The following is a 66,625-nucleotide window of genomic DNA, read 5'->3' as shown; positions in this document are numbered from 1 at the left end:
AAGGGCTAGTTTCCAAGATCTATAAAGAACTTATTAAACTCAACACCAAAGAAGCAAACAATCCAATCATGAAATGGGCAAAAGACATGAAGAGAAATCTCACAGAGGAAGACACAGACATGGCCAACATGCATATGAGAAAATGCTCTGCATCACTTGCCATCAGGGAAATACAAATCAAAACCACAATGAGATACCACCTCACACCAGTGAGAATGGGGCAAATTAACAAGGTAGGAAACCACAAATGTTGGAGAGGATGTGGAGAAAAGGGAACCCTCTTACACTGTTGGTGGGAATGTGAACTGGTGCAGCCACTCTGGAAAACTGTGTGGAGGTTTCTCAAAGAGTTAAAAATAGACCTGCCCTACGACCCAGCAATTGCACTGCTGGGGATTTACCCCAAAGATACAGATGCAATGAAATGCCGGGACACCTGCACCCCGATGTTTCTAGCAGCAATGGCCATGATAGCCAAACTGTGGAAGGAGCCTCGGTGTCCAACGAAAGATGAATGGATAAAGAAGATGTGGTTTATGTATACAATGGAGTATTACTCAGCTATTAGAAATGACAAATACCCACCATTTGCTTCAACGTGGATGGAACTGGAGGGTATTATGCTGAGTGGAGTAAGTCAGTCGGAGAAGGACAAACATTATATGTTCTCATTCATTTGGGGAATATAAATAATAGTGAAAGGGAATATAAGGGAAGGGAGAAGAAATGTGTGGGAAATATCAGAAAGGGAGACAGAACGTAAAGACTGCTAACTCTGGGAAACGAACTAGGGGTGGTAGAAGGGGAGGAGGGCAGGGGGTGGGAGTGAATGGGTGACGGGCACTGGGGGTTATTCTGTATGTTAGTAAATTGAACACCAATAAAAAATAAATTAAAAAAAAAGAATAAAATAAATAAATAAATAAAAAATAAAAATGGGAAAAAAAAAAAAAGAAGAGCAAAACCCCAAGGAGAAGGGTCAAATAGGAACATATAGTGAGCCACATATTAAGTATTGAAAGGTGTGTTTCTTTATTAGTAACCTGAGAATAAAGCAGGTAATGTATTGAATATGTTTTTTTTTTTAATGATAAATTGCAGACAAATAGGAAATGCCATCGATTAGAAAAAATCACAAAAAGTGCTGAAACTATCCTAAAATCTGTGAAAGCTAAGTCTGAGTTATTCAATTTCAGGGCAAATGTGACCAAGCATTGGGCAAACTGGTGTCAGGTAAACGAACTCTGGGGCAAGTGGCCTGCTTCGGACAGCAGGGGAATTAGGGAGGGACTTTTGCCCTAAACTAGACTTCCCCAGCTTGCCAGTTAGTCTAGGATTGTCTTTTCAGACGAAAAATCCTTCTGTCCCATGTGAAGAACGCAAAGGCTCAAATCCACAGAACATAAACAGGTCCCACCTCTGAGGACAGGTGCTGGTAAGAAGCAGCACAGTTTGTATTTGGAAAAAGGATCAGGATGGATGGAGGGATGATAGAAGTGTGTGGTAGGAGGACCCCCATGACCCCATCATCATGTCACCCATGATTACCCTTCATGAAAGGGCTGGGAGTCCTCAGGGCTAGGGAGGATGTACAGGGATAATCCCAGGACAGATGGGGATGCCTGTCTATTCCCAGGGCAGCATGGAGTGTCCTCACCTCTGTGATGCTGGAGATTAGAAGCCTCACACCAGATCAAAGGTCACTCATTCTCCATTGGTGGACACTTGAGTTGTTTCCATATCTTGGCTAATGTGAAATGCTCCATGGAGGTGAAGATATTGCTTCGATAACATGTTTTCATGGATATATACCCAGAAGTGAGATAGCGAGATGATATGGTCATTTTATTTTACTTTTTTCATGCTTAAAAGATAGCCCTGATGTTTGATGTGGTGCTGGGACATGAGGCCACATGGACCAACGGAGTTTGACTTATCCCAACCCTGAAACATGTAAATGTCAAGTAATATATGAATTAACTGGAGTGAGAATTTCTCTAAAATTATGCACTACTTCACAAATTCGTGTGTCGTCTTTGCACAGGGACCATGCTAATCTTCTCTACATTATTCCAGTTTTAGTGTATGCACTGCTGAAGTGAGTGCGTGGTCATACTATTTTTAATTCTTTGAGAAACCTCCATTCTTTTTTCCAAGGTCATGAACAATTTATGTTTCCACCAACAGCACACAAGGATTATAGTCAGTAATACCATATTACATATTTGAAAGCTGCAAAAACAGTAGATCTTAACTATTCTCACCAGGAAAAGAAATGGTAATGCTGTGCTGTGACGGAGGTGTTAGCAAAGGCTGTGGTGGTGACCATTTTGTGACATGTAAATGTATCCAGGCAACAATTTGTACTCCTTAAATTTACATGACGTTACATTGTCATATGTGTTCTACACCTCAAGAAAGCTGGAAAAAATAATAGACATAAAAGTAAAATTAAAAGTGCACTTTTAATGCTCAGCAGTTGGCTGAGCAGTTGGCTCAGCGGTTAAGTGTCTGCCTTCAGCTCAGGGCATGATCCCAGGGTCCTGGGATCAAGTCCCCCATCGGACTCACCACAAGGAGCCTGCTTCTCCCTCTGCCTGTGTCTCAGCCTCTCTCTGTGTCTCTCATGAATAAATAAATAAAATCTTTAAAAAAAAATAAAAATAAAAGTGTGGATAGACATATATATATTTCACACCCATAAACACACATAATTTTAAGCACAGGCCTATTTCCAGGCCATATTACCTACAATACAGCATTCTATTTTTTTTTTTTCATATTTCTGCAAATCTTTTGCTCAAAACACAATATATCATTGCAAGGTATTTCTAAGTATGGTAGGAGATTTTTTTAAAAGCAAAAACAAAAACACCAGCTTTTCAGGTAATGTTGACCAGTGACAAAGTGTCTCACCTTGACTAGACTTCACTTGGGTTCCTTTGAGCCCTGAAACCCTGAAATCTGGCTGCCTAGCCAGCAAGAATCCTAAGTCATCCTGGCTGGCTCTGTGGTCACCCTGGATCTGAATAGGTTTCTCAGCACCTCCTGGAAGGCTAAGCCCCTGGGGGTCTTCAGCTGGAATCCTGTTAGGTGGGTTTGGGGAGCTCACTCAGCCCAGCTGGGCCACCCTCCCTGCTCTCAGGGCTGGCCCCCAGCCCTCTCTGCTGTATCCAGAGTTGAGCAGGAGCTCTGCCTCCTACTGCCAGGCCCCGTGATGACAGTCCTGCCAATGCTTCCTTACCACTACAACAGGTATCAGAAGATTTTGCCTCCTTAACACGGTGCCCAGTTCATCTGGACTCCAAAGTGAGATTACTGTGCTGGGAAACAGAACTGTACATTCTGCCCGGAGCAGAGAGCCCCATGGCTGTCTTCTTTTTGTGCATATAGAGATAAAATATTCCTGCCAAGGACCTTGAATAAACGTAAATTCGGGCCTATTCCAGGTAACCCGTTAAAACACCCCAGTTTTGTAACCCTGCTTTGTCATTTCTTCTCCTTTTTTTTAATGCACTGGGATTCTCAAATTACAAAAAAAAGTGGGGCGGGGGAGGACAAAAAAATAGAAGTGGCCTGACGCCGCTGTTGCAATACTTTTCCTGCCCACATTGCGGGCATTTCTCCTTTCCAGAACCTGAGTGCAGCCCCATCTCGCACGGGGGTCAAAGGCAGCAGGCTGAGCCGGTCCCTCGCGTCTGTCTCTGTCTCTGTCCCTGTCTCTGTCTCTGTAGGCCTCCCTCCCTCCCAGGACTCTAAGCAAAGCCAGCCGCGGCTGCCTGAGTCAGGTGCCCTCTGCGCCCCTGGTCCAGCAGGGGTGGACCAGATGCTCCCCACTGCCGCCTGTAGGGTTCCGGGCTGTCCGGCTGTCTGGGGCGTGCACCTCCCAGCCTCACCCCGAGGGAGAGACGGAGACAAAGAGAGAAACGGGAGATGGGGGGGTGAGGGGTGTTGGAGGAGGGAGGAGGGGCTGGCAGAGGCCTTACCGAGGAAAGAGCCCTCGTGGCCTGGAAGCCGCGGGGACGCAGGGCAGGAGCGAGATGCCCCAGGAAGGTGCTGGGTCTCGGGGGAGCTGCCCGCAGGGGGGGGTACAGGACTGCGGGGGCAGCACCAAGCGCGTCCTGCGCTGGGACCTCCGTGCGCCCCGACGAGCACCTGCGGGGCTCCTGACTTCTCCACACCGTCTCCAGGCTGCGACCTACCCCCGGCGGTGCCTTCCTGGGCTCCCCGTCCTCCTAGATCTGGATGGAGGTCGGCTGTGGGACACGCTGGCCCCCGCCCGGTTCCTCCTAACCGAGCGCAACAACAACCACAACAAACCATAACGCGCACGGGGAAGCCACAGCCTGCGGAGCGCGCACAGGGCTGGGGGCCTCCCTCCCGCAACCCACCTCCTCGTCGTGCCCACCGACACCCAGACACCGGGAGGCCACTGCAAGCCCGCAGGCCTAGGGAAGTCGCCTTCAAGCGCCCAGAAATACAGGGACGTTGGGAACCATCCAATCTAAGCCTCTCCCTGTAACCGCGACGCGGGAAGGATGGAGAGGTTGGCTCGCTTGGGGCAGCAGTTCTCAGCAGACTGGGACACAAGGCCCCTTTACACGCTCAGAAATGCGCACCCCGGGGGCTTTCGTGTGAGGATCTTGTCGATCAGGATTTCTGGTGCCATAAATTAGGAAGGAGAAAAATGTCACATAATCATTAATGTGTTCTAAAACAATAATACACATGTGAACCTAAGTAATGCAGTTTTCTTAAAAAGAAGTTTCCCAAAACAAACCAATGTCTCATAAGGGGAGTAACACTGTTTTGCATTTTGCATATCTGCTGAAGGTCTGACGGATGGGAAAACAGCTGAAGTTTCACAGCTCTCTCTGTATCCAGTGTCGCAACATCCTACATCATACAGCGACCCAAAATTCCCTGGCACCCTTCTGAGAGTGAAAAATACTATTATGAAAATAGGGTTTTTTAAAGTATTTTTTAAAGATTTTGTGTATCTATTTAAGAGAGAACAAGAGTGAGAAGGATGGAGAGAAAGAATCTGAAGCAGAGTCTGCACTGAACACAGACCCAAGCCTTAGGGCTCCATCCCACCACCCTAAGGTGAGCTCAAACCGAGAGTCAGGCGCTTCACCCACTAAGCCACACAGGCACCCGTACCATAAAAGAAGTTTTAACTATGCAGATCCCCCTACAGGCTGCCAGGACTCCCCAGGCTCTGGGCCACATTTAGGAACCAAAGATATACATCTGTAGTGCATGTCTCCCAAGTCATCGCCTGCTGCCTTCACCTCCTAACCACACTGTTACGCGTTACCCTGTTATCCCTGACCTATCTAAAAAAAAATCAAAATTTTTGTTGGAACTTTATAGAAAACTCTGGAGAATATATTAGGGAGGACCAGACGAAAAGGAGAAGTTGCCTGAGTCATCCCACAAAGATGGTCCATTTTCTGTTCAGATAAATGGACCTGGAATTCGGGAAAATGGGTTCAGATGTTGCTGTGGGTGTGAGAATAGTGGTCCCAGGGCATGGCACACACCAGCTATCTTTCACATGGAAACTCTACGGATGCACTCTAGGGATGAAAAATACGCCTGCTGGGTTTGTTTGGGTTGTCTTAATTCAATGGTGGTTAGGGGTTTAGGTCATGCAGTTCCGGTCAACCAGCAAGCAGAGGAGGTTTTGTCTCCAACCCATTATCAAGGAGGTTATTGCAGGGGCACAGCTGCAGCCCTGGGACCCACAGGACAAAGTGGGGTTTCTGCAAATCTGCATGCTTTGTGCCTCTGCATCTCCCTGCCTCTCCACTGTGTCAGTGCTGCTTAGCCCTGTGGCCTCCTGCTGAGCCCCGTGTCCTCTTCTCTCTGCTCCAGGACTCAAGGTCTTTTTGTTTGTTTTATTTTATTTTATTTTACATTTGTTTTTATTTCAATTCTATTTGCCAACATATAAACCCAGTGCTCATCCTGTCAAGTGCCCTCCCCAGAGCCCGTCACCCAGTTACCCCACCCCCGCCAACCTCCCCTTCCTCACCCTTTGTTTGTTTTCCAGAGTTAGGAGTCTCTCTTGGTTTGTCTCCCTTTCTAATTTTTCCCACTCAGTTCCCCTCGTTTCCCTTATAATCCCTTTCACTATTTTTTATTCTCCACATATGAGTGAAACCATATGATCGTCCTTCTCTGATTGACTCACTTCACTCAGCATAATACTCTCCAGTTCCATCCACGTTGATGCAAATGGTGGGTATTTGTCCTTTCTGAGGGCTGAGTACTATCCCATTGTATATACAGACCACATCTTCTTTATCCATTCATCTGTCGATGAACATTGAGGCTCTTTCCACAGTGTGGCTGTTGTGGACATTGCTACTGTGAACATTGTGGTATCACCGGGACTCAAGTTCTAAGGCAGATGAGAGGAATATTGATGCAAACGTCTTAAGTACCCACAAACCCACTAATCAGAAGACCACTAATAAGGGCACATGGCTGGCTGGCTCCATCGGTGATGCAACTGCCTGCAGCTCAGGTAGTGATCTCGGGGTCCTGGGATCAAGCCCTCCCCCCCAACTCCCTCACTCCCTTACCCCTGATTCTGGGGGAGTCGGCTTCCCTCTCTCCCTCTGTCCACCTCTCCCCATTCTCTCTTGTGCTCTGTCTCTCTCTCAAATAAAGAAATAAAATCTTTAACAGACTTTCCATTAAAAAAAAAAAGAAAGAAAGACTAAAAAAGGCAGAGGGAGTGGAGATTTTATGGTGTTAAGAAATTTGTAAAAAAAAAAAAAAAAAAGAAATTTGTTGCCCTTGCACAGTGTGGTGGAAGTGGACATCAGTACATCCAGGAGGGAACACAGCAGGGAAGTTCCTCAGAAACTAAAAATAGAACTGGCATGTGACCTTGCAATTCCACTTTTGGGTATATATCAAAAGGAAATGAAATTGATGGTGAACAGATGTCTGCACTCCCAGGTTCACTGCAGCCATGATGTGGCTACAAGCTGAGTGCCCATCCACAGGTAATGGATGGAGAAGATACGACATATATATCACTGCCTATACATCAAGATGTTTTTTAAGAAGGAAATCCTGGGATGCCTGGGTGGCTCAGCGGTTGAGCGTCTGCCTTCGGCTCAGGGTGTGATCCTGGGGTCCTGGGATCAAGTTCCACATCAGGCTCCCTGGAGGGAGCCTGCTTCTCCCTCTTCCCATGTCTCTGCTCTTTCTGTGTGTCTCTCATGAATAAGTAAATAAAATCCTTGAAAAAGAAAAAAAGGAAAGAATAAAGCAGAGACATTTGTCCGTCTGGATACTGAAGTGTTTTAGAAAGCAGAGCTAGCACACAGGCGGGATGAGAAAGCCTTCGTCCCCGGCAAACTGCATTTTGTGCACGCTTCTGCTGGGGGTGCCCCAGCTTGCATTTGTTCAGGTCCAGCTGTCCTGCTAGATGCTGATGTCACTGGCTCCAGGGCGTACTGGTCTGTGCCTGTCTGGTGCCCAGAGGTGCCCAGGGGAGCTTCATCTGCAGAGAGAACCCCAGGAGAGACTCGTCCTCTGCACACATAGCCTACTGCCCGGGCACCAGGGCCACAAGGGCGAGGGGAAGGCAGCCTCTGACACTGCTGTGCCTTTGCAGGAAGAGCCTTCCTGTGCCCCAACGTACCAGCGTCTCCTTCATGACCCTCTCAAACATTAAAGCACAGGGATCAGTTAGGTCGTCCACCGTCCACTCACACTGCAGGGACCTTGTGGCTCTTGGAAACATCACCACCCTCCTCTGCCAGCTCCCCTGCAGTCTTACCCAAGCCTAGCTGACCAACGGCACCCCCCAGCCACCTGATGGCCCTCGGAGTGCTGGGCGCCTGCCCCACACCCTTAGAACATACAGCACCCCCCACCCCTGCCTCCGAATCCTGAAAACCCCTGCCACCCACATACCTGCTGTGATGCCTACGAGGCTGTACACGGCCCTGGGTGCTGCTGAAAAATGCTCAGGCCTCTGGAAGGCCAGGAGGTCACTGACCATTAACAACTCATTCTGCTCCACCGCAGCAGTTCCTGAAATCAGTGGGGGGACCGCAACAGGCTAAGGCAGCACAGCCTACAGGGTGTGCTTGGGTTCAAAGTAGCTCATACACCGCAGTGCAGTGTCACATAGCCGGGAGGCACCCTGCTCCCTGCGATTTCTTTTCCTCCTGCGTGGAATGGAAAACAGACTAGAGAGGCTTCATCACCACCCCACCTCAGCTGTTTGAGCAGGCAACACTTCAGTACCATGTCCTCTGTGTTCTGGACCCAGTGCTGTCCCAAATTCCTGGGTTGAAGTCCTAATCCCCAGGACCTGGGCTGTGACCCTTTTTGGAGGTAGGGTCTTCGGAGAAGTAACTACAGTTAAATTAGGTCATTTGAACTGGCCCTGATCCGATAGGACTGATGACCTTATAAGAAGAGATTAGGACACACACACACACACACACACCGCCATACACACACACAGAGGGATGGCCATCAACAAGCCGAGGACAGAGGCCCCAGGAGAAGCTAACCCTGCCCACACCGTGAGCTCGACCTCCAGCCTCCAGAACTGTGAAAACATGAGTTCCCATGGTTTAAGCCCCCCAGTCTACCGTATTCTGTTACGGCAGCCCTATTAAGTCATCACACGCTGCCACCCCCTGCCTTTTAGTGCATTGTGCCATGTCCAAAGTGAGGGCAGGGGTGTGGCTGGGAGGGGACAGTAGTGGCATTTTGAGAGGAATGGTATGTTTGGAGGCAGAGCCTGGACCTAGGGAGACTCCTCCGTCCTTGAGAACAGCTGGAAACACACACACACAGCCCAGCACTCACTTCGGGGTGCCCCCCTGGACATGTGCACATGGGACAGGCCAGGCTGGACTGACTAGGCTGGGAAAGACGCAGGAGCCATGCTGAGGTTCCCGTATCTGACCACCAATGTAGGACAAATAGAGCATCTGGCAGTGTGCACCCTACAGCTCTCATCCCACACCCTGCGAAGACAGACTCCCCAGAGGAGACCAGGGGTGGGTATAGCAGATGCATGCTCTGTGCCCACTCCCAGCAAAGCCAAAGCTTCCACCAGCCCAGGAAGTCCTGAGAAACTGCCATATGCTCAGGGAGGCAGAGTGGGGATGGCCTCACCCACAGGTCTTCAGGGGCTGCCTGTGGCCTCGTGGGAGATCAAGACCTGGATGAGCCGAGCCTCATGCCCATGACAGGAATGCTCGTGCCCACCCCCCATGAACATGTGGATGCTCTCGGCATTGGTGGGAGCTGGGGTCTCTGGGGCACAGTGTTGGACAAGCCCCCGCATGGGGATGAGCGCCCCTGATGCACCCTGCTTGTGAGGTCCCAGGACATGAAGGACTCAACCACCAATCTCTGGTGCTGGAGGTCCATGTCCCCACTCTGGAGGCCTGGTCATGTGATCTGTTCTTCCACCCACCAGCCCCCAACCCAGGCCCCACCTAGAGTCACCTCATGAGCTTTAAACTCACCTATGGTTTTAAAGATTTTATTTATTTATTCACAAGAGACACAGAGAGAAGCAGAGACACAGGCAGAGGGAGAAGCAGGCTCTCTGCAGGGAACCCAATGTGGGACTTGATCTCAGGACCCTGGGGTCACACTCTGAGCCAAAGGCAGACAGACACTCAACCGCTGAGCCACCCAAGCATCCCTAAACTCACCTATGTTTAAAAGGTGCTCCTCTGACCATGTCACACTGTAAATTCCAAGCGTTTTAGAAATTCTGTGTGTGTGTGGTGGGGAGGGAGCCAGAGACAACGACCAACTGTGTATTTATCTCCACACTCGCACAGCTATCCTTTGTGGCATGTGCCATGAAGGCCCAACATGTCCATTCTGCCAGTGGGGACACCCAGGCCCAGGCCAAACATCCCAGCATGCACCACAATGCCTGCTGTGCGTAAGCAGGGGCCCTGGGCCTACGGGAGACCACATTCTGTTTTCTGGGGTGCCTGGGAGGCTCAGTGGTGCAGGTCTGCCTTCAGTCAGGTCATGATCCCAGGTCCTGGGACTGAATCCCTCATCAGGCTCCCTGCTCTATACCAACTCTACTGGAGTACACACACAGTCATACACACTGTACCAGGCACCATGCTGAGGTCTCCAAGATTGTGTGTTGTGTCATGCAGCACGCTTATTAACTGTGTCATTCCTACAATAGCTCTATTGGGTCAGAAGCACTAGTACTGTCACTTAACAAAGAAGCAGATGCTACTGCAGAGAAGGTCAACAGCACCTTCAAGATCACACCACAAGGTAGCGGCCCAGGTGCTAATCTCCCCCAAACCATCCCTCTCTAAGCCCCATGCTGCAGTAGGAGTTTGTCTCAGAGCTCATAGTCACTATACCTGCCAGCCCTTCAAAGGATCTTCAGTTATGTAATATGGTCTCCCTTTTTTGTCAAGGGGCCTGTATTTGAGGGCCCACAGCTAGGTGATCCCATGCACCCTAGGGGTGTGGGGTGGAGGGCTTGAGCACCCGGCCCAGACTCTGGAACTGGGGACACTGGAGCTTGGAGACCCTGGAGCTCATGGAACCTGGAGCTCAGGGACACTGGAGCTTGGAGACACTGGAGCTCAGGGACCCTGGAGCTCAGGGACACTGAAGCTCGGGGACTTCGGAGCTTGGGGACCCTGGGGCACCTGGCCTCTCAGATCTGAGGAATCATATGGGCACTGTGAAGGCAGCAGCCCCGGGTCCGCAGTGTGACATCTCCACATCATTCTCTAGCTGGTGGGCTGGGAAACAGCCTGTTTTGAAACCAAACACCCAGCTCCTCAGGTACTATCTCCACTCCCTGCTGGTCACAATGAAGTCATACACGGTGGACAGTGTTACCTCCACTAAACTCGGGCACAAGGGATGGACTTTTGTTTGAGTCCAGAGGTGTCACTAGGGAGATGCTTGACTCCACCATTTGTATGAGAAATACAATAAAACCTTCCCCAGCTCGTCACTCCATGCAGGTCCCATTCCACCACCACCACCACCACCCCCCAGCCCCGCTTGCCCCATCTGCACGGCCCGGAGACCACACACCTGACCCATGGGGCACAGTGGGTTGCGCCTGGGTCGGCCCGCAGCATCCTGGTGCCCTGACCTCTTCGGGGTACCCTCTGCCCAACACTCAGAGTACTCAGGCCCTGTCCATGACCCATGGACACAGGGGGTTGCGCCAGCTCCTCGGGGTCCCCTCTGCCCCCAACACTGCAGGGCAGTCAGACCTTGGTGACAGGCCAAGGTAGGCCCAGAGAGGCTCCAGAGGATCTCCCCTGGGGGGTGGTGCGCACAGAAAACTATTTTCTTCTCCTAAGTTTTTCAGTTGTCCAGCAAGCCAACTTTATTTTATTTTATTTTATTATTATAATTTTTTTTTTGCCAACTTAATTTTAGAAGAGCACGTGGTGGAGGAGGAGCAGTAAGAGCTGCACCTCCTATGGAGCTGCTGAATTAACGCACTCCACCCCCCCGCCCCCCCGCAGGCACTGGGTAGGGCACAGACGTCGGCCTAGGCCTGGGAGCACATGAACCTGCATTTTGAGGCTTGCCTGGTGGTGGGTGGTAGAACGGAGACAGCCTCTCCCAGCACTGCCCGTCAGGAGGGTCTGAGGAGGGTCAGCAGTCCACTTCTTCAGGACACAGGATTGGGGGACACTCCGCGTAGACTGCTGGGGAGGAGCTCAGGGTTTCCTGTGGCTTCTGTCTTCCACACTTGCTTAAACTGAAAGCAATCGGAGAAGGACAAACATTATATGGTCTCATTCATTTGGGGAATATAAATAATAGCGAAAGGGAATAGAAGGGAAGGGAGAAGAAATGGGTAGGAAATATCAGAAAGGGAGACAGAACATAAAGACTCCTAACTCTGGTCTGGGAAACGAACTAGGGGTGGTGGAAGGGGAGGAGGGCGGGGGGTGGGGGTGACTGGGTGGCGGGCACTGAGGGGGGCACTTGACGGGATGAGCACTGGGTGTTATTCTGTATGTTGGCAAATTGAACACCATAAAAAATAAATTTGTTATTAAAAACAAAAACAAAACAAAACAAAAAACATGGTGTTTGTCTGCAAGAGCATGCACACACAGCAGGAGAACGAATTCCAGGGACACCACCCCCCCACCCCCCCCACCCCCCCCACCCCCCCCCACCCCCCCCCGCACAGCAATGAGAGAAAGCAGTCCCTCCATCATCACGGCTATGTCCCTTGTTCCAGAAGCTGAAGGACACAACAAAATCCTTGACATAGTCCTCCCTCCAAGGCCCTGCTTGGGACCTGAACAAATCCCGGACTCCTCTAGCTCCCATATGAGGTATTTGGGTGGCTTTTTGGGTGTGGCGACGTTTCTGGAAGAGGGGCAGAGGGAAAGCCTCAGTGCCCCCACGTGAGCAGAACCAGGGAGCAATTGCAGTTAAAGCAGCCGGAAGTTCACACCTGTGGGCAATGGTCCCTGCGGCGATGGTTCTCTGCCTTGGACACCTGGGCGCCTTTGCCAACTAGGGGAACCTCCTGGGCGCAGCCACCAGGGCGCAGGATGACTGCGCACCTCTGTGCCTTTTGCTCTCCAGACTAATTGCCACCAATGGTGTGCGTCCAAACCATGGAGAGCCAGGGACATTCTAGCTGCCTCCTCCAAGGACAGTCCCTAGGAAAATTATTTGCGCAGAAAATCCTTCGAAACAGCTTTCCTCCCCAGCCATGGGGAGGGCAGGAAATTCGGTTTGATTGGTATCTCACACACCTGCCTGACGTTGTGGACATGAAGGTGCATCCCCGAAGCCTCTCCCACTCCTGTCTGGGGAGGGCCGGAGCTGCCTGGGACTCCTGAGGCCACCACTCTGAGGGTGCTGCTGGAGCCTGAGCCAGCCCTTCTCACTGCCAGGTGCCCAGACTAGACTCGGAGACTGGTGGTGACAGTGGGAGGTGCAGCAGTGCACAGCCATGTGCCTGAGTCCCCCTAGAACAGCCTGTGGGAGACCAGAAACAAGAGTGGCACCGGCTCCCCCGGCCCAGTGGGATGAGGCCTCCTTCCCAGGGTGACATGGAGGGGGGGTGGGGGGGTGGGGGGTAGCAGGCCCTCCCACCCCACCTCCCTGCCCAGCTGCCCTCTGAGGCCCTCCCACCCCACCTCCCTGCCCAGCTGCCCTCTGAGGTCAGAGAGGCACATGGCCTTGCGCACATGGCAGGGCCGCCCCCTGAAACTCCCAGAGCCCAGGCAGGGCCCAGCTGAAAGGGGGTGCAGGGAAGAGAAAGTGCATGAAGCCAGGCCTCCCGTGCAGAGGGGGGTGGGGAAGAAGGTCATGGGGGGTCCAGCTGCCCACACAGGGAAGGTTCTGGAATTCCAGAGACCAGCTGGCTGCAGTCCTGGAGAAATCAAGTCCATGGCGTGTCCCCAGAAATTCCTCGAATGCCCTGGGGCTCCTTAACTTTTCTGGGCCTTGGTTTCCACAATTCAGGATGTTGATACTTGGATAATCTGTGAGGATTTATCATGGCGTTCACTCTGTGTCAGTAGAAGCAGCAAATTAAAAAATACAACTTTTTAAGGAAATTAAAGCGTCATAGGTGTACGAAACTGACCCTGGGACATGCAGGGTGTGTGTGTGTGTGTGTGTGTGTGTGTGTGTGTGTGTGTGTGTGTGTGTGATGTGAAGGATACAAGTAAATCCTAACCTCCCGCAAGGAAAACAATAAGAATGCAAAGGAGCACTGCACCCCAGGGAACCATGGAAAAAGGCTGTGCCCCAAGCCAGTCCCTGACACTTGCTGCTGCTGTCCCTCCTGCTACAGCCTGGGAGTCCCCTTAGGGCCAGTGGTGTGGCCAGCGCAGGGACCTGGCCACCTTACAGGAGCAGAATTCTAGCTCTTAGTATTTTGGGTGAGCTGAGCCTGCAGTGCAGGCTTCACAGGAAGTTGCTACGACAGGCCTGCGAGGTCTTGCTTCCCTACACATTGCCCAGCGGTGAGTTTTCACCTGACGTGGCCTTTGCACAACCTGTTGGTGGCTGAGAAGTACGGGGACCCCCATGGGTGACTACTGGATTCGACGACAGTGGAGTGGCAGTTGTCTCCACAACCTGTTTCCTTGTCATGCCAGCAACGCCCCCCCTTCTTCTTCCTGGCTTTCCCGAAGTGCTAACTGAAGGATACTTGTCAGGATCCTCTCAGCCTTGCAAGAAGCCTTCATTGACACCCCACCTGGTTAAAAGATGCATGGCTGCTAAACTGAAGGAACTGAAGGCCGGAGGGAAGTTGTTAAAGTTGCTAAGCGCCCACCACCCATCGATGGGTCCTTGAACCAGGTGGAGGGAACCTCCTTCAGAGACCCAGCTGCCTCCATGTGGACACTCTGCTGAGGGCAACAGGCAATCTGAGCCCGACCCCAGGACCCTGTGAGTCTGCTCTAACATATAAACATTCCCTTGAAAACTTCCTTTATGTCTCAACCCCAACATCCATGTCATGATCGTCCCCCAAGCACATGGCCCACCAATACACAGCTGAAGGGACTCATGACTCGGGTTTTATTAGTGACCTTTCCCAACAGCAGCTGGCCCCTCAGGGTCCTGGAGACTGTGCTTCCAAATTCCTTAGAGACCCACACTCTCCCTGACCCCTCCTGACCTGAGAGTCTATAACCAGCCACTCCTCCTGACCCCAGTGCAGCTCTCTGCCCACAGGTCCTGTCCCCGGGCTTTAATAAAACCACCTTTTTGCAGCAAAGACGCCTCAAGAATTCATTCTTGGCTCTCGGCTCCAAACCCTGATGTCTTTTCCTACATCACATGCCACTATTAAAGAAAAAATTGAGGACACTTGTTAATACAAGTCTACTCATGGGACTATTAGGACAGGTGTAGGGACGAGGCAATGGGGTCTTGCAGTGGGGGTGAGGAGGGAGATTGGCCCGAGTCTGAATACAACAGAAAGCAGGAATTTATAGCCAAGGAGCCAGGTGAGAGGCAGTGCGTAGAAAGTCAGGCTGGCGGGGGATTCTTGCAGAAGGCAGAGGGGCATACCGTGACATCACCAAGGGGCAGCTCATTGGGTGCCTGGGGGCTGACCAGGCATGTCCAGTGGATTCCACACAGTACCTGCCAAAGTGGGACAGTGCGAAGATGACCCTGGATGCCCACCAGACCAGGTGTGCTTGAGAAGCTGCTCCCGGAGGCCTGAGAGGCGGTGCTGGTGGAGAGAATCCTGGCCTGCAGCAGGCTACCTTCTTCCCGCAGAGGAAGGGGAGGCGGGGGAGGCGCGGGGCTTGTCCAGGGGCAGGCAACAAGGCCCAGGAAACGCTGACCTGCACAGACAAGTCCATGCTCTTTACCCGCGTCCAAACAGCACGCGTGTTTGGGAGACCTCAGCTCTGTGTAAGCCTGCAAGTAGCCCCTCCCACCCCGTGAGCTCTTGAGCACCCCCATAAGGCGACTAATGCCGCGGGGTGGCCGGGGTGGGGGGGTGCGTGGGAGGAACCATTACTGCAGGCAGGTCGCAGAGGGACGCCTGAAGCTGGCCGAGGATGGCCTGAAGCTGCCGTGGGCCGGGGCACGAGCCATGGACTGCCCGGGAGGTCCCTTCAGGGTGCTCGGGGACCCTGCAGCAAATAGATCAGCCCCGGTCCGTTTACCTGCACGCTGTCCCTCATTGTCCCTCCGTCGACGGCCTTGTGGTTTGCATCGGAGGGTTTCAGGTCCCCGCCCCCCCGCGAGCTGACCCGCCCAACGGCTCGGAATCCCTGCACACGCGAGGGAGCAGCTCCGCGGCCGTGCCCTCAGCGGGCCAAGGATGGCTCTCCACGCAGGCGGACAGAGCGCAGGGTGGGGAGCCTGAGTCAGGTGCGGCCCTGGGAAGGAAGGCAGACAGCGGGAGAGAGCCCGCGGTGACCTCGGACAGGACTCTTCCGAGGGCCTTGTTTATGGAGAGCCTTGTTTACAGACAAGATGCGGTGAGCAGGGGCGCTGTGGGGGCTGCGCAGCCCCGCAGGGGACTTCTTGACCCCCACCGGGGCGGGGCGGGGCGGGGCTGTTAGGACTCTCCCTCTCCCTCTCCCTCTCCCTCTCCCCGTGCTCATCTCAAACTTTCTCAAATTTTCAGTGTCATTAAAAAATAAGACTGTGAATAGGACTCTGCATATAATCTTATCACACCGCAAGAGAATAGTGTGTGTATGGGGGGGTGGTCCTTCCAGGCTGGGTCAGTGTCCTGGGTGCTGTGGGCAGGGAGGTTCCTTCCAGGCTGGGTCAGTGTCCTGGGGGCTGGACTCTGTGGGTTACCTGCCAGCACAGAAGTCCCAGGCTCCAGAGTCAGAAACAGAGGCCACAGCAGGACTGGCCTCACATGGAGGCCGCAGGGACAGGTCCTTCCTCTTCATTTCCTAACCCCTGAGGATGACCAGCCATGCAGGGTTCCTCCCACCTCCACCTGTGTGTCTGTCTACACAGACTACTGACTTGTTTTCTAAGATGTTAGCTTGTAGGCGCCTGTGTGGCTGAGTTGGAAGAGCACCTATTCACATTGGGTAGTGAGTTGAAGCCTACACTGGGTGTAGAGATTAATAAAGAGATAAATGAACGTAAAATATTTTAGTTTAATATCTCTATTTCCAACGTGGGGCTGGAACCGTGACTCCAAGATGGAGGGGGAGGTCCCACCACCGAGCCCGCTGGATGCCCCAAGTAACCGACCTGTACGGCATCATTAGATTCAGGGCTCACTCATTCAGCATAACTCTCCTCTTAACCTGGGCACACCTGAAAGATCCTACTTCCAAATGAGGTCACATTGATAGCACTGAACATTATGACCATAGGAACAGACCCTATGTGCCCAGGAACCACACCACACTCCAGGATGGCCTTCCCTGAGGTGGCAAAGTTGGAAGTGCCAGAAGCCATCATATAAGTAAATCTCTGAGGCAGGTGCACTGTGTGTACAAGGGAAAGGAAAGCACTTGAGGAACTCAGGACTCACGTCTGGAGCAAAATCCAGGTGTTTCAGCAGCAGGAGAATGAACTGATGGAAACATAAGGACGTGTGGCAGAAACTGAGGAGTGTAAAAGTTCACAAGGCACTTACGGAAGAGAGTGGATAAAGATCCACTCAGAATGGGGGCCATGGTGCTATGGATATTACTACATGTTCTATCCTCTAATGCATGTGATACAGAGGACGGGTCACCAGATCTGCAAAGAGAAACATCCCTTCATCTCAGCATTTCAGTACCGTACAGAGCAAGGGGAGACGCCAGATTTTTCTGCCCTAGGAAGACAAAAAATACCTTGTTGCCTGCCCCTGGACGTCCACAGGCCCATTTCGTGGAACTGACCTGCTCCTCAGGGAAGACTGTGTGGTGTGCAGACTCCGGGTTTGGGGGAACCCAAGCCTCACGGTGTGCAGTTCCCATCCCACGGCTGGCAGCATCTGTCACGTCCTCTGCTATACCCCACTCACCTTCCCAGTCAGAAAATGATCATGTCACCCCACCTCCTCCACACTCTCAGGCGTCCTCACCTCCTGCTCCTCCCTGGGAGGGCCCTGTAAGTCAGACGTCACACAGGGTTCCCCAGGGAAAGGGGGATCACACGTGTTTGTGTGTGTGTGTGTCTGGGCACGTGGGAAGGGATAAAGAGAGAGAATAATTGATTTGGGATATGCACGCAGAGAGAGAGATATAGGGCACAGATGTAGACATGTTTAGGGTACGCATGTAGAGATGGTGTAGGGTATGTATGTAGAAATGTCTAGGGTATGTACATAGAGGTGTTTATGGTATGTACGTAGAGATGTGTACAGCTGTCTCCTCTCCCTCACCTTCCTACTCACTCTGCTCCAGCCCACAAGACTCTAGCGCTGCCCATCTGCTGAGGAGTCTGGAGCCACCCCCAAACCAGTGTGCTGGGCTCCTCTAGCCTGCCCTGGTGGCACCCGCACCCCATGTATTATCCCTGTTCTGGGAAACATGCTCGCCCATGTGGAGCTGCAAGGCTGGCAGTGCCCAGGTTCCCTCCACCTGGGGCAGCTCCTCTTCCCCCAGTCCCCTCCCTCTTCCCAGCCTGAGAGCTGCCCTGGCCCGGTTCTGCCTGCCGTCCTGCACCCATGCTTGTCCCTTCCAGGGTCTCAACTCCTGCTATGTGCTGTGACCCCAGCTTTCTACCCTCTACCTCCGCTGTCTCCTCCAACAGTTAGCTGCTTGCTAACCACCTACTTTGATTGACCCAGCAAGTCCAGAAATCTAGCCTTGGCTCCCCAGCCCTGCCCAGAAGCCTGCTCACAGCTTCCTAGAGGCACCCCTGAGTCACCAATTAGGACCCAAACCACAGCCATTCCTCTAATGTCCTGCTGCCCGCAAGGTGCGTCTCGCCAGGTGCGTCTCCTGCAGCCCGGGGCCCAGCATCGCCCATGGTATGCAGCTCCCCAGCATCTCCTGCGCCTCCCTGGCCCAGCTTTCTCACAACGACCACGGGAAGATTAATGTCCCCTCTGCCATGGCCCTGCTGGAAACCCTGAGAACGACATCCAGTCACCCACCGTGTCCTCTCCCCACTCCAGCAGAGGAAGGCCTTCACACACAGCTCCCAGTGCTGGAATGCTCATCCCCACCCACCCTCCTTCCAACACCTGCTGGACCCTTGCCTCCTCCCTGTCCCAATGTCACTTTCTAATGTCACTACCTTGGCAGGCTTCTCCTGATTACCCCATTTCATTTTATTCATTTTATTGGTGTGGCATCTGTCACCAATGTGTTATATACCACAGGGGCATTGATTTATTATCACATTTCCTTTCAAGCTTCCAGAAGCCGGGATCTTACGTCCACCGTAGTCTCTCCAAGGATGGAAGAATTGGTGGCAGATCGGAAGTATTTCATAAAAATAAACCCAATGAGCAACAGTCACAGAAACCAAATGAACATACCTGTGAGCATGAGATGTGTGACGGCCGTTGGGCAGGGTCTACATCAGGGCTCAGCCTATGGTGCCTGACACAACGCCATCTGGTGCAGGGAAAGGGGCATTTCCACGGCTTCTGTGCACTGCCCCCAGCCTCCAACTTACCCCTCCCTAGCTCACTGGCCACGCAAGCCCTGGAGCTGCCCCCCTGGGCCCTTGCTGTGGTGGGGCCTCCACCTGGGACGCTGAACTACCTCCCTCGTCTCAGGTATCACTGTCACAGGGGATCCAGCCCTGACCCTGGCACACCGTGACCACTGCCACCCTGCCTCTAGCACCAGCTACTTGGCATTGCTCCAGCTCTGCCACACAGATCCAACAGAGCAGATCCTCTTGATTCTGCTGCTTCCCAGCACCCTGGTGACTAGCTGCCTGGGCTCACGGAGGAGCCCTAAGTGCCCAGAAGCCTGGACGTACCTGGCAGATGGTCAGTATGTTTCCTGAAGGCCTGAGCTATCCTCAACATGCACCCAGTGAGACAGACAGCTTCATATCCATCTTCTGGTGAAGAAACTAGACACAGAAACCTGTGAGACCACCTGGTTAGAGCATGATGGAGCAGGACTTAACCCAGGAGCTGCCTCTCACCCCTGTGCTGAGTGACATGCAAAGGAGGGGCACATTCTGAGCCCTGAAGCATGTCAGTTCCCACTAAGCAGCAGGGATGGATCTGATGCTGCATGCTAGCCATTCCTGGGCTCATTTACTCGCTTCAGAGCTGCCCTGGGCAGAGCTGTGAGCACGGACTGCCAGCACTCAGCAGCTGGTTCTGCAGGCAGCACAGGGCTCAGAGCTCCAGCAGGCGGTGTGGACATCCAGAGCTCTGCCACAGGCTGGGCTGCTTGCTAACCACCTCAGCCCAACCTGCCTGGGCTGACCCTAGCTCCCTCCCAGAGGGAATCTGCTCTCCAAGCCGGGGTGCCTGGCTGGTGCTCCTGAGGTTCATGGCTTGTATGCACGAATCCTGCTAACCCGGTGTCTGGAAAAGCTCATGGGTGGCTCCACATAACAACTCTAGGTGGCCCTGCCGGTGCCTGTCATCTGGGGGAACATTCCCTGTTCACAAAAAACTTCACTCCTTCACTTCGGTGCATCTCCTGTTAAAGCCAGAATCCAGGCATTTGGGAAATGGCAGCCCCAGGAATTCCGTTAGTTGGGACTGATTACTCTCCCATTGTGCAGGAAATAAGAGGCACCTGGGCTCTCGGACTGAGAAGGATCCAGACCCCTTGGTCCATTCACCTCTCTCTCCATTCAGCCAGGCCACTTTCTTTGGGAGAAGTGCTTTTCTTTTTTTTTAATAATAAATTTATTTTTTATTGGTGTTCAATTTGCCAACATACAGAATAACACCCAGTGCTCATCCTGTCAAGGCCCCCCTCAGTGCCTGTCACCCAGTGACCCCCACCCCCTGCCCTCCTCCCCTTCCACCACCCCTAGTTCGTTTCCCAGAGTTAGGAGTCTTCCTGTTCTGTCTCCCTTTCTGATATTTCCTACCCATTTCTGGGAGAAGTGGTTTTATTTCTGCTTGGCCTCCAAACAGGATCTGAAGCACACCAGTGACCTGCAGTCAGGTGCCCAAGAGGTGCAGGGAAACTTCCCTAGGCCTTCTCTTTGGTGGGAGAGGCCCACCTGGGTGTAGACCACCTAGATGGTGCAGATGTAGTGCTGAGACCTGGGACAGGCTTCTCTGACCCTCAGAAACCCGGAAGATTCAGGGTGACCCCGAAAGACCTTTTCTGGGCCACTGGGCCGTGGGCAGCATAGTGCAAAGTGTCAAGGAGCCCTTTGGGGGGCAGGCAATGGCACTGGACTCCAAAGGCTCAAAACCTCTCTGTGCGCCACCATGTGAACATCCAAGTGGCCTTCCCCCCTAAAGCGAGCTCGTAGCTTCCCGGCTGCCCACTGGGACCCGGGCTGACCATAGGGTTGTCCCGACGCGCACAAGGGCCACGCAGGGGCAGCCTTTCTTAACTGACATTCCGCAAACGCGCTCCGTCCCAGCAGGGCGCGGGCTCCACCCGCTTCACTCGGGGACTGCCGGGTGTCCCGCCGCGGATGGGGCGGGAGGAGGGCGCCGTCTCCCCCACCTCCCCCCAGCCCTGGCCTCAGCAACGGCCACGGCCGGGCGGGCCGGAGGGGCTCTGGCGGCAGCAGGACTGGGTCCCCCCGGCCGTGGGGTCGCCAGGGCCACAGGCGCGCGCGGAGACGGAGCAGCCCCCGGAGCGCCGATGCCGGGTGCCCCCCCCGCCCCGCCCCTTCCAGCACTCGGGCGCGGCTCAGGGGTCGCGCTCGGCCCTCGGCGGTGCCGCAGGCCCTGGGGCGGCCGGGCTGGGGGCGTGGCGGCGGGAGGGCCCCGCGCGCGCCCCGCCGCCCCCCCCCCCCCCGGCAGCCCGCCAACGCCCCCTCCCCCGCGCGCGCCCCGCGTCGTTGGTGCCGCCGGGCGCCGGCCCACAAAGCCCCCGGCCGGACGCCGAGGCCCGGGCGCGCGGAGCCGGGGCGGGCGGGGCGGGCGGGGCGCGCCGGCCGGACCACGCCGGGGGCGGGGGTGTCGGGTGTCACCCCCAGCGCACACCTCGGCCGGGGGCGGAGGGAGCGAACCACTGAGACGAGGAGACCTCCCCGGTCCTAGAGCGGAGCAGGAAGTGTCCCAGGGGAGGGAACCGGAGCTCTCCGGCCCTTCCTTTCCTGCGCGTCCGGCGGACTCCGCGGCGGCCAGGCTCGGCGGCCCCCGCCACCGCCACCGCCACCGCCACCGCCACCGCCACCGCCACCGGGGACGCGCCTGGGCGGTGAGTGCGGCCCGAGCGGCCCGGGCCCCCGCCCCCGCCCTGCGCCCCCGCCCTGCGCCCCCGCCCCCGCCCCCGCCCCGGCCCCACGTCCCCGCGCGCTCCGCGTCCCGGCGTCCCCCGGCCCCGCGCCCCGCGCCCCGCGCCCGGCCGCCTGCCCGGAGCCCAGCGGCGGGGACGCGGGGACGCGGGGACGCGGGGACGGCGCGGGCGGGGCCGCACCGTGACACAGATGCCGCGTTTCAGGCGCCTCCGTGGCTCCCACCGCTCCACTCCCGGGCGCAGCCGCGGTGCTTGGATGAGCCAGGGACGGGGAGGGCCCCTGCGAGCGCGGGCTGGAAGGATGAGGAGCGGCTGCGGGACGCTTCCGCTGCAGCACGACAGATTCCAGTTAGACGCCGGGCGGGACTTCCAGGCGGTGAGGTGAGCAGCGCGGCGCTGGCGAGACTGCGGGAAGGGAGCGAGAGGGGACGAGGACAGCTGGCCCGGGCCTAGCCTAGCGTGGCCCCCGCTTCCTGGCCGTCCTCCCCCCGGAGCTGCTGGAAGCACTACTCCCCGCCCGCTGCCGGACGCCCCCAGGAACGGCGTGAGTTGACCCCTTGGGCCTCTGCCCGGTGCCGGGTGACAAAGGCTAGCGGGTTGTCTGCTGGGCTGATGCCCGAGGGCGGGCGTCAGGCTTCGGAGGCCCTGCAGGTGTGCGGCGGGGGAGGCGCGCTGCGATCTGAGACAGCGTGCAGGGGGGGGGGGGGGCGCCTGCCGAGCCCATATCCTGATTTGTGTTACCTGGTTGCCCACCTGGCCTCAGTGCTCACCTGTGAAATGGGGGTGTCGGAGTCTTGCACACACTGGTGTCCACAGCTCTTCGAGGCCTTTCCCCATTTGCTCTACTTTGCTGGAGTCCCTGGGGCCACAGTGGTGGCGTTTGGCCACTGAGGTCACCCTGGGTGTGTGCCTCGAGGAGGTGCAGATGGCAGCACCCCACCTTGGCCCCTAGAGGACTTTACCCCGGTCGGAGATGACAGGGGGCTGCAGGGTGGCGGCAGGGTTGCAGGCCAGGGCGACCGAAGTAGACCCCAGAGTGTGCTGCTCAGACTTTGTAGTGAGGGAGGGAGCTGTTTTTAAACATGAAGGTACTTTCTCTGGGTCCCCAGGGTGTGGCCGCAGCCTTGGCTTCTCCCCACCCTTTGTCTGTTTCATCCCATCCTGTCCACTATGCTGCCTGGGGTTCCTTCCCCAGGTCGGACGCCACTGCTCAGGCCTGGCCACCAGCACGGTTGACTTCTGCTCCTGGATCTGCTCAGAAGGCTCCTCCCAGGCATGCGCATCTTTGTCTTTCCAGCTCCTCTTGGAAAGGTCTCAAGGACCAGGACAGCGACTTTGGCTCCAAAGCCTCAAGATAGCAGCCCCCTGGGCTCCTGCGTCTCAGGTCCTGCCCAGGAGGCCCTGGCCCCCGAAGGTACCACAGAGCCTTCATTACACCTGTCTCCTGCACACGGCCCTGCCCGTGTCCTGTCCTGCGCTTTCCCCCCAGACTCCTCACCTTGTGTGTCACCCAGCTCCGGGACTTACGTGCTTGTACTGTGGAATGGTGTTGGGGGTGGTGGCATGCTTCCCTCTCTGTGTGTGCAAGGAGCAGGCATGCTGATGCCTCTCACATATCCCAAAGCTTCTCCCAGGGGCTGGTCTGGGGGCTTCACCACTCTCCCCATCAGCACCCCCAAAAACCTCCCACAGGAGACCAGAACGTTGAAGCCAGTGATTTTTGTTTGGAAATAGGGTCGTCTTCTGCTGCTGACCCCCATCAAACCCCATCATGCCCACAGCCCTGTGCCCCCGAGTCTTGGCTCCAAAGGAAAGCGAGGAGCCCAGGAAAATGAGGAGCCCACCCGGAGAGAACCCCAGCCCCCAGGGGGAGCTTCCCAGCCCTGAATCCTCCCGCCGCCTCTTCCGCCGCTTCCGCTACCAGGAGGCAGCGGGCCCCCGGGAGGCCCTGCACCGCCTCTGGGACTTGTGTCGGGGCTGGCTGAGGCCCGAGAGACACACCAAGGAGCAGATCCTGGAGTTGCTGGTGCTAGAGCAGTTCCTGGCCATCCTGCCCCGGGAGATCCAGGGCTGGGTGCGGGCCCAGGAGCCTGAGAGTGGCGATCAGGCCGTGGCTGCTGTGGAGGCACTTGAGCGGGAGCCAGGGAGACCCTGGCAGTGGGTGAGTGGAGGGTGCTGAGCGGGGCGGGCCAGGAGGCGGGAGGGGAGAGGCAGTGTCTGCGTGCCCTGGCCAGGCTAGGAAAGTTTGCTAGAGCTCCGGGCCTCAGTGAGGCCCATGCTGGGGCGTCCATCTCTTGAGAAGGTGGGTTTCCTCCTTGACGGGCCTGACCAAGGGTGTGGTCTTGTCAAGCTTCCTCACAGCCCTGCACGGGGTCTAGTTGCGCCTCCTGCGGGCAGCAGGCCCAGGGAGGGAGGGTGCTTGGCCAGTGTCCAGCATAGCCACCAGCCCCCACCTGGTCAGCTAGCCCTGAAAAGCTCTCTCTGGGGTTGCAGCTCAAGCACTGTGAAGACCCCGTGGTGATCGATGATGGGGATGGCCCTCCAGACCAGGAGCAGGAGCGGCTGCCTACAGAACCCCAGAGCGACCTTGCAAAGGGCCAAGACACCCAGCCCGTGGCGCTGGCACAGGGCCCTGGGCTCCCAAGCAGACTGCAAGGCCAGCTCAGCGGGGATCCAGGTACCAGCCCAGGGATGCCCCATGCTGGGTGCTTGGTGGGGGCCCTTGACTTCCGTGGGGGGAGCAGCCAGGCACCCTCACCCAGTGGGGTGTCTTGTTGCCCCCAACCACTTTCACCCCAGCTGAAAAAAACAGCTGCTCTCAGGATTTGTTACAAAGTTGCAGGGGAATCTAAAACTGCCTCGGAGGGAACAGGGTGGCATTTTCAGGGCACGGGGCCTGAACATCACCAAGACACATTTGGCTGTCCGTAGGAAGAGTGCCAGTGGCCAGGGGCCGTGGTTTGGCAGCTTGAACCTCTAGCTGTGACCCAGGGCACACCGCAAGCCCCAGTGCCCCATGTGCCCTCGGCTAGTGATCATCACCCTTACTGGGTTCTTGGAGGGTTAAAGGGTTATGCCCACTGAGTGCTGAAAGCAGGAACCCCAAGCTGCCCATGAGTTTGTCAGGTGACCATCGTGGGCGGTTGTGTTGCTCTTGGGGTGAAGGCCGTCCCCTCTAAGGTGTGAGGGTGGGTTGGGGTGGACTTGCCCCAGGGTCCTATCATTAGATCTCCGAAGAAGAGCCGGGAGTGCCTTGGTGTGACTCACACACGTGGGCCTTCAGAACACAGGCAGCGCTTCAGTTTGGGAAAAAAAAAAGCATATTAGTTTTCTGTGTATGTGAAGTTAGCATGAGTTCTGCATACATCATCTGCTTCCTGCTTGAGAGTCGGCGTGCTGGGCTGCTGTCCAAGCACAGACACTGTGCAGCCCAAACAGAAATGTGTGTTCTCCCTGTCCTGCAGGGTGTGGACAGGGCTACCCTCTCGCCAGGCTCCTCTGCAGGGCTTGTCACCGACTGCCTGCACCCTGGTCTTCACTGCCCGAGTGTCCGTCTGTGCCCTGATCCGCTTCTGCAAGGACCTGGGTCCCTGGAGCAGGGCCACTGTGTGGCCGCTCCGCGGGAGACTTTATCTCTATATGTGGTCCTACCACGAGGGTTGGAACCTCACCTTGTGGGTGTGGGAGGCACACCGTGAGGCCCATCACGCAGGCCTGCAGGAAGCAGCCATCCTCGCCGCCTGCACGTGGCCCAGGTCAGCCTGGGGAGGGTCCTCGGGAAGATGGAGAGGAGCGTCGGGCACTGCCACAGCCTAGACACACGCCTCCTGGTGAAGTTCTGGAGATGCCAGTGGCCGCGGCTGGGCTTTGGTTCGGAGGGCCAGCACTTGTATCTCCCTGAGCAGCAGCACATGGACAGGTTGTGAGTCAGATGTTGGGAGGATCTGGGACATGCGTCGAGGGTTTCTCATTGGGATGAGGCTGCAGTAAAAGCCAGAGTTCCCGCTCATGCTGAGCTTCCCGAAAAGCCAGCTTTTCCTGGAGCCTGGAAGGTTTCCGGAGGGTTGGCATGGCGTCCCTGTTCTTCTGTGTTGTGGGTCAGGTAGGCAGTGGCTTGGGGCACTGCCCAGAGGGCAGCAGGTGTGAGCGCGAGTACAGACCCCTGGCCTGCACCCCCTCACATTGGATGCGCACCTGTCGCTGCCGGCTGAGCTGGTTCCTGCCCAAGTCTTGCCCTACTGTGTGGGACACTGCTGTCCCAGGCCTGAAAGTGAGGGACGTGGGCCTCTCATGTCCGCTCTGGTGGGGATGTCACACGGGACCCTGGGTCAGCCTCCTGGATGTGCTCCCTGCGCACAGACGGTGGCGGAGCTTCCCAAGGCTTCCTGTGGATAACATTCCGGGCAGAGGAGGGATGCCCTCCTGGGCCGGAAGGGGGGGAAACCCTGCATGGAGGCGGGTCGAGCACAGCCGCTGCCCCTCCCAGAGCTCCCATAGTGACAGCCATCCCCCTCTGGGAGCTCGGCAATGCTGAACTCGCGCGGTCCACGTTGATGAGTCCGTGGTCATTGCCGACAGATGACCACCTTGACTTTGATGCCGTGGAGCTTGAGCCTGTATTTCCCCAACCTGGGGGGCGCTGCGGCCCCTGCTCCCGTGGCAGGTGGCGGAATGCTGCAGTGCCGACGTGCTCACAATGGCGCGCAGACTGGCCAGACCACTAGGTTGCGTGCCCTAAGTGGACGCAATGCTGGGGAGGTGACGTTAAAATGAAATATGAGCATCACACACGCACACAGCCCGACCCTGGGCACTGCCTGCAGAAGCTCCCTCCTCACAGGCACTGAAGGTGTCGGAGATCCATGAGGGCTGCAGGTAAGTGCACGTGTCCCCCACAGTCGGCCCACGGAGAAGGAGACACACACGGTTCTCTCTTTCAGTCCTGCAGGATCCTGGCCTCCTGGACGCGAACCTGAGGGACGCCCAGCAGGTGATGGCCCTGCAGCTGCCCTCGGTGAGTGATGTTGCCAGGGCCCCTGAACCTCGCCGCTGCCATCTGTGCCAGCGGTGATGGTGACAGTGCAGGAGGACACGTGGCCTCCACCCCTGCGCTGTCCTCTTGGTGTCCCCGGGCTCCCCGCTGTCAAGGGCACTGCACAGCGGATTTGCTTCTGTCCCCATGGTCATGGTGACTGTCCCAGAAGTGCCCAGGGGCGTGGGGAGAAGGCCCAGATCCCCTGTACCAGGCAGGGGCTCTCCTTGTGACGCTGCACAGGGACAAGCCCAGCTCCCTCTCAGATGTCCTCAAGTGGACGAATGGTCCCATCCACTCCTTGCCCGTCCCTGCCTCCCCGTTTCTCATCAGGCCCCCTTCATTGTTCCGATCCTTCCCGCTGGCTGGCGCACGATGTGGCAGTCCCCTGGGAAAGTGGGTGACATGAAGTGTGGGCCTCACGGGTGCAGGATGGTCAGAGGGACCCAGGTTTGCCCTCCGTACCATGTGTTCCATGTGACTGAGGCCTGGGAGCAGGGTCGGCATAGGGCAGGGAGGAAGTAGCCTGTTTGGGGCATCAGCACGCATGCTTGGCCCTGCGGTGTCCCATGAAACAGGTCAGCAGTGACCTGTGGGGGGTGGGTAAACCCACAGTAGAGATCAATACATTTCACCCGAACGACATGCCAGAAGGGGCCAGAAGGGGCCATGACCTGCCTGAGTTCCCGTAGGGCACACAGGATTCCCCCCAAACAGGGTTTCCGCTCAGGCTGCTGAAAGTCACCACCACCAAGGGCTTAGGGTGCCAGAATCGTTTTAATAGTTTTTAAATTTGGGGGCCTCTGGTGGCTCAGTCTGTTGACTATTGGGAGTCTTCATTTTGGCTCGGGTCATGATGTCGGTGTCCTGGGGTTGCTTAGCCCAGAGTCAGCATGTCCCCGTCCCTGTGCACCCTTGCTTCCACCTGTGCTCTCTTCCCCCCCCTCCCCAGATACAAAAAGATAAAACCTTAAATAAAAAACTTTTAAGGTTTTTAATTGCAGTGAAATACACATTGCATTAAATTTATCGTCTTAACTATGCTTAACGTACAGCAGTGTCTGAGCATCCAGTGGTATTGTGTATGTTCACCCTGTCCTACAGCCCTGCTTCCAGAACTTTCTCACCCTCCCAGTGGAAACCCCTCACTTATTAGGTAACGGCCCTGTCCACCTGCCCCCAGCAACGCGGGCCGTCTTTTCTCTGAATGTGGCTGTTGCACCTGCATAGCGTCTGTGTCCTGGGCTGGCTGTGTCCAGGCGTGGTGGCCTGGAGCTCCAGCCACGTGTGTCAGCCCATGGGCTCTCCTTCCTGGGGCCGAGCGCTGCCACCTGCTGTGTGTCACGCACCCTGTGCACTCCCTTGTCGACGGGCCCTGGGTTTGCTTCGGCATCCTGGCCACTGTGAACATGGGTAGGCGTATGGCTCTTTCTGTGTACTTATGTTCACGTGGGGAAGGGACAGGGCTGGCTTGTCTCCATTCTGCTGAACAGCCCTGCCTCAGGAAACTCCCGCAGAAGGTCCCCTCCAGCTGCTGACGGGGATGCATGCGCCCTCGAGGAGCATCCCGCCGAGGAGCATCCCGCCGTGCCTTGTGTGGCGAGCCCACGTCTGCTCTGTCCTTAGCTGCCCGACCAGGGGGTAGCTGCAGTCTCTCCAGTCAGGGAGCTGGGGCATCGATGCTTCGAGCCTCACCGGGTCTGGGTTCCACAGCTCATGCGGTGGAAGGACCTCTGGCTCGTGGCCCGTCAGGCCCGTTCTGCACAGAGCTGGTGTGGGTCATGGCATGTGGGCTGTGGCAGGAGTGAGGCTGCTGCTCTGGGATGAATGCTCAGGCTTGTGGTTGCTGGGCTATAGACTGAGGGGTTAGCATCATGAGAAGCAGCCATGTGTGTTTCCAGAGAGGCCATGGGACCCCCCTTGCCCTGTGCAGCGTGAGCAAGGTCTGCTCTGCGTCCTGGCCGCTGTTGGCACTGGGGGTGGCCTGCCGTCTCCACTTGGTGTGTGGGGTCCTTCCCTGCGCAGCAGCTCACATGCTTGCCTGGCATCCACCCGTCCATCCTCTTCCATGAGATTCTTCTTCGTGACTTGTGCCCGAGTCCTAATTGGATGGTTTGCTTTTCTATGGTTATTTGCAGGGCTCCTTCCACGTCCTAGATGTTTGTGCTTCACTGGGTGTGTTTTGTGACTGTTCACCCTTGTTCTGGAGCTTGGTGTCTCAGCCCCTTACAAAAAACCTCCCATTTTTTTTTTTTGTTTTCCTCCCAGGTTTCATCCATTTGATTTTACTTTATTTTTATTTTATTTTATTTATTTTTTATTACAGTTGAAGCATGAAAGTTTTTAATTTGGATTTGGTCCAGGCTCTCAGTGTTTCCTTTTAAGGATTGAGGTTTGTTGGTGTAATGGTTCTGTCCCAAGGACTCCCTGCTGTGCTTTTCCCTCCACATCACAGCCTTGCATTTGACCCCTGACCTGGGATGCGCTAGCCTTGTGCCTCAGGGCTGGGACTTTGGTGGAGGAGGAGGAGCAGGAGCAGAAGCTGGAGCATCTGGCCTGCCAGTGGCTGTCAGGTTGCTCCACCCGCTGTGTGGGCGTTTGGGGGGGTCACGCTCCTCCCTTCCTCCTTCAGGTGCATTTGCTCCTGGGTCAGAAGTCACTTGCATGCTGTCTGTGGATCTGTTCCTGGGCTTTTCACTCTGTCCCCACCTGCTTGTCTCTCCCTGAGTCTTGGATGTGGGCACTCGGATTCCTGTCATCCTATTTTTTTAAATTATTATATCAATTTAGTCCCGCCGCTTTTCTGTGTAAATTTTAGAATAAGCTTGATCCTTTCTACAAAAAGTCTTCCTGATATTTCAGTAGAAGTTCTGTTAAGCCCTTTTATCGGTTTGGGGAGCGCTGACATTTGGCCCCTGAATCATTCTGTCTGCAAATGTGCCTACCTCTCTCTGGGCCTCTCTCCTGTTCTTTCTTTTTGTTTTTTTTTAAAGATCTTTTACCTTTTTATTTAAGTAATTCTCTACGCCACACATGGGGCTCGAACCCACAACCTCAAGATCAAGAGTCACGCTCCCTAATGGAGCTGGCCAAAGGTACCCCGCATTTACGTATTTCTCCCTTGATTTTTTTCATCAGAACTGTGTACTTCTCAGCATACAGCTTCTGTACATGTTTTGTTATATTTATTTATTTATTTATTATTAATTTGTTTTTAAAGATTTTATTTATTTCAGAAAGAGCAAACATGAGTGGGGGGCGGCTCAGAGGGAGGAGCGGACTCCCCGCTGAGCAGGGATCTGGATGCAGGACTGGATCCTGGGACGCTGGGATCATGACCTGAGCCGTAGGCAGATGCTTCAGGGACAGAGGTGCCCCCTCGTTAAGGGTTTCTGTATTGTACTCCTGGGATAGATACTGATCTTCACAGTCTGTCACTAACTATCAGGGCGATTGATGCTGGGCTCCTGATGTCCCCTCCCATTTTCTGACAGAGATGGCTTATGATTGGTTTGATTCTTTGGCTGGGTGGTAGAATTGGTAGTGGAACGGGAAGACTGGAGATGTGGTGGGGTGGGGGGACGTGGTGTTGATTACAGAGCCGAGTCCTCCGTGGTGGCCCAGCTGGCGCTGCCTGCGGTTGGCTGCTGTTGGCGAGCGCTCCTCAGACTGTGGGCTCCTTCCAGGACATCATCGTTGTTCATCTCTATCCCCGCTGCGTATTGGCAGGGTGTGTGATACCCTGCTTCAGCTCTGACACTGGAAGTGGGCGCCTTCTCTGTCAGTCTTGGATGTTTTCAATGTTACTGGGCTTTTCAAAGAACTAATTCATTGTTTCATTGATTTTTTTTTTCTCTTTTGCTTTCAGTTTCATTGATTTCTGCCCTGTCTTTACTGTTTTCTTCTTCCTGCGTGCTCTGGGTGTATTTTGCTATTCCCTTTCTTGGCTCTTGAGGTAGGCGCTTCGATTATTGATTTGAGACTTCCCCGCACACGTAGGCATTTTAATATAAACATTTCCGAGCTATAAATGTGCCTCTGAGAACTGCTTTAGCTGTGTCCCACAGACTGCAATATGATGTAGCTTTACTTTCACTTATTTCACTGTATTTTTCCATTTCCCTTGAGCCTTCTTTGACCCAATCGTTATTTTAAAATGGGGTGTTGAATTTCCAAAGGCTTGGAGATTTTCCTGTTATTTCCTACCACTGATTTCCGGTTTGATTCCACTGTGGTCTGAGAACACGTGGTGTATGACTTCAGCTCTTCCTCCTTATGGGGAATGTCTCCCCTCCTTCCAGGATGGGGCAAGACAGCTGTGGTCTGTCTCAGTGTGGGTATGTGTGCATTGGAAACCGCATCCACACTGCTGCTGGCAGTTGGGAGGCCCAGAGATGTTGATGGGAACCTGCAGGCTGTGCTGCTGTCCAGTCGTTCTGTTCCTGCTTATTTTGTGTCACTTGTTGAGAGTCAGGTGTCGAGGTCTCCAGCTGCAGGAGTTCCTGCTTCCTGTTTCCAGCTTCTGGTTTGGCTAGTACACACAGAGGATTGCAGGGCCTCTTATTATATAATGTCCATCTCTAATAATTTTCTTTGCTTTAAAGTCAAGTATATCTGGTCTTAACATATCTGCTCCTCTTCCCTTTGATCAGTGGTTGTATAATGTGTATTTCCCATCTTTTTTCCTTTAGCTTGCCTGTACCATTATGTTTGAACTGAGTTGCTTTTCCTTTTTTTTTTTTTTTTTTTTTAAGATTTATTTATGTATTTGAAAGAGTGTGAGCTGGGGGCAGGGTCGGGGGTGGACAGAGGGAGAGGGAGAAAACCCCAAGTAGACTCTGCCTGTGTTCTCTCCCTCTCTCTCTTTCTCTCTCTCTCTCTCTCTCTCTCTCTCTCTGTCATAAATAAGTAAATCTTTAAAAAGAAATGATAAGGGCAGCCCGGGTGGTTCGGTGGTTTAGCGCCGCCTTCAGCCCAGGGTGTGATCCTGGAGTCCCGGGATCGAGTCCTATGTTGGGCTCCCTGCATGGAGCCCACTTCTGTCTCTGCCTATGTCTCTGCCTCTCTCTCTGTGTCTCTCATGAATAAATAAATAAAATCTTAAAAAAAAAGTGATCACATTAAAATATAAATGATTTAAAGGCATCACTTAATTTTTTTTTTTCAAGTAAACTCTACATCACACACAGAGCTTGAACTCAGGACCCTGAGATCAGGAGTTGCATGCCCTTAGGACTGAGCCAGCCAGGCGCCCCACATTCATCAGTTAAAACACTGCAATCGGCAGAGTGGATTAAGAAACCTGACCCCCCCCCCCCAAAAAAAAAAAAAAAGAAAGAAACCTGACCTAGCTATGTGCTATCTCAAACTCACTCCTGGGGCACCTGCATGGTTCAGGGGATTAAGCCTCTGCCTTCAGCTCAGGTCATGATCTCAGGGTCCTGGGATCGAGTCCCATGTCAGGCTCCCTGATCAGCAGGGACTTTGCTTCTCCCTTACCCTCGCTCAAATAAATAAAATCGTGAAAAAAAAACAAACCCTCACTTCTGTGGTACCTCAGTGTCACAGTTGGTGAAGCATCCAGCTCTTGGTTTCGGCTCCGGTTGTGATCTAGGGTTGATGGGATAGAGCCCCGAGTCTGGCTCCATGCTCAGTGCCCCTCCCCACACTCTTGGCAGAAGGAGAGACTCTCCAGCAGACTCCCTGCTGAGTACAGAGCCAACCCTGGACCTGAGATCATGACCTGAGCAAAATTCAAAAGTCAGATGCTTAACTGGCTGAGCCACCCAGGTGCCCCCATTTTCATGTAATTATTGATGTGTCTTTTTCCCTGTTCTGTTCCTTGTTTCTGATTTTTTTCTTGCTTTCCTGTGGGCCACTGAAGCATTCTGTAGAATTCCATCTTAATTTACTGTAACTTTATGAAAGTATTCAGAAACACTTGCTGATGCTGTTAAGGCAGACTGTATTCAGGGCTGTTGCCGGGGATTTGGGTAGCACCTCAGAAACTTTGCAGGGGAGGAGAGAGATGGAGCTCCACTGCATAGCCGAGGGACAGGGGTCAGCAGACAGAACACGAGTATGAGAAAACATCAGGGATGGGACTGGGCTCTGGCTAAATCACCTCAGGGGGTTCTCCCTAAAGACAGGCCAAGGGACCAGGGAAATAACTTCACCTCAGGGAGCACATCGGTGAGGAACCGGTGGGACACCAGGGCTTCGCAGGTGCAGTTGGACGGACAGGTCAGTGTTCTGGGTAAACCTAGGTTTATTCAGAGATGCACAGATGGCACCAGGAGATTCAGGAGGCTGAGCAAAGAATGAGAGACCTTGTCAGAGGTGCCATGGAGGTGATGCCCCGGGTACCACGTCCTGTATCCCTCAGGGCAGCTGCGGAGGCAATGCCCTGGGTGTCCCATTAGGTATAGACCTGACCACGGCCCTCTGCTCCCTCCTGTTCGCACACTGATTGGAGCAGTTCCTGCAAACACACAACAGCTCCTGCGGGTGTTAAGGTGCGGGTGCGGCTCAACAGTCACCGTCACCTTGTAGGTGGCCAGCATGAACACCCCCCACATGTCCTGCTTGCCCTCCCAGGCTCCCACGGCCTTCCCATCAGGTGCACTGACGATGTGCCTGAGCTGGCCTTGTCCCCTTCATTCCCGAGGTGTCTCCTGCATTGGGGGCCCAAGTGGCTGCTGTGGTCAGCACCTGGGGTCTGTGGGCTGGGCCTCCGTGTGGCTCCGTGCGTCCTCGTCTTCGGCTAAGCCGACCTCGCCCCCATGGGGATGGAGTCCATGTTTCCTGGGGACTGGCAGGGTACTCGGTGCTCACAGGCTCTGTCCAGGGCATGGCACGGATTTTTCCAGGTGAGCTGTGTGGGCCCCCCATGCTCTCGGCTCCAGGGCCTGCGTGCATTTGCAGGCGTGGGAAGCCCGAGGTTGCATGTCACCCATCCCCTCTGAGCTGCCTGTGTGCACGGTAGGGCTCTGCACATGCCACTGTGGAGTGTCCGCTGCTGCTAGGTGCACTCCTCACATCTCCGTCTGCTTTTGTCAGCTCATGTCTGCTCATGTCTCCGTCTGCTCTCTCTCCCCCACTCGTATTGCTTGCGGCGGTTGCTCTGTCCTCATGGTTGGCAGGGTCTATCCTGCGTCCCCTCCGCTCTGCTGCGGAGCACGTCACCGAGTGCTCAGGATTCCAGGTACTTCTTATGATGTGTTTCCCATTTTCATTCACTTTCAGATCTTTCCAGTTCTTTGTGTAGCATGTGGTTTTCTACCAAAATACGGAATTTTCACTTGATGTCATGAGACCCGAGTCCCCGTGAAGCCTGTCCAGCAGGGTTTTCTCCTCTTGACCGTGGTCCAGCAGCAGCCAGCTGGGTCAGCATATCGTGACCCTGCAAATGAGGGTAGGGGCCAGGCCTGCACGGGGTCCCCTTGCGCTTCCGTGGGAGGCTGCTCCCTGGGCAGGGCTGAAGGGATGGAAGCCCTGGCTGCCCGCCCAACCGACCCCAAACCACCCGGCGTGGGCTGGTGAGGGTGGATGGCTAAACTCGCACTAGCTCCTGCGGACTATAGCGAAATTAGGACTTGGTAATGCTGGTCCCCCTCCCAGGTCACGTGGGTGTTTCCTGAATCCACGGCCCGGGATCTCCGTTGTTCTTACATGAGTTAGCAGAACATATGTGTGCTGTGTGTTTGAGAAGGATGCAGGAGTCTCTGAAAACCCATAAGGAGAGGCACACAGTCCCAGTTTCCTGAGCGGGTCTCTGGGTGTCCGTCAAGTGGCTTCCAGACTTTTCTGCACCCCTTGTTTGTCCACTGCTGGGATCACGCGCAGGGTCCATGGGGAGCAGGGTCCGTGGGGAGCGCAGCTGCCCAGCAGGAAGCGTGATCCCTGTGACTCGGAATCCCCTGGCATCTCACTCTGTGGCCGTGTCACACTGTGCATGGCGGGTGGAGCAGGACCCCCGCAGCCGGCCCCGGGGCTCGTGTGTGCATCCCAGACGTTGCGAGCCCCCTCTTCCAGGTTTGGGCCCTCACCTGTCCAGGGGTGGAGGGGAAGAAACCCAGACATCTCTCTGTAATCCGGTCCATCTTTCTGTCCAGAACCTGCAATCCACGGCCGTCTGGAGGCTCTGAGTCCTTTGCCGTTTCAGCTGCGCTGGCACTTAGAGTCTTTTCACGTGACTAGACTGGGGAGAAAGCATCTTCCCCCACTCTGCTGGGTCTCCGCCTGGGGCGCAGCCCGGTGACCCGACCGCAGGCCAGTGCGCATGAATAAACAACGTGCTTCGTGCTCTTGTGGGGGCCCCATGGAAACGGCCTGCAACCCCCACGCAACAGTCAGACCTGTGGGTGGACGTACCCTGTCCCCATGGGCAGCGCGTTCATGGAGAAGCATGATGACAGGAGAGGGGCGGAAGCTTCTGGGGTTGGCAGCTGTGTGACAGCAGACACGTCTGGAGGGCGGTGGGGCGCTGGGCTGCTCAGTCAACTACGTTGTCTCGGGGCCAAGAGGAGCGGTGGCCTCTGGGGCTGAGGGCTGCTCTCCTGTCTGGCCAGGGGAGGCGTGGGGGCGCAACTCCAGGAGGACACAGGTGCACAGACGAGAGGGAGGGTTGACAGCCTTCTCGGTGACCTTGTGTTCTGGCCACACTGTCCTTGTGCCACGCAGCATGTGTGGGGATGGTGTGCCAACCCCCGTAGGGACACACAGGAAGCCATCCTGCAAGCCCAGGGCCTCTCTGTGCTGAGAGGACAGGCGGCCCCACACAGCCTCTTCCTGGGAGTCCCCTACGGAGGTGGTGGGCATCTGTGCTGCAGCTCGGTGGCTCCCGTGTGCATGTGAGAGACCAGGAGCTCCCCCCTGTCCAAACTCCCAGCTCGACTGCAGATGTTTCTGACGTCTGTTTTGCAGCAAGCATCTTACGTGGGATAGATTGCAGGATCGGGATGCACATGCTGCAGGGTCACCCTGGCCCCGTTGTTCCCCCCGAACCTCTGCAGCCTACACACCCCTTCACCTCCATTCACACCTCAGGCAGCTGCTTATGGAAGCAGGGTGCATGTGTTACGTGCTGGGGGTTTCCTCCAGAGGCGATGTGCATCCAGGCTCATCCCTCGTGTCCGCGTGTCCCCGTGGGCCTTCCCGGGCCTCACTGGGCCTTGCTTGGGGTTGATGTCCCTGTGACAAGCAGGACACCTGCTGTGTGGTGTCCACCTGACTGCTGGGGTTGGTGTCCACGTGATGGTTCCACGCTCTTGGTTCTTGTGTGTCTGCACTATTCATCCTCACCAGGGTGGTGCTTGAGGATGCTGTCGGTGTTTGTACTTTTTGAAATCCGATTTTGGGGGCGCCTGGGCAGCTCAGTCGGGTAAGCGTCCAACTCGATCTCAGCTCAGGTCTTGAAATTAGGGTCGTGAGTTCAAGCCCCATGTTGAGCCCTACACGGGCCATGGCACCTACTTTAAAAAAAATCTAATTCTGAGCTGTAATTTGTATACAGTACACCTATTTAAGAGTCAGGCTAAAACTGTGGAAGGAGCCTCGGTGTCCATCGAAAGATGAATGGATAAAGAAGATGTGGTTTATGTATACAATGGAATATTCCTCAGCTATTAGAAACGACAAATACCCACCATTTGATTCAATGTGGATGGAACTGGAGGGTATTATGCTGAGTGAAGTAAGTCAGTCGGAGAAGGACAAACATTATATGGTCTCATTCATTTGGGGAATATAAATAATAGTGAAAGGGAATATAAGGGAAGGGAGAAGAAATGTGTGGGAAATATCAGAAAGGGAGACAGAACATGAGAGACTCCTAACTCTGGGAAACGAACTAGGGATGGTGGGAGGGGAGGAGGGCGGGGGGTGGGGGTGACTGGGTGGCGGGCACTGAGGTAGGCCCTTGACGGGATGAGCACTGGGTGTTATTCTATATGTTGACAAATTGAACACCAATAAAAAACAAAAGATTTTTTTTAAAAGTATGGTTGAATTAACAAAAAAACAAAAAAAAGAGTCAGGCTAGGAGAGTGACACGTGTGTGCACACATGTAATGATGGCCCCGGGCAGGGGCATCTGCATCCCCTGGAGCTCCCTCACCCGGCCCTCCCTCTGTGGGCCTGAATGTGAGCTTCTCTCCTGGGATTTCACTTAAATGGATGTTACAGTGACGGCTCTTCTCACCCGCAGCCCACAACCCAGGCACCACCCTGGTGCCCGCATCAGCAGGTGTCCCTCTTCATTGCCCACAGCAAGTACAGCCAGGTCACCGTCCAAGGGCATTTGGGTCCCTGCTGTTTTGGCTGTTCTGAAGGAAATTTGTGGCACTTATGCGCATTTGTGTGCATCTGTGTTTCTGTTTGTCTTGGGTAATGACCTAGGAGTGAAATTGGGCGTAAGCGCGGGATCTGTCCCAGGAGAGACAGCAGATCCCTGCCTAGTACCACTCAGGCTCCTCCCCAGGGCGGGAGAGCCATCGCCACACCTCCCCCATTTCCTGGGATTCTCATTTTCTTTGAAAAAGTAAAAGTTTGGCCATTGAAGTAAGTACCTCATTAACAGTTTAGTTTGCATTCCCTCCTGGCAGGGGAAGGGTGTGTGGGGGTCGTTTCCTGTGTCCTCTGCGGCCCAGATGTCCCCCATCTGCAGGATTGTGCGACACCCAGTGCGGGACTGGAACTCGTGGCTGTGACCTCAGGAGCCACCCGCTCTGCCTGAGCCAGCCAGGCGCCCGTCCAACTGTACTTTAGGAACTGCTCACCGTCCCCCATTCGTCCAATACGCTCCTGAAGTGCGCTCTGCCATTGAGCACTCCCGGCTTGCTGCTTTAATGAGGTCTTTGGAAGGTCGATCATCTTTCATTTTCATGACGTCCAGTTTATCTTAATATTTTTTCCTTTTGACATTTATGCTTTTTATGTCCTAACAAACTTTTGTCTGCTCCAGCGTCGCAAAGAATGTTCTGGAATGTGGATTTTTGCATTTAGTTCTTTGATTCGTTCCTACTTGTCTTTTTCGGTTTGGCATCAGGCGCAGGGTTATATTTTCCTGTGTTGATATTTCCTTGTTAGTCACAACTCAGCGAAAAGATTCTGCTTTTCCGACTTGGTGCCTTTGTCGAAAACCACCCCTGTGTGTGTGAGTGTCAGGCTAAACCTTGGCTGATTTGCCCTGTCGGCTCCGATACAGCACTGCTCCAAGTGTAGCGAGGTGTGCGGGGCTCAGTGTGGCCGTTTCATTCTTTGTTTTCACAATCCCTTCAGATGCTCTTAAGTGCTTTTCTTGCCTGTACAGCTTCCAGAATTAGTGCCTTGCGGTCTTGTGCACAGGGATTGTGTGGGGCTGACATAGGTCTCTGTCTTGGGATGTGCAGACATCTAAGTGGCACGCAGCCCACAAACCTGGTGAGTCCTTCGTGTGTGCAGGTGACACGCGTAGTTTGTATGCGCGTTCCTCAAATCTGGAGGGTGGTGATGTTGTCATAAGTGCTCTGATCCTCTTTTAAATTTCTTCATCCAGTTACTTGTATAGAGCAGAATAGGAATGCAGTTGATTTCTGTGTCAGGCTGGCCAGCAGCCTTGTTAAGGTCACTCGTCGGTATAAGACCTTCCCAGAAGATTCCAGCGGATTCCCCATTTTGGGGTTCTGGGAATTTTGCCCTCTACACTGAGGTGACAGTGAAAGCGTCATAAAGGGGATGCAAGGGGGCTGTGGGCTGGACCGTGGAGCGGACATGGTGCGCCGGGAGGTGGGGGGGGGGCAGCTGCCACTCGGGGAAGGTGAGGCCACGTGGGAACTTCGTGAACCTCCCTGTGTAGTACCTGTGTGTGATGGCATGTCGCCGCGACTGGGGTGGGCCACCTCAGGGCCTCAGCACCCAGCCTGTGGCCATGGAGGCCCTCCAACCTTACTCAGGCTTCCAGGGCTACAGAGGGCTGCCTGCAAGCAGCCTCTGCGTTTCCCTGACAGGTGCACAGCAACAGGACTATGGCATCTGGGTAGGGGTGTTGGCCCCACCCCCTGCTGGATGGGTGGGTTGCGCCATCCCTGCGCAAGCCTGAGCCTGGGGGTGTTCCCTGGTGGCCAGGCCCCTGGGATCGGGGGCAGCAACTGCCTGATGGCCTGGGCTGGACCCCCAGTAGCACCATCATCCGTTTGTGGACTTGTTAGATCCTAGATGAGACCCGTGCACGAACCCCTAAGAGAGAGAGGAGCAGTGATAGGGGAACTGGGATGGAAGGCAGGGACCCCAGGAAAGGAAAGGGTCCCAAGAGCCAGAAGCAGGTTTGTTTCCAGGAAAGTGTCCTGCACTGCACACGTCAGAGGAGGAATATGATTGCGGGTGGGTGGCTGTAGGACCTACGGAACAGACAGGAGTGTGGGGGAGCTGGCTCCCAGGCCTCCACAGGCTCACCCTGGCCCTGCTGCTGCTCAGTCTGGGAACTGAGTCCTTGGGGGGTGAGCAGAAGGCCAGGGACAAGGGGTCCTGACCCCTTAGGTGCCTGCAGCCTACCTGCTCGCCCGCAGACCCCAGACCACCCTGGGGAGAACTGGGGCCGCGGGGAGGAGGAGGAGAGGGAAGGGCAGGCAGGGATACCCCTCAACCTTGTGGGCAGGACTCCCCTGCATGCCAGGTCATCAGGCCCCAGGGCTTGGAAAGTCCCCAGAAGTCCCCAGACAATCAGAGGACAGTCCTGGGGCCAGGGTCCTCTGAAAGTGGGGTGACCCGGTCTGATATGAGACAATGAGATCGGGGGGTGGGGGTGACCCCGGACTGCGGGCTCGTAGACAGGGGTGAAAGGACGGCATCCAGTGCCCAGGAGCGGCCTCTGGCCCATAGTGATGATGCTCACAGAGTCATAATGAGATCTCACTCGTCTTTCCCAAGCATCATCAAACTGAGGACACTGATACAGTTTGTTAGACATTTTTTCATAGTCAAGATGGACTTTCTGTCATATATTTTCTTTTTTGGCTCTGTGGCTTTTTGTTGATGGTCTAGAAGGTTCCAAGGGTCACGGGCCTTCCTTCCATGGACGGCCTAGTTCGTTCCCATTTGTCCAACTTTCATCCACACTCTTTCGTTACATACTCAGTGTTTCCCTGAGCCCGTTATTTTTTTTACATGGTCTTTATTTTTATTTTCTGAAAGCCATTGTTTCCCCCTTTCAGTTAAGGGTTTTTTTGGTTTTGTTTTGTTCTGATTTTTTTTAAGCAAAAATTAAAAAAAAAAAAAAAGACCCATGAGAAAATAGAAAAATAGACAAAGAAAATAAGCATTTCGAAGTAGACAAAAGCAGGTTGGCCAGTAAACCCCAAGAAGGTTCATGGAGAGCAGGGTCACCCCAGGTTGGAGGCAACCACACGGCCCTGACAAGGAATCTTCCAGAAATGGAGGCAATGAGGCAGATGCAAGGACGTTTGTTTAAAATACCATGAACTCTTTTTCTAAAACCGATGTATATTATACAAATGTCTTACTATTTGGTTAACTCAAGATGGAATTTTACTTTAAATCCTTTGTAATGGGAACACTTTGTGGAGAAATACAACCATTATCAGCTGACATCCAGTGAAAGCTGTACATGGACAATTTGTGCAAATGTCTGTGTCCATCGTGACACTCCTGATACACGTCCTCACTCACATGCCCAGACAAGTATCAGCTGCACCGGCAGCTCTTCCACACTTTAGTTCTCCCAAATTTTGTCTGAGTTACAAGGTTCCAGGTTATTACAAACAAAAGGAATAATTTTTTTAAGATTTTATTTATTTATTCATGAGAGACCCAGAGAGAGAAGCAGAGACATAGGCAGAGGGAGAAGCAGGTTCTGTGCAGGGTGCCTGATGTGGGACTTGATCCCAGGATCCCGGGATCACGACCTGAGCTGAAAGCAGACACTCAACCACTGAGCCACCCAGGTGCCCAAAAGGAATAATTTTTAAATGACATTTATTGTTACCATGAATCCTTCTGTCATGTTACTGTCCATTTGCGGACGACTTCTTTATTTTTGTGGGATCCTGTAATTATATGCAAATACCATCATGTTTCAAGTTAAAATGAACTTCAACACATTCCCATGGCCCATGACTCCCAAGTGTGAGAAAAGAGTCCCCTTCAGCCCTCATGCGGGGGGTGCTCCCAGTGCAGGAGGTGTTTGCCTTCCCTCACCGCAGTGGGGCGCTTGACAGCCTGGCTGCCGGTAGGCGTGGACAACACGTATAGGCTCCCTGTTGGCCCCCCAGGACATGTGGGTGCCCACCACCTGAGCAGCAGTAGGAGGGCCCATGCCTGCGTGTCCCTGGCCGCCCCATGGGGCACCCTGCAGTGTGTGAGGCGGATCTCATGCTAGAACCGGGGAGCCTCCCCGCTCTGTCCTGTGGCTAGTGTCCCCTCTGCACCACAACCCTCCTCCCTACCCCCTCCACCCCAGCCCTGGCTGGCTCTGCCCTGAGGCGTCCCCACTGTGCTGTGCTTTCAGAGCCGCCTGTCGCCCTTCGAGGACATGATCTTCTGCTTCTCACAAGAGGACTGGTCCCTTCTAGATCCTGCTCAGACGGGCTTCTATGGAGAGTTCATCATTGGGGAGGACTGTGGTGTCTCACTGCCTCCAAGTAAGACTTCCATCCTCTGTCCTGAGACCAGGGAGCCAGTGTCACATTGATGTTCACCCCCACCCCAGGGGCACCTCACAGATCAACCACATGTGGTTCAGGCTGGCCTGGCTGGCGAGTGCCTGGTTCCTGGGGAGTCCTGCGGGAGGTACCCCGGCCCCACCTGCTGGCCCCAGCCCCTGCCGACCTGTGTGAGTTCCTGGCCCCCAGCCCTGGTTCCTGGAGCAGCACGTGGCTGATGGACGTGTGTCCCCCATCTGCAAACAGGTGACTCGGCCACCCAGCTGGCACTTTCCCAGGGGGAGGACAGTGAGCCCCAGGTCCCTGAGTTTCAGGACCCCCAGGGGAAGGATGTGGCCCAGGCTTCTTACTTGGGTAAGTACGCTCTCCACGCCCTGCCCTGTCTGCAGCCCCATGTCGCCCCTGCATTCTCGGGCTCCGACATCTCTTGCCAGACAGAAAACGGGATTGCAGTTTTCCCTGGGGATGCGGTTGTGGGTGGGGGGTGGTGATGGTGGTGGTGCACAGCACTGCCCTCACCAGAGACTAGGATGCGACAGGATCCGCCCTCTGTGCTGTAAGCAGCACTGGGCTCAGGCTGACCAGGCGGCCCTGCCTGATTGAGGCCACGTACTCCCCAGAAGGCAGGTGGGGGTTTGTGAGGACACTGAGGCATGGAGAGGAGCAGGGCCTCGTGGGGCTCAGGGCAGGCATCCTCCCCGCTGCTCCCTGCCCCAGGCTCCGTGTCAGCCGAGCTCACTTCTGCAGACCCCGGGCCCCAACGCCTTGCAAGCTCCGCTCCTTCAGGAAGTGAGGTGTGCGCTATCAGCCACACCCCACAGCCCCTGCCCCCTGAGCCTGTGAAGCTGGCAGGGAGCACACCAGTGCCCCCCACCCCAGAACAGGCCTGCAGGTCCTGTGCCCCACAGGCTCTGTGGCTGCGTGTGGGGTGCAGGACTCAGACACAGGAGGCTGGAGCGGCCACAGGGGTTGGGACCCAATGGGCGGGATCCACAGTCACCACCTTCCGCACCATGTCACGGGGTTGGCCTCGTTCATGGAGTTATGGCCTCCACCTGGAACATGAGCCCAGGGCTATTCAGACTGCAGCCTGGCAGGGCAGAGCAAGGCAAATCGATTTTTCCATTTTCTTTTCTGGAAAGACTTTCCGAGTCTTCAGCCATTCCAGGTAGAAGAAAGACGGAAACGAGACGAGCTCCAGGTGCCAGAGTTCCAGACCTGCCAGCAGATGGCCCTGGGTCAGAGCACCTGCCCAGGTACCGGAGGGCATGGGTGTGTGTGTGTGTGTGTGTGTGTGCGCGCGCGTGTGTGCGCGCGCGCGGGGTTATCCCGGCGCCCATGAGGTCTTGCCTACTGCTCCCTTGGGTTATCAGCTGTGTGCCCTGATGGCTGTGCCAGGACCCCTCAGGCAAGGACACCCCCTCCGTGCCAACCTGAGCGTGTGGAAGGGGGGCTCCGGTGCTGCTGTGGGCAGGTAGGAGCTGGAAGGCCGGGTGTGTGGGTATCAGACATGAGGGGTGCTCCACCTGTCCACTGGGCAGCCGCAGTCCACACAGTCAAATAGCCATCCTGGTGGCTGCTGCTTCGCACGTGAACCACCATGCTCTGGGGGTAGGTTCCCTCGGCTGTGGGGACTGAATAACGCGTGGTCACTTTGGCCCATGAGGCCTGGTGGAGGCAAGGTGCGTGTGGTCTGGGGTATTTCCGTGGCCCCCTCCCTGCAGGCGTCCCTGTGACAGCCTGCACCTGCGTGCTCAGTGGGCACAGCCTGAGCAGTACCCACTACGGCACTGAGCATCCTCGTCGACTCCCGCCTGCACCCCTGTGTACGGCCCCTTCCGCACCATCAGAAGATGGACACGGCGGGGCGTCATCAGCCCTGCTCCCGGCACCAGGCCCTGCACATAATCTGGGAAGTGCAGGATGCTGGGGTTGTCAGAGAACAGGGGCAGATGCTGGGTTTCCAAGCACCTTGCTGGCCTTGGCCTCTGAGGTTACAGCAGGCACCACACCCACCATGTGCACATGGGGATGCTCCCGGTCCCGACCTGGTACTGCCGCCCCGGGGTGACTCGCTGTGTTGGTGCACGTTGCCTCGTCCATACATGGGACACTGTGCTGTGGACGGTCCATGTGAGCTCAGTACACAGCAAGCAGATGACCCACCCGACCTAGGTGCAGGCGGCGGCGGCTCTGCTGGTACAGGAAGGCGACATTTCTCTGCCAGGATTCTGGAGCTCGGGAATTGCCAACCCCAGAGCTCAGGGGGCAGTGGATGTGGGGCTATCCGTGTGTCATTCCACGGGGGCGTGCACATGCCTGTCCTTGCGCCTGCTGGCGCACCCCTGGGTCCCCATGCTCCTGCAGGGGCTCCTCCACGGCTGTGTGGAGACCCCGCGACCTCTTCAGGCCCCACCGCTCAATACCGTAACATCAGGATCAGGGCTCCCATGTCCCCAAGCCACAGCAGGTCCCTCTGGGAACCTCCCAGGAACTCAAGGTCCTGCGCCCCAGTCTCTTGCCTCTTATGTCTTTGCACGTAACTCCTCCCTCTTTTTAAAACCTTACGTGTCTCCCAGCGCATGTTCCCACACACACATGTTTTAAAAATATAAATATATTCATCATGTCCTTCTAGGGCTTATTATCTCGTAGGAAAGCCTCCCCATTCCAGCACCGTGAGGCTGCATTTCATACGATGCCTGGACTTGTATTTCTTGGCTCTTGTGCACCTCTGCTGCCCTCGCGGAGATTCGTTCCCACACACACGCGCTCTGGCGTCTCTGTTCTTCCCCTAGAGCACACGTCCGCGTCACGGCGGCCAAGTGCTCTGGGCATTGGGGATGAATTCACATTAATAGCACGTGGACCCACACTTGGGGGTCTAGTTTCCCTACAGAAATCCTAAGGCCCCGCATTCCCTGACTTGCTCCCCTGTCGCCCTCGCAACCCCATCTCATCTCTGAGGGTCTCTTCGCACCAGTGTGTTGATGACACACAACTCTGGGGTCACTTGTCCCTGCCTCCTAGAAGGTCCCGTCTGTTTCCGCCGACTTCCTGGGCATGATGGACATCACCCTGCGGCCACCCTAACAAAACAGCAGAGGCTGTGAGGCCTAGGCAACAGACAGATTTCCCAGGAACTTTGAGGCCACATGGCTTGGGGGGTGGGGGTGCGTGGCCTGGATGGCTGTGTCAGGTCATGTGTGCCTTGGTATCGTGTCACAAGGACACCTGCTGGAGGAGGGCCTGCTCAGGTGACCTCGCCCACACAGTCACTCACACAGGACCGGGCCTTGGACTCCTCTGAGCTTGCCGCATTCCGCCCTCAGCTCCCCACAGTTCACGTGCCCTTTGCAGGCCACACCCCCACTCTCCCCAGACATCCCTGCATCTCTTCCAGCATCTGCCCCACAACACATCCCACCCAGATGTCCTGTGGCTCAGGGTTTGGTGGGACCCCAGGCATGTCCCCCTATAGCTCCAAGCATGCACTGGTCTCTCCACCTCATCCCCAGAGGGAGAGACTGGGGAAAAGAAAGGCGGGTGGTTTCCAAGCAAGTGTGGCATCTCCAGGGCAAATCGTGACACCAAGAGGCCAGAGCATAACAGCGGGCCCAGGGTGCTATCACCATGGGCTTGTGAACACTGCGGCAGCCCCGTCCCTCCCCTGGCGGCCTCTGCACCCCGTCGCCCCCTCCAGCAGCCTCTATGCTCTGTCTTCTGTACATGAGGAAGGGCCCAGTGGCTCTGCTGGCCTGGCCGAGTGGGCTGACTGCCTCCCCCAGCTCCTCCCACTCTGGAGGATTCATGGCACCAGCAGCATCCCTGCGCCACAAAATTTGGGCTCAGCACTGGCCCTCGGGTAGCTCTGGTCAGGACGTCCGACAGGCACACCCTCCACCAGTGCCCCTGGACGGCCTAGTGTGGTTCCCTGAGCAGATCACAGCCCTCACACCTGGTCCTTGACGCTCACCGGACCCCCGGTGTTCTCTCCAGAACGCCCCTGCCCACTCCACTGTGGATGAAACGGGACTTTCCAGGGATCCTGGTGTCTTCCCACCCCCGCTGCATGCTGTGTGCGGCCCTGTCTGCCATCCTCTGGGGAACAAGGTTCCCCATGCTCCCCACGGCCCCTGGTCTGCCCGCCCTCGGCTCTGCTAACCTCACGACTTCTCCTCCCTCCGGGGATTGAATCCAGAACCAGGCCTCTGCCAGCGCCGCTGCCCATTCTGGACCTGCGTCTCGCATTTCACAACAGTTGGGACTGGGGGGAGCCCTGGGTGTGGGTGGTGGGCTGGAGCCTCTTGCCAGGCACTGCACAATCCCCCCACCTCTAGGAGCAGACGCGGGATTCATCAAGTCGGCTTCACACTGGGTCATAAAGTCCAGAGCTACTGGCCACCAGCCCTGTCAGCTGGAGGGTGGGTCTCAGAAGGACAGGTGGTCCAGAGGACAGGTGGCACTGGAGACCGGTGACCCTAAGGACAGATGGCCCTGGGGACAGGTGGCCTGGGTGGTGGGGACATTGGCACAGTGACGCTACCTCCCTGTACGGCCCTGAGCCTGGCATGTGTCACCCAGGTTTGCTCGTGTGGCAAGTAAGAGGTCACCCAGTTCTGTCCAGAGCAGATGGGGCTGTCGGTATCAGAAGGGTCATGAAGCCCCTGGAGCATTCACTTGCACGTCGCCTGGTCGCGGGCACCATCCTGCTGCTGCCTTCATGGGATACAGGGTCTCTAGGGTCTTTCTCTCTCCTGAAGTTCTTAACGCCCCCGATGCACATCCACGGCCAGAAGGTAACACTGATAAGTAATAGGGCTCTCAGCAGTGGAGAAGAATAAGGGGAGGGTCTTGGGGCTGAGTGGGAAGGAATCCCAGCCGGGCTGGAGCTGGCCCTGCACTGCTGACCTTGCCCATGGCTTTCCCGCAGCCGGAGGTGACGCACTGACCCCTGAGAACGGCCTGGATGAGGAGGTAACCATCGAGATCATCCTGTCCAGTTCTGGGGATGAGGACTCCCAGCTCGGCCCCTACTGCACGGACGGGTCACCAGGACCCACAGAGAAGCAGCACGGCCTCCCCACGTCCCGTCGGAGTGGCGCTGAGGCTGGCAGCGAGATGCCGACGTCCTCCTCCAAAAAGTCCTACATCTGTCCAAACTGCGGGAAGATCTTCCGCTGGAGGGTCAACTTCATCCGGCACCTGCGGAGCCGCAGGGAGCGGGAGAAGCCGCACGAGTGCTCGGTGTGCGGCGAGCTGTTCAGTGACAGCGAGGACCTGGATGGACACCTGGAGATCCACGAGGCGCAGAAGCCCTACCGCTGTGGTGCGTGTGGGAAGAGCTTCCGTCTCAACTCCCACCTGCTGTCGCACAGGCGCACACACCTGCGCAGGGACCGGGGGAAAGAGCTCGGAGGCTCCGGGGCGGCCATGGGCTCCGGGGGCGCGGGCCCAGGCGTCCTGCTGGCCCAGGGCGCAGCCGAGCTCAACGTCCAGTGCTGCGAGTGTGGCAAGGCCTTCCAGCGGCCAGACCACCTGGCGCGCCACCGCAGCAGTGCGCATGGCGAGGACAGGGCCCGGCCCTTTCAGTGCCGCTACTGCGTCAAGAGCTTCTCGCAGAACTGTGACCTCCTCCGCCACCAGCGTCTGCACATGAAACGCCGGTCCAAGCAGGCTCTGAACTCCTACTGAGGGGCCCGTTGGCGGGCGCGCGTTCCTCCAGCTGCTCGGTACTGACCTGTCCCGAGGCCCCGGACCCCTCCCGCCACCTCCACCCCCTCTGGACAGAATCGCCTCTCCTGCCCTTTGCTCTCAGGTAGAAACGAGATAGCGGCCTACTGAGCATTTGTTGTCTCTGCTGTGCCAAAAAGCAGGGAGGGCTTGTCACCACCGGCTGTGATCCTAACGCCGTCCGGGCTCTTCAAGGACCCCCTCCAGTGTTCTGAGAGGGAAGGACTGGGTCGTCCCTGCCGTGTGTCCGTGTGTCCCTTGCCAACACTCCATGAATCCCCGACCCACATCCTCCCCTCCCCACTGAGGTTTGGAAATTACTGCGCTTGTGTGACAGTGGGAAGGCCGGGGTCGCATGGGGGTGGAGCCTGCCCTGTCCTGGGAAGTCTGGGTGGCCGTGGGGACAGCCCAGCATTATCAGGAGCCACATGGGCTGCGCAGGGACCTCCTGCCCTCTTTTTCGCGGTGCTGTCAGCTTATGGGGAAACAGAAGCTCACGAAGCAGAGCCCATGTTTTAAGCTGTGTGGCACGCCCTCCCCAAAATGCGGTTTCTCCACACCCTGAAGGCCCTTGATAAGGCTCTTGGTAAAAGGTCGTGGGTTGGGAGTGTGGTCATCGTCGTGTGCAAGGCACTTGAGTGCCTGTCCCACCCACCGCGTCCAGAAATGGGGAGCTGGGCCCTCAGTGTCACCTGGGCGAGGCGGGCAGGGAACTTGGGCTCACCTGCCGATTGTTTTCCTTTACTGGGGCCCATGGCGTAGAACCATGGACAGGCATGGTCTCCGTTTTGGAGGCAAAGCCCCAGATCCGAGTGTCGCAGGACGGAGGACCTGTGTCCTGTTCCCTCCAGCTGGTGCTCGCTGGCATTGGTGACACCGCAAGACTTGTGGAAGTGTCACCCCGTCTGTGCTACCTTCACATGGTGTTGTGTACCTGTCTCCAAATTTCCTTTTTTTGTGAGGACACCAACCCTAAGGCCTCTGCTTCTGAGCCCAGAGTGTTCCCACGTCCACCAACGACAGCTGCCATGGTTTTGTTTGCACATAAGGTCACGCAGACATTCTGGGGTCCTGGGGTTAGGACCCTACGACTTGTGGTGGTTGCACCCACAGTTCACCCCCTGCCACTAGGTGGTCCTGCTGTGCTGTCCTTCCCAGTTCTCAGATTTCAGGCCCCAGCGCCTGGGCACAATAGCCTGGAAAGTCTGCAGCCCTGATGGTGACCTGGGAGTGACAGCTGGTAGGGGAGCCTCAGGCAGCAGGGACGGTCCTGATGTTCTGGATCGTGAGCAACTAAGACCAGCAACCAGGCAGGTGTTCTGTGTCATTTGTATGTCCGGTCCTGTCCCCCACCAGGTACTTCATCGTCACATGCAGATACCACGCCCCCAGACCCCGCGAAAGAGCTAAAAGGTCCTGTAGTTAAGCTCCGTGCCTGTGTAGATGCACCCCTTGCCTAGGAGCAAGAAGTGCGAGAACACCCTTCGGTCAGACCCTCAACGATAAATAAACCTTTGGGGCTTTTCATTTCTAAAAAGTTGGCCTTTTTACTGATCCGCCAGGAAAGGGGAGAAAACCCAAAAAGTCTTAAGGCTAAGAGCATGGAAATTACAAATAGAAGCCAGACACGTGCACCCATCTGCCTGTGCCCTCATCCGAGGTTCTGTCACTGGTGGTGAGCATAGCAACTCACCCACTTCACACACTTGCCTAAAAGCATCGCTCCACTTACTTATTTTATGTGTAAAATTGAGTCATAAGTAGGAAACAACTGGGGCGTAACAGAACTGACCCCTACCTACAAAGAGGCTGTGCATTTCCTAATGTCCCTCCGTATTGGGAGGCCACCTCCCACTTACTGACCGAAAGCCGTGCAGGGCGCCTAGGAATCAGGAGTTGTTGCCCCGGGACGCTGTCCTGGGTGGTGGAGTGAGAATCCCAGGTTCACCCTGTGCACTACAAGCCCGGGTTCCCTGCGCTGGGGGGTTGCAGACCCAGAGCTGGCCCACCTGCCTCCACCCTCACCCCTCCTGCCGTCCCTGGGGCCAGGCGGGCATCCGAGGTGGCAGCTGTGCCCCGAGGTTCAGAGACTGCGTCACTGAGAAGCATCTCCGCCCTCCCTGTGCCTCCCATCCTTCTGTATTGTTCCCACGAACTGAACAGGTGCATAATAAAATCTCACTGAATTCATATTTGTATTTTAATTTTAGCTGAAAACAACAAAAAATTAAAGTGCAGTGCAGCCTGAGAAAGGTGGTGGGTCGGCCGGAGAGCTGAAGGTGCAAGGGTATTGAGGCTGGTCCTTCTGGGCAGTGGACAGCACCTTGTGAGGCCTGTCTCCGTCTTGGTGGCCTGAACTGGGCCCTCTCCAGAGGAGGGAGGAAAGCGTTTGTCCCTGCCCCGGCAGGTTCACACTGTGGCCACATGACCTGACCCTGCTGGGGCCTGTCTCCTGAGCTCTTGCCATCCTGAGTCACGCCATAAGGCAGATGGAAGGAAGGTGCTGGTCCACACCCACCCCCAACTCAGATGGCAGTCCCTGCTGCTCACCCATGACAGTTTCCTCCTCCGCCAAGTGCAGATTCTGGACAAGGCACCTGCTCTAGTGCTTGTGGAGTAAGCAAGGGGTCGGACGGTCCCAACCCCATCACACAAGCCCGGGCACGTTTTCCACCAATAGAAGTTGGTAACCGTCGGGGTGCCTGGGAGGGAGGCTCAGTCTGTGTGAAGCAGCCAACTCTTGATTTCTTCTCAGGTCGTGATCTCTGGGTCCCGGGGTCAAGCACCCTTGGGCTCCGCACGCAGAGGGGAGTCGGCCTGAGGACTCTCTGTCTCCCTCTGCCCCCCGCCCTGGTCCTGCACTGTCTCTAAAACAAATAAAACCAGAGCTCCGGGTGGCTCAGCGGTTGAGCGCCTGCCTTCCGCCCAGGGCGTGATCCTGATCCCAGGATCGAGTCCCACATAGGGCTCCTGCATGGAGCCTGCTTCTCCCTCTGCTTGTGTCAGCCTCTCTCTGTGTGTCTCTCAAGAATAAATAAATAAAATCTTAAAAAAAAAAAAAAATATATATATATATATATATATCAGAGCTCCACACATCAAGGCTGGAAGATAAGAAGGCCAGACAGGAAAGGAGCAGTAGGAGAAAGACTGGGTGGCCTGGACCCCCTGCAGCCCCCACACCCCTGCAGGGCACCCAGCATCAAGAAGCCAGAAGCCAGTTCTTTGAGATGTGAGTTCACCAGGGCTGGAGCCCTGGGGGCCCCTCTGTACTGGCTTTGACCATCCAACCCCCACTGGAAACTTGATTCCCCCTGGAAACCGCGGCCTCCAGCCTGGGCACCGTGATTCACATGCTCATGATCCCCAGTGCCCCGAAGCACAGACACTCCACCTGTAAAATGCAGAAGACCTGGGGCGGCCAATTCCCCAGGAGCACTAGTGTGACGGCAGGGGCTTCCCTCCAACATCTCGGGACAGCCCAGGTCTCACGGTCAGGCTGCCAACCTCGTCACACAAAGGCTGGCCCGCCACACAAGCCACGGACAGTGGATGGCCTCCCCGCTTTTTAATCCACATAAAACCTAATTAGCTGTGTATAAGGGCTACACATCTTGTGGAAGTATAGAGGGGCTGGGATACATGTCGGCAAAACACCGTGGGCCGGAAAAGACACAGGCTGTGGCTGGGGGCAAACCCATGCCACCCACGTGAAGGTAGAGAAAGAGCCTCCACCTGCCTCCTGCCCCAGGTGTATGTGTGTGTGGAGGGTCTTCCATGACTGAAGATGTGTCCACCAGTCCTCACCCCAACCAGGGCACCTACCTCATCCCATGGGCTCCTTGGTCGGGTCTGAGTCCAAGCCCCCGGTGGAGGCTCCCCTGCAGCCCTATCAGGCCCCCTCAGTCCTGAGAGCACCCCGTCTCCTCACTCAATGACTTCACTCCCTGCCCTCTGCCCGTGACATTCCTGCGTGGACTTGGTGAGACCAGAACCCCGCTGTCCTGTCCCAGAAGGGTTCTGCTTGTGCACAGGCCGTCCCGGGAACAGGAGGGAAGAGAAGGTGGCAGGGAGGCCAGCGGACCCACATGCGGCCCACAGACAGACCCACATTCAGCTGGGAGGAAGACACACGGACACACCGTGCATCATTCCCAGCTGCCCCATGGCTCCTTACCGATGGCAGGGACCTCATGCACGTTGGTTTAGGCCCTCACTTGGTGTCTGCCAACAAAGTGGGACACTGTTTTGTGCCATTATGGCTGGACCCTATCGTTTCTTAGAAGGTGGAATCAAGGCTTGGGAGCCAGCGTGGCCAGGTGCCCAGGGCAGCCCATGACTTGCTGTCCTCACACCAACTCTTAGACTCCACACAAATGTCCCACAATTCAGTCCTCTCCTGACTCTAAGTACCTGGGCTTGGCATCAGATCCTACAGGTTATAGGGTGTCTGCCGCATGTCTCGGGGGCCACTCGCATTTCTGGGCTGTCCCTGTGACCCTCACCTGGGGCCACTGTCCTCACAGGTGGGGTTTATGGTAAAGGACAGAGCTGAGCACCTGGCCCCTGGAAGGGACGCAGTGGGCAAGGGCAGGGAGGGTGGGAGCAGAGCTCTGCAGTCCAGGTGCACCCCTCCCCACACAGCATGGCCAGAGAGCCGCATACTGAGCTATGCTGACCAGAGCCCTGCCTGGGCCCCATGCAACAGACCCGTCCTCCCTGCCCCACAGCTACTTTAGGCCCCAGTCCCAAGCCTCTGATCTGGCCTGGGTTTTCCTGACCAACCCCATCCCCATCCTGAGGCTACACCCCCTACCCCATCATGGATCACCTCCATCTCCTTGTTTGTGTAGCAAAGACCTCTCTCCCCCTCCAGATATTTGCAGGGTTTAGAAGTCCTATGCGGTGAAGCAGGGCCAGAGACCAGACATAGTCATTATTAGGCCACACTGTGTGTGGAGGTGCCTTACGAGCATCCTACAGGAAGCACTCCTCAGACCACAGGCCCCCTACTGCTCCCCTGGTTGACTCCACAGCCACCTGGACCCAGTGCCTAGAAGCAGCTGGTTTTATCAGTGGCACTGCTCCTCATCTGTCCCAAGTCCCAGCAGCTAGGAAATCACAGGGGAATACTGGAGAACATGGTGGCCTTTGTTCTTAGGATTTGAATCAAAGATGGGGGGCTTCTCTGTAAGGACATGACTTCCAACTGACTGACGCCACTATTCCCACCATCCTGGGCACCTATGAACACCAAGGTGGCAGCACTACACGTGCCAGCAGGCCAGCCCACCAATGTGGAAAACCAAGGCAGAGGCATGTAGATGAAGTTAAATGTCCTTATAACCTGTGGCCCACTGACATATTCTTGAGGGGGACAGTGATGTGGGAACTGAAGGCCGAAGGGAAATTGTTAAAGCTGCTGAGCGCCCACCACCCATCGACGTGTCCTTGAACAAGGTTGGAGGGACTCTCCTCCAGGGACCCAGCTGCCTCCATGGGGACACTCTGCTGAGGGCAACAGGCAATCTGAGCCCGACCCCAGGACCCTGTGAGTCTGCTCTAACATATAAACATTCCCTTGGAAACTTCCTTTATGTCTCAACACCAACATCGTCCCCCAAGCACATGGCCCACGGATACACAGCTGAAGGGACTCGTGACTCGGGTTTTATTAGTGACCTTCCCCAACAGCAGCTGGCCCCTCAGGGTCCCGGAGAGATCCTGCTTCCAAATTCCTTAGAGACCCACGCTCTCGCTGACCCCTCCTGACCTGAGAGTCTATAACCAGCCACTCCTCATGACCCCAGCGCAGCTCTCTCTGCCCACGGGTCCTGTCCCCGGGCTTTAATAAAACCACCATTTTGCAGCAAAGATGCCTCAAGAATTCATTCTTGGCTCTCGGCTCCGAACCCTGACATCTTTTCCTACATCACCTCCAGGATCCTGAGGCTTCCTAAGCGTTAATGAAAGTCCATTTGGAACTTCCCTTATTTTATTTTCCCCCAACCCCAAGGTGTAAGATAAGTCGCCCCTCACAATCCCCAGGCAGCCCACAGGTCCCATCCTGGGCTTTAATAAAACCGCCTTTTTGCACTGAAGACACCTCAACAATTCTTTCCCCACCGGCAGCTCCAGACCCCACCAATACTCCAACACCACCTCCCAAAAGATGACATCACCATGACTTCAGCCTCCAGATGGAGCATCAATTCACACTGTGAGAAGCAATGCACACAGGTTCATGTTCTCACACATCAGACCTTCAAGTCCTAGACATTTGTCACCAGAGGCAACTCGAGGAGAATTTGTGCAGAAATGCTTCTTCACACTCAGGGACTTAGCCTGGTGTGCTAAGGGGTTGCAGGTGATTGGATTCGATACCCCATGATATTCAAGAAGGGATCTCTCTGCACTCCCCCCACCGAGTATCTACAACAGGGAATGCTCATCCCCTCCACCTATCATAGGAGACACCCCAATGGGAGGGAAAGTGAACTGCGGCATGAGGAGTAGCACCAAAACTAGGATACCAACACAGAGCCACGTGCCACCCCGATGGACTCCTCTGGGGCTGCGGGACAATGCTACAGTTGCCATCCCCAATTAGCTTCCTCTGCTTGTGGCAAATTCTAATCATTAGAAGTGGGAGCTGGAAACAGACAGCTGGTCTCTGCCAGCAGTGGCCTTGTCCATGCTCACTCCAGTTCACAGCCGTGGGATCGCCCTCCTCCTTGGATTGTAGAAGTGTGATCTCTTGACGCCTTTCCTTCAGTGCTTGGCAGCCCAGGAGCCTAAGTGCCAACTCTTCGCTGGCCTATGGGAGAGACATGCTTGGGGCAAGCACATTTATTCACAAAGCGCATGCTACAACCGGGGCGCTTTCCTGGAGGGCCAGTTCGCTGTTGCTGCCCATGTGGATTCTTGCGGTGCCACAGTGCACAAAGCTCTGGACAAAGTAGAAGAGTCACAGGAGAGGCAGGCCCCTGCCCCCTGAGAAATGAGCACCAGGGAGCCTCTTCTGGTCCCTCATTTTGAAGCAGATCAGATACAGAGACTCATAGGACGTGAAATTATTTAGGTCAATGACTGTCTATGTGACTCAGTTTCCTACTCCCAGGCAAAAGGCCTTCTACCACATCCCTGATCACAGTTGATCCACAAAACTCTTGGAAGCAAGGAGACCAGCACAGCCCCAAGCACAGGAGCTCAGGACCACAGGTTGAGGGATAGAAATAGGAAGGAGATGAAGAATGGAATTTGCTTTGGGTGCCTGGGAGTCTCAGTTGGATGAGCATCCACCTCTTGATTTTGGCTCAGGTTGTGATCTCAGGGTTGTGAGTTCGAGCCAGGTTTGGCATCACATTCTCTCTCCCCCTGCCCCTCCCTACCCTTCTCCCTCTCAAAACAAAACAAAAACAAAAAAAAGAGGAAGGAAGGAAGGAAGGAAGGAAGGAAGGAAGGAAGGAAGGAAGGAAGGAAGGAAGGAAGGAAGGAAGGAAGGAAGGAATTTGCCTCATGGAGAGCCAGCATTAGAGCATGAGATTGTGAGGCCCCTGAACACCTGGGCCAGCCTCCTCATAGCAAGATCCCGGGGTTGCTTAGGGGCCATATCTCCTGAATGCTCTTTCTGGGACTCCCTGTAACTGAAGTAGCTGCAGAGATGTACCCCTCACCACCCAGTGAGGCTCCATACTTTTTATTTTAAGCTTTTATTTATACTCCAGTTAACATACAGTGTAATGTTCATTTCAGATGCACAATTGAGTGATTCATCACTTACATACAACACCTGGTGCTCATCCCATGTGTCCTCCTTAGTACACATCACCCATCTCCCCCCTCTGATAACCATCAGTGTGTTCTCTATAGTTAAGACTGTCTCTTGGTTTGCCTGTTTCCCCCTTATGTTTGCTTTGTTTCTTAAATTCCACATATGAGTGAGATCATATGGTATCTGTCCTTACCTAACTTATTACATTCAGCATAACATTCTCTAGCTCCACCTACCTCACTGCACATCACAAGATTTCATTCTTTCTGATGACTAATATCCCATTGTTGATGGGCATTTGGGCTCTCTCCATAAATTGTCTATTGTAGATAATGGGCACAGGTCCCCCTTCAAATGCGTATTTTTGTATCTTTTGGATAAATACCTAGTAGTGAAATTGCTGGATCCTAGTTCTATTTTTAATTTTCTGAGGAACCTCCACACTGTTCTCCAGGGTAGCCACACAAGTTTGCATTCCCACCAACAGTGTAAGAGATTTCCCCTTTTTCTACATCCACACCAACACCTGTTTCTTATGTTATTAATCTTGAGACTCCATAGGTCTCACTCTAAGGAGTCAATTCCCAAGTTAAAACAATTATTCTTGGGGGAAAGAATGCTCATTGAAGATTCCTGAGAATCTTTAAAGCAGGACAACAACAAGGTGCAAATAAAATGGGATTAAAACATGGCCCCAGGTGTTAATAAAATGGGATTAAAACATGGCCCCTAGGTGATGAGGATGAAAGAGTGCACCTGTTGTGATGAGCTCCAGGTGTCCTATGGAACTGTTGACTCACTGTATTCTACACCTGAAACTAGTAGTACTTGTGTGTTCACTAACTGGAATTTAAATAGAAGCTTTTTTTAAAAAAATGGCCCCAGAGGGGAAACTGGATAGGGATAAAAGGGGTTGAATTCTGTCCCTCAAAAAAAGACATGTGTCCATGTCCTAACCCCCAGAACCTGTGAATGTGACCATATTTACAAAAAAAAAAAAAAAAGTCTTTTCTTTGCTGATGTAATTACATTAAACATTTTTGAGAATAGATTGCCCTGGATTACCTGTATGGGCCTGAAATCCAATGACAAGTGTTCTTATAAGAAGGGACATGGGTAGAAGAGGGGACACATGGGAACAAGCTCTGCCAGGATGGAGGGGCCACCCTGGCCTCAAGCTCAGAGATTGAGTGAGGAGCCATAAGCTGATGGACCCTGGAGCCAAGAGAAGCTGGAAGATGCAAGACAGAGTGGGAACCTAGAGCCTTCAACACCTTGGTTTCAGACTTCTGGCCTCCAGAACTATGACAGATCACATCCTGGATGTTTTAAGCCACCCAGTTTGTGACAATTTGTTGTGACATCCCTCAGTTACAGCAACTTCTGGGGCTCCAGGCATCCCTTGGCTTGTGGCTGCATCATCCTCAACCCCACCTCTGTCTCTTCACCATGTCTTCTGTCTCATTGGAATGAAGAACAACCCATAATCCTTGATGGTCTCATCTCAAAAACCTTGGTTTAATTAATCTGCAAAGACCCTTTCTCCAAATATGGTGGCATCCACAAGTTTCAGGGAATAGATCTCCAAGGTAGCCCACTTCAACTCACTATGGTGATTACTGAGGATCTAAATCTTTCAAGGGATGATTAAACTCAAATACAGCCAGTTAATCAGTGATGTCCTACGATTCTGTGAAATTAAAATCCTTAATGGTCTGGTTTTCCACAGTGAAGAAATGCTCCCTCAGGAAATGGTTCTCTTCAGTCAAGAGTCCAGAGTGTTAAACCTGAAACAAACGTGAATAGTTACCTGAAATCCCCCTTGGCAAGTGAGGACAGTTTGGCTTTGTGTGAGATCATAGACCAGGGGAACAACCCAGGATTCTGCTGGTGGGCCAGGATACCAGTCTGCAACCCCGGGGGCAGGTGAGAGGAGAGACGGCGTGATACCCCAGTGAGTTGATAAAGAAGAACAACAGGCCCAAAGTAGAGTCTCTTTTGCTAAGTCCCATCAAGACTTAATAACTAATCTAACTGCGGTGTCAGCCTCTCCCAGAATAGAATTTTAAACCACTCAGTCTGGAATTTCCCAATCAACTCTAGTAAGGTAATCTGCACGAGAGATCCCCAGCCTTCCCCCCAAAGAAGTTGACCTCCCCTGAAATAATTTCTTTTGTTTATCACTTATGTATCCCTGCCCCTTTCTGCCTATTAAAGCCTTTCATTTTGTACAAAGTCTCAGAGTTTCCTTCTGTTTGTTAGATGGGATGCTGCCTAATTTGTGAATATTGAATAAAGCCAATTAGATCTTTCTTTTTTCTTTATTCCTTCCTTTTTTTAACAGTATTTTTTTTTCTTTCTTAATTTAATAATTCCTTCCTTCCTTCCTTCCTTCCTTCCTTCAAGGAAGGGCACCTGGGTGGCTCAGTCAGTGGAGCATGTGACACCTGATCTTGGGGTCATGAGTTCAAGACCAATGTTGACTGAGTGTAGACATTACTTAAATAAAAAATTAAAAAATCTTAGTGCCTACCAGGGTTTTCTGCAGAAATGTCACCAATACAGTGTGTGTGTGTGTGTGTGTGTGTTTATTTTGAGGAAATTGCTCACATAATTGTGGGGGCTGGCTGGCTGGATTCAGGAAGACTTGCAGCTGTAGCCTAAAGGCAGTCTGCTGGCAGAATCCTTTCTTTCTTGGGAAAGGTCAGGCTTTTATTAGGACTTTTGTCTGAGTTTGGGCTGCAATAATGAAAGTGTCAGAGACCGAGTGGCTGGACAATTGTGTCTTAAACATTGCTCACATTATAGAGTTGGGGAAGTCCAAGATGGAGGCTCCAGCAGATCTAGGGTCGGCTGAGAACTCGCTTCTTACTTCACAAGCAGACATGTACTGTGTCCTCACACAGTGAAGGGGGTTAGGGAGCTCCCTGAGCTCTCTGGTTCTGTATTGGGCCAGGAGGCTCATGACCTAATCACCTCCCAAGGCTCTACTTCCTCGTAGCATTACACTGGGGATTAGGTTCGACATATAAATCTGGGGAGGGCATGAACATTCAGTCTACAGTAGCCTTCATCTGAATGGCTGAGGCCCACTCACATCACAGACAGCCATCTGCTTTATTCAGCGTCTACCGATTTGAATGCTAATCTCATCCGGAAACACCTTCCCAGAAACCATCCCCAAAATTTTTGACCAAATATCTGCCCACCATGGCCATGCCATGCTGACACATCCAATCAACTGTCACATTTAGATTCCTACTTCCTTAGTTGACAAATTCTGTGTCACAAAGCAAAATCCCAGCTTTCTCGGGTAGCTGGTGAAAAGAAATCTTGAGTGAGTTAAAAAGTGGGTTCCAAATAAGCCCTATGGCCAGATTCATGGTTGGCGAGGCCTAGAGTTGGCTTTTCATTGTAAAAGTAAATTGGAAAAAAAAAAAAAAAAAGAAGTAAATTGGGTCTGGTCAACACAGAGCTCTGTTCCAAACCTCTCAATTTGTGCTGAAATTCTCAGAGTCCCTTGAGTGTCCGGTGCATGGTCATGATGAGGTCAGCCAGAGCCAATCCCAGGCATAGCCAGGGGATGCTGTGGATCAGAGCTACACACAGCTCTGGAGATGTTCCTCCTGGTGCTCCTGGCCCACTCACCAGTCCCACCTCCTGCAGGGTTCAGCCATTCCCCTCCTTGCTAACTTTGCTCACCCACCTAGGGAAGGAGGAAGAGGGTGGGAGGAATTGTATGTTATATATTATCTCTGCACTGGCTACAGGGGGGTCTTAGGATGTGACTTTTTATTTTTATTTATTTATTTTTAAGGATTTTATTTATTTCTTTATGACAGAGAGAGAGAGATTGAGAGAGAGAGAGAGAGAGAGAGAGAGAGAAAGGCAGAGACACAGGCAGAGGGAGAAGCGGGCTCCACGCAGGGAGCCCGACATGGGACTCGATCCCAGGACTCCAGGACCATGCCCTGGGCCGAAGGCAGGCACCAAAACGCTGAGCCATCCAGGGATTCCCCCACCACCACCCTTTTTAAAAGATTTTATTGGATGTGACTTTTTAAAGAATGACTGAATCTCAAGAGGAAAAATAATTGGGAGCCAGGGAGACAACCTTTAGAGGTTAGATGAACTTTCAGGGAGGTTCTGACATGTCACAGGGGTGACACTGACGCTGCCCTGCTGGCAAAGAGGCCTGTTTGTTTCTCTCAGGTGGGTTCTGGACTGGCCCACAGCATCACTGGCTCCCTAGCAGCTTGGGGAATACTCAAAGCAGCCTACAGGGGACAGGAGGACATTATGTCCTCCTTGGCCCCTAGCTCCAGAAGCCTGTGCTGCTTGCCACCTGCCCTCCTCCACACTTGGGTGTCCACCCAGAAGCCTAAACAAACATCTGCCTTCTTCTCTTTCCATTTCCATAACTTACTGCCTTGAGGTGACAGATAGAGGACAGAGGCCCCATCCTGACACCCCTTGTTCTACATCTCCCTGCTCAGAAGCTCTTCCAAGCCCACCTACTAGAGAAGCTGAAGGCAGACAGAAGAATATTCTGGTGGCCTGTTCTCTTCCATTCAGAGCGTACTATGCTCTTGATCAGGGACCTCTCTCCCAACTCCACTAGGCACAACCATTGTTTGTTTCCACTCTGAGTGGCAAGGTTGAAACGCCATGCCGCCCACCCTCCTCTCCTACCTTACACCGAGATAAATTGCCTTGACTCTAAATGAGCAAAACACAACATGGGGATGGGGGACCCCTCATTTATGGACACTGGTTTTAAAAATCCCTTTATACTGGGACACCTGGGTAGCTCAGTGGTGGAGCATCTGCCTTCAGCTCAGGTCATGATCCCGGGGTCCTGGGATCAAGTCCAGCACTGGGCTCCCCACAGGGAGCCTGCTTCTCCCTCTGTGTCTCTGCCTCTCTCTGCATGAGAATATTCTATTCTAAACAGAATCTTTTTAAAAAAAAAAAAAATCCCTTTATACCATCCCCTTATCTAGAATGGAATAAGAGGGACAAGGGGCAAAACACTGGCATGGCAAGGAATTATCTGGAATGAATTCACTTTACCATCTCCTGGAAAAGGGGGAAATGGGTCCCAGTGCTGAGATTTGCATAAAGGTGCATCCCTGGCTTTGGAGATGTTGATCACAGAAACAAAGGCAGAAGGGAAATTATTTCAGTTTCTGAGCACCTACAGCCCATCAATACGTCCTTGAACCACGTGGAGGGACCCTCCTCCAGGGACCCTGCTGCCCTGATGTGGACACTCTGCTGAGGGCAACAGGCAATCTGTGCCCAACCCCTGGGCCCTGTGAGTCTACTTAAACATATAGAAATTCATTTGGAGGGATCCCTGGGTGGTGCAGCGGTTTGGCGCCTGCCTTTGGCCCAGGGCGCGATCCTGGAGACCCGGGATCGAATCCCACATCGGGCTCCCGGTGCATGGAGCCTGCTTCTCCCTCTGTCTGTGTCTCTGCCCCTCTCTCTCTGTGACTATCATTTAAAAAAAAAAAAAAAAAAGAAATTCATTTGGAGGGCAGCCCGGGTGGCTCAGTGATTTAGCACCACCTTCAGCCCAGGTGTGATCCGGGAGACCCAGGTTCGAGTCCCACGTCAGGCTCCCTGCATGGAGCCCGTTTCTCCCTCTGCCTGTGTCTCTGCCTCTCTGTGTACGTGTGTCTCTCATGAGTAAATAAATAAAATCTTAAAAAAAAAAAAAAAAAAGAATTTCCTTTCGAAACTTCCTTTGTCTCTATTCCCCCACCACCACCACGCCCGCCCCGGCGCATACATAGATACACGCTGGGAATCATCCCCCAAACATATGACCCACTGATACACATCTGAAGGGTCTCATGACTGGGGGTTTACTAAGCAGTAATAAATGACTTTTCCTAACAATATCTAGCTTCCCTCAGGATCCTGGAAACCTTGTTTCCAAAATACTTGGGAGGTCTATTCTGTCCCTAACCCTGAAAGTACATCCTCCCAACCCTGTCCCAACCTGAAAGTACATCATCATCACCCCTTACAACCCCAATGCATTTCTGTCTCCCCATGGGTCCTGTCCCAGGGCTTTAATAAAACCACCTTTCGGGAGAAGAAATGGGTAGGAAATATCAGAAAGGGAGACAGAACATGAAGACTCCTAACTCTGGGAAACGAACTAGGGGTGGTGGAAGGGGAGGAGGGCGGGGGGTGGGGGTGAATGGGTGACGGGCACTGAGGGGGGCACTTGACCGGATGAGCACTGGGTGTTATTCTGTATGTTGGCAAATTGAACACCAATAAAAAATAAATTTATTATTAAAAAATAAAAAAATAAATAAAACCACCTTTCTGCACCAAAGACGCCTCAAGGATTCTTTCTTGGAGGTCACCTTCGAACCCTGACGTCTTTCCCACATCAGAACCACTGGGCACGTCTACCTTGTCCATTCCGTTGATAAGCAAGTGTAGCCCAAACAGTTCATCTAGAGTCAACGCAGGTAGTGGCGGGACAAATGGCATGCCCCTGTGACACGTTGTTAGGGTCTGGGAACCAGAGGTCAAAGAATTCTTCGGCTGTTTTTGGTGCAAAAAAAGTTTTTATTAAAGCATAGGGACAGGACCCTTGGGCAGGAAGAGCTGCTCTGGGGTCATAAGGAGCAATTGATTATATGCTTTTAAGTTGGGAGGGGCAGAAATAAAGGAAGTTTCCAAAAAGTCTTTCATATGTTAATGAAGACTTTCGGGATCCCAGAGGCCTGGCTATTGTTAAGCAAGGATTGCTTTGGCCTCCAGTAAAGCGTTAACCCGAGGGCAGTTGGGAGTTCCTGGAGGAATGTTCTACTCCGCGGGACTCAAGTAGTCATCAATGGGCAGCAGCAAACTGTGAGCTAATGTCATTCCATCTACGCTCCTTTTGCCTTTCATCTCCACGTCACTTCCACCGGGTTCCCCAGCTCGGAGCACCTCCGCGGCTTGCAGCTGGGGCTCCTTTCATGAAACAGTTTCCCTTACCCAGGACCTGACTCGCTTTGGGTCCATGGTCATCTGCACCATCCTGTTTAACTTGGTGGGCCCAGTTTCCTGTCGCACCTCCACTTTTCAAAACCCCCGTTTCCGTGCACGGTCTCAGCTGGTCTTCACTGCTGGGAAGAAAAACTCTCTACCCTCTTGTATTCATTAATTGGGAACCTCCAAATTAAACTGGCAAAAGATAGATAAGCAGGAAGAAAGACATGTTTATGCACTTCCATACAGAAATTTATAGAGAAATGTGATTCGAGTTGGTGGTTAGATTTTGGGGCTTCTATAGACCATCTTAGTAGGTGGTAGGGTAGCCCAGAAGGGAGAACAAATGACTTTAGGGAAGCATGGGGAGAAAGGGTACTTACGGAAACACAACGCACTTTAAAGCACTTTATTTTATTTTTTTCTGAAGATATTTATTTATTTATTTATTTATTTATTTATTTATTTATAAGAGATCCAGAGAAAGAGAGGCAGAAACATAGGCAGAGGGAGAAGCAGGCTCCATGCAGGGAGCCTGATAGGGACTGGATCCTGGAACTCCAGGATCACGTCCTGAGCTGAAAGCAGATGCCCAACCTCTGAGCCACCCAGCCACCCCGGTGTCCCACAAAGTACTTTATTGGAAGACAGAAGTCCCTTAGGAAATAGATGCAAGGTACTGTTGTTTATAAAAAGTCTGTGTGGGTGTGGTGCTGACTTCTGGTCTCCTTACCTGTGGTAAAAGTCCGTCTTTTATTGACCTTTGGTGAAGCTCTTTGGAGGGGAGGGGATTTAGGATATCAGCTCTTTGGGGAGGCACTTCTTTTAGGCAAATATGGAATTCCAGGAACTCAGAATGCCTTTAGCTCACAATTGCACTTATGCACAGTAGCATATCATGGGGTGGCGTGTCCTGATCCCCTTCAGCGCTTACCGGGAGCTGCACCTGTCTGGATTTCCATCATTCTGAATCCTGATGTCCCAGTGCATGGGCTGCAAAGTGCCTCAGGCACTGCTTTACCAGCCTGCTTGAGTGAGGTGTGGGGTGGAGGAGGAGGTCTCCTGGGTTACCACTGCCCCCACCCCACCCCAGGGAATCCCCCCTCACCCCCCACCCCCGCCCCAGTGGGAATGTAATAGATGTAGTCTTCTGCTAGGCTAGACAGTCTGAGAACATAAAAAACATGATTTTTTTATTTATTCATTCATTTGACAGAGAATGCACAAGTGAGTGGGGGGTTGTACAGAGGGGGAGGGAGAAGCAGAGTCCACGGGGAGCAGGGAGTCTGACCTGGTGCTCAATCACAGGACCCCAAGATCATGACCTGACCCAAAGGCAGACACTCAACCGAAAGAGCCACCCAGTGCCCCAGAACACATGATTTTGGTCACTAAGTTTTGGTGGAGGTGAGATTTTGAGCTAGGTTTAAAGAGGCAGAGGGAAGAAAATCCCTTTTCTGCATCTTCATGGACACTTGGGAAGGAGAAGTCTAAGACAAAGGCTTGTCTGAAGCCAGACCGCCTGCTTCTCCCCAGGCTGAGCTCATCTCCCCCTGCCTGGGGGACCTGGGGACCATGGTTGGGCAGTTGCTCTGACCACGGAGTTTCCCCCAGGTGAGTCAGTTCCCAGGTCATAGGCTGTGGCTAAAGAACCAGCTGCAGCCCTGCCTGAGCCTCAGGCTCTGGATAGTGAGGGTGTAGTCATGATAAGTCCAGAGAAGGAAAAGGTCACTTCAAATCACAACACCTTGGTGTGCTTTGAAATGCAGTGAGGGGAGACCTCATGGGAAGAGGACTGGTTTTATGTGGAAGACATGGGAGCTGTCCTCATTGCCTGTCCCTCTGCTTTGCCGCCTTAGCAGCTGGCCAGGCCATGAAGAACTTATAGGAGGCCAGGGCACATTTGCTTGGCCGCTGTGTGCCGGGAGACAGACACAAACTCCTGGGTGCCATCCACCCTCTACTTAGAGGGGCAGCTCTTTTTGGAACTCCAGAGCATTGCTTTTAGGGCTGCAGCAGGAGCTGGGTGGCTGTGCTTGCCTCTGTGTACCTTGTATGCCAGTGCATCTTTTGTCTTGATAATCAGACCAAAGCTCCACGGGACTGCAGCTATCTCACAGGTATGCTATTCTCCTATCTGTAATCTGCCTCTCCCCAGCCTCTGTCTTTTCATCTGTTTTCCAGAAGGACACGTGAGTGTAGTGGAGAGACCTGGGAAAATGACCTGACTGGATTCTGGTCCCAGTACTTTCTGATGGCCTGAAGTGGTTTCCCCGGGAATCATTTAATTGCTCTGAGCCTCCAGGGTCTGCTCAGTGACAGCCTCCTGACCTGGGTAGGTAGAATCGCTGTGCGGTCTGCAAAGCCTGAAACCTCCACTCAGCCCGAGGTCGGGGTCACTAGAGCCAGGAAGGAAAGCTACCTGCATTGCCCACAATTTTATTTAAACCACAGTATGCCTCTCCCTTTTGTGGATGATACACAAGAAACTTGCGTATTGACTTCTGGCAACTGCTGCATGTCAATTAGAAAAGCTTGGAAGGTCTTTCAACACGCCAACGCCAACTCGACTCTGCATGGTCATCCTGCACAGCAGGCAGTTAGTCCCTCATTGCACAGTGAGACACAAGTTAATAAATGGGCTTAGGGGGATGCCTGGGTGGCTCAGTGGTTGAGTGTCTACCTTCGGCTCAGGTCCTGATCCTGAACTTCCAGGATCGAGTCCCACGTCGGGCTCCCTGCGAGGAGCCTGCTTCTCCCTCTGCCTATGTCTCTGCCTCTCTCTTTCTGTAAATAAATAAATAAAATCTTAAAAAAAAAAAAAAAAAGAAAAGAAATGGGCTTAGGGGATACAGCTGAGCCAGGATTCCAATTCAGGCAGCCTGGAGAGGTAGTCTGGGCATTCTTAGCCTGCAGAGCCAGCAGCTGCTCTCTTAGGAGTTGGATAACACATTGCACAAATAACTTTCAAACTACTGCTGGAGTAGGATGACAGATCAGGAATACAGAGAGACTATATCAAGGAAGTTTCCCTTCCTCCTCGGGGTCAGGTAATGAAAGTGGACTTTGGTTGCCTCCATTTTGACCTCAAACTTTCTAGTTGGTTCTTCCTTCCAGCTCAATCTCTTGGCTCAGATGAAAGTCCCTGAGGGCAGCAGAGCATCCACCAAAACTATCCCCTCCAGCAATAAGGCTTGCCCTGAGCCAGTAAGACCCCACCCATGATCAACTGCAAGACAATGATGGTTTAACCTTCACTGACTACCTGCATGGACCCACCCACCTTTGCCCCACATTTTCCTTATGTAAACCTGGAAGTGATGAAATTTTGGAATTATAGGTGAGGTTTGGTGGGGTGAGGTCCAGAGCCGGCGACCAAGAAAGAATTCTTGACACGTCTTTTGTGCAAAATGGTGGTTTTATTCAAGCTTGGGGACAGGACCCCTGGGCAGGAAGAGGGGCTGCCCCAGGCCTGTGAGGGGTGTCTGATTTTTTTTTAAAGACTTTATTTATTAATTAATGAGACACACACACACACACAGAGAGAGAGAGAGAGAGAGAGAGAGAGGCAGAGACACAGGCAGAGGAGAAGCAGGCTCCATGCAGGGAGCCAGACACCGGACTCCATCCCAGGACCCCAGGATCAGGCCCTGGGCTGAAGGCGGCGCTAAACCGCTGAGCCACCTGGGCCACCCAGGGTGGCTAATTATACATACCTGGGAGTTGGGAGGGGCATGAGGAGAGCTTAGGTCTCTAAGGAATTTTGGAAGCAGGGTCTCCAGGACCCTGAGGGACCAGCTGCTGTTGGGAAAGGTCATTTATTACTGTCTAGTAAAACCTGAGTCATAAGACCCTTCAGATGTATATTGGTGGGCCATGTGCTTGGCGGATGATCGCCAACATGTATCTTAGGGGTTTAGAGATAAAGGGAAATTTCTAAAGGAATTTTTATATGTTAAAGTAGACTTACAGGCTCCTGGGGGTTGGGCTAATTGCCTTTTGCCCTCAGCAGAGTATGAACATCAAGGCAGTTGAGTCCGTAGAGGAAGGTCCCTTTGCATGTTTCAAGGACTTGTCAACGTCGTGTCTTGTCCTCAGCTAGCCCTGTGTTCCCCCATCAGAAGTATTTTCAGCATTTAGGAGACAGTCTTTGAGGTATTAGCCTGCAGTCTTCACTGAAATAAAGTCCTTTCTTGTTTTACCACCACTTGTCTCTCTGCCTTTGGATTTCATCAGTGGTGAGTGGTGGAAGCTGGTCTGTTTGGGAATCCCAGAGCCAGGCACTCTTGTACCCTGGTGCCCAGGCTTCAGGAAGGTTTCTATGAGAAGTAATTTCAAAAGTGAGAGGTGGCAGATAAATAAAAGGCAGCAGGATAAAGAGGGGAACAAAGCCAGAGTGGCACCAGATCTTGAAATTTACCTTGAGAGTCTATTTGAACATAGGGTGAAGGCAAGAGCAGTAGGGTCAGGGTCATAGGCAAGTGCTGGAGATTTGGGGGAGGGGAGTTTCAAGGCTATTGACGTAGGACAGCTGGGACACCAGCCAGGAGCTAAAGGGCAGCAGTAGAGGTGAAGTGAAGACGAGAGATCTGAGAAATAT

The 66,625-nt window shown here is 54.1% G+C and overlaps 1 protein-coding gene, 2 long non-coding RNA genes and 1 other non-coding gene across 19 annotated transcripts; 2 read left to right on the top strand and 2 right to left on the bottom strand.

Moving 5' to 3' along the window:
• Positions 1-1,999: 1,999 nt before the first annotated feature.
• LOC140640688 (U6 spliceosomal RNA) lies at positions 2,000-2,106 on the bottom strand. The gene has a single exon (XR_012037332.1). It is a non-coding gene; the product is annotated as a U6 spliceosomal RNA (small nuclear RNA).
• Positions 2,107-6,790: 4,684 nt separating this feature from the next.
• LOC140639600 (uncharacterized) lies at positions 6,791-21,141 on the bottom strand. 15 transcript variants are annotated; one of them, XR_012036265.1, is made up of 10 exons: positions 20,494-21,141; positions 19,414-19,523; positions 18,962-19,040; positions 15,675-17,581; positions 15,142-15,347; positions 14,757-14,838; positions 13,475-14,396; positions 12,789-13,014; positions 7,942-11,770; positions 6,791-7,525 (listed from the first exon to the last, which is right to left on the bottom strand). It is a non-coding gene; the product is annotated as an uncharacterized lncRNA (long non-coding RNA). The 15 variants fall into 15 exon arrangements; XR_012036262.1 differs by having other exon boundaries at positions 13,369-13,550; positions 14,198-14,838; positions 20,494-21,136; XR_012036263.1 differs by having other exon boundaries at positions 6,792-7,525; positions 13,369-13,550; positions 14,022-14,838; positions 20,494-21,136.
• Positions 15,704-18,952, top strand: LOC140639602 (uncharacterized). The gene is made up of 2 exons (XR_012036266.1): positions 15,704-15,992; positions 18,836-18,952. It is a non-coding gene; the product is annotated as an uncharacterized lncRNA (long non-coding RNA).
• Positions 21,142-21,563: 422 nt separating the features above from the next.
• On the top strand, positions 21,564-49,439 carry ZNF496 (zinc finger protein 496). 2 transcript variants are annotated; one of them, XM_072837772.1, is made up of 10 exons: positions 21,564-21,788; positions 22,032-22,208; positions 23,125-23,241; positions 23,562-23,988; positions 24,321-24,504; positions 26,768-26,841; positions 41,363-41,495; positions 41,763-41,870; positions 42,659-42,772; positions 46,450-49,439. In XM_072837772.1, exons 4-10 carry the CDS (start codon positions 23,599-23,601, stop codon positions 47,208-47,210), a joined length of 1,764 nt encoding a protein of 587 aa, XP_072693873.1. In that variant the 5' UTR covers positions 21,564-21,788; positions 22,032-22,208; positions 23,125-23,241; positions 23,562-23,598; the 3' UTR covers positions 47,211-49,439. The 2 variants fall into 2 exon arrangements, with proteins under 2 accessions (XP_072693873.1, XP_072693872.1); XM_072837771.1 differs by having other exon boundaries at positions 23,023-23,241.
• Positions 49,440-66,625: the final 17,186 nt, after the last annotated feature.

Source organism: Canis lupus, chromosome 9 (genome assembly GCF_048164855.1).
Source record: "Canis lupus baileyi chromosome 9, mCanLup2.hap1, whole genome shotgun sequence".
Taxonomy (NCBI): Eukaryota; Metazoa; Chordata; class Mammalia; order Carnivora; family Canidae; genus Canis; species Canis lupus.
The sequence above is the reverse complement of the archived record's forward strand: the minus strand, read 5'-3'. Positions and strand labels throughout refer to the sequence as shown.

Excerpts from the sequence above, each read along its gene's own strand:
- ZNF496 (XM_072837772.1), top strand. The coding sequence starts at position 23,599 with ATGCCCACAGCCCTGTGCCCCCGAGTCTTGGCTCCAAAGGAAAGCGAG. Across the intron at positions 41,871-42,658 it reads GGCCCAGGCTTCTTACTTGG|ACTTTCCGAGTCTTCAGCCA; the intron begins GTAAGTACGCTC and ends TTTTCTGGAAAG. Across the intron at positions 42,773-46,449 it reads GGGTCAGAGCACCTGCCCAG|CCGGAGGTGACGCACTGACC; the intron begins GTACCGGAGGGC and ends GCTTTCCCGCAG.